The sequence below is a fragment of the Eucalyptus grandis genome, chromosome 9 (assembly GCF_016545825.1).
Source record: "Eucalyptus grandis isolate ANBG69807.140 chromosome 9, ASM1654582v1, whole genome shotgun sequence".
NCBI classification, from domain to species: Eukaryota; Viridiplantae; Streptophyta; class Magnoliopsida; order Myrtales; family Myrtaceae; genus Eucalyptus; species Eucalyptus grandis.
In genome coordinates, this window is record NC_052620.1 from 37,324,840 (window position 1) to 37,396,928 (window position 72,089).

The 72,089-nt window shown below is 38.4% G+C and overlaps 5 protein-coding genes across 7 annotated transcripts; 4 read left to right on the forward strand and 1 right to left on the reverse strand.

Annotated features, from left to right (window-relative positions):
* The first annotated feature begins 10,442 nt into the window (after positions 1–10,442).
* Positions 10,443–11,189, forward strand: LOC108955241 (snakin-2-like). The gene is made up of 2 exons (XM_018862578.2): positions 10,443–10,662; positions 10,810–11,189. Exons 1-2 carry the CDS (start codon positions 10,582–10,584, stop codon positions 11,032–11,034), a joined length of 306 nt encoding a protein of 101 aa, XP_018718123.2. The 5' UTR covers positions 10,443–10,581; the 3' UTR covers positions 11,035–11,189.
* A 4,891-nt stretch (positions 11,190–16,080) lies between these two features.
* Positions 16,081–16,864, forward strand: LOC104419658 (snakin-2). Its single transcript, XM_010031380.3, is given in 3 exon segments — positions 16,081–16,329; positions 16,481–16,508; positions 16,511–16,864. Coding segments are annotated over 3 exon segments (303 nt in total). The 5' UTR covers positions 16,081–16,248; the 3' UTR covers positions 16,705–16,864.
* A 3,955-nt stretch (positions 16,865–20,819) lies between these two features.
* LOC104419660 (snakin-2) lies at positions 20,820–21,574 on the forward strand. The gene is made up of 2 exons (XM_010031382.2): positions 20,820–21,039; positions 21,190–21,574. The coding sequence occupies exons 1-2, from the start codon at positions 20,959–20,961 to the stop codon at positions 21,412–21,414; spliced, it is 306 nt and encodes a 101-aa protein (XP_010029684.1). The 5' UTR covers positions 20,820–20,958; the 3' UTR covers positions 21,415–21,574.
* A 1,643-nt stretch (positions 21,575–23,217) lies between these two features.
* On the forward strand, positions 23,218–24,933 carry LOC104419661 (ESF1 homolog). Of its 2 annotated transcripts, none has more exons than XM_010031383.3 (3): positions 23,218–23,407; positions 23,573–24,018; positions 24,125–24,933. In XM_010031383.3, the coding sequence occupies exons 1-3, from the start codon at positions 23,332–23,334 to the stop codon at positions 24,710–24,712; spliced, it is 1,110 nt and encodes a 369-aa protein (XP_010029685.1). In that variant the 5' UTR covers positions 23,218–23,331; the 3' UTR covers positions 24,713–24,933. The 2 variants fall into 2 exon arrangements, with proteins under 2 accessions (XP_010029685.1, XP_010029686.1); XM_010031384.3 differs by having other exon boundaries at positions 24,128–24,933.
* Positions 24,934–25,476: 543 nt separating this feature from the next.
* Positions 25,477–56,835, reverse strand: LOC104419662 (transformation/transcription domain-associated protein). 2 transcript variants are annotated; one of them, XM_010031386.3, is made up of 36 exons: positions 56,344–56,835; positions 55,190–55,908; positions 53,068–53,193; positions 52,893–52,978; positions 49,399–49,507; positions 48,839–48,934; positions 46,357–46,419; positions 46,214–46,273; positions 45,632–45,700; positions 44,331–44,412; positions 44,153–44,205; positions 43,958–44,023; positions 42,645–43,877; positions 38,870–39,868; positions 38,468–38,803; positions 37,720–37,978; positions 37,390–37,612; positions 36,925–37,318; positions 36,104–36,253; positions 35,786–36,007; positions 35,428–35,649; positions 34,575–35,228; positions 33,796–34,056; positions 33,320–33,667; positions 32,164–32,576; positions 31,665–32,091; positions 29,916–31,217; positions 29,329–29,589; positions 28,957–29,247; positions 28,408–28,878; positions 27,692–28,123; positions 27,242–27,520; positions 26,447–26,998; positions 26,160–26,369; positions 25,874–26,029; positions 25,477–25,600 (listed from the first exon to the last, which is right to left on the reverse strand). In XM_010031386.3, exons 1-35 carry the CDS (start codon positions 56,399–56,401, stop codon positions 25,910–25,912), a joined length of 11,646 nt encoding a protein of 3,881 aa, XP_010029688.2. In that variant the 5' UTR covers positions 56,402–56,835; the 3' UTR covers positions 25,477–25,600; positions 25,874–25,909. The 2 variants fall into 2 exon arrangements, with proteins under 2 accessions (XP_010029688.2, XP_010029687.2); XM_010031385.3 differs by lacking the exon at positions 25,477–25,600 and having other exon boundaries at positions 25,698–26,029.
* Positions 56,836–72,089: the final 15,254 nt, after the last annotated feature.

Genomic DNA, 72,089 nt, shown 5'->3' on the forward strand with positions numbered 1-72,089 from the left:
TGAAATCCATGTGGAATGGAATCTATAACTTTCTCCTAAATTATTGGGAATGCAAGTGACATGCAGCAGTATGTCCGCCCCTTTTGCCCATTTCACACTGATTTTCCTGGAAAGGAGGTTGATGAATGAAAAGCACATAAATACCTTTTCTCTTTCGTATTTGAATTAATAGCGTAAAAAATTTTAAATTGATATACTCCTAATAAAATATACTTCAAATTAATTTTTTGATCACACAAAATCCAAACAGGTACCTTTGTGATAAATTTATTGCAAATGACCATAAAAAAAAAAAAATCTCAAATTGATACACCATTGATTGGGATTACTCGAGGAGAGGAGAGAGAAGTCGATGACAAGGATGGAGTTGAACGGCTTTATCATTGACAAATTTATCCGAAACTAATTTTTTTATCATTAAAAATCCAAAACTAATATGTTTATGACAAATACACCTTTCATTAAATTGAATTGATATCACAAAAAACCACGGAATCGATACAATTATGATAGAATGAGAGTAAAATTCTAAATTGGTACGTTAGTCAATTGTTGCATGTCATCTAATTTAGCATTTTGATAGTAAAATTTAATGAAAACTAATATAAGGCAAATTTGCGATAAGTATACCGGAAAAAATTTGTTGAATGTGTACCAATTTAAGGTTTTTGATAATAATAAAAAATTAGTTTTAGATAAATTTATCACCAACATATTAATTTGGAATTCTTCATGATATAAACCCCTTCTATTTATGGAGGGACAAATTATTATTTTTTTAATTTCAAAAGACCAGGGCATGAAAATATCCATCCTTTAATAAGATTTTTTGTTTTTTCTCTCATCTATCCGTTTGTATTTGTAAAAATGATTTTCCGATATTTCTTGAAGCGTGATATTCAATATTCATCTAAATTATCGCCATTTTATAATAAAATTGCTGGCTTTACGTGTCCCGCGAAATGACAAAACTTTACTCAATTTTTGTGTGATGGTTGATTGGACATTTGGACTCTCATATTAAGCCTGCCGACCAGGTACTATTGAAGATCAAGTCGAAAATAAATGTTCATTTCCGTACACGTCATTCTCATTTCTGATATGGCAAGTGCATCATCCTTATCAATATGTTTTTTTTTTTCCCAAATTTTGGGCGTGTCCGCCTAACCTTTTTACTTTTATATCTTACCGAATCTAAATTTTACGACGAACACGCTTTGATTTTCTCTTCAACTCGTTGAAACTTTCACAACACACGATTTCGACGTGTGGCGTGAGATCATGGGAAGGCGAAAATTCTCATTTTTTTTCATTTTTAGTTGAAGCATAATCATACGTGCCCTTGATGACTTGAATGCTCAATTTACCGGCCCAATCAAAGGTATTCAATCCCTTGGACCAAAATGAAAATTTTTGACCAGATGATATCGCAGTTCAAGATGACGATGATGATGATCATCGGCATGATACATGCATAAAACATGTAGTCAGTGGATTCGTTTCTCTGCTTTCACACCTCACACACTCATCTCCATAGAGTTGATTTATAGTATTGTTATTTCAAGACTAGTTTGCATTCATTACGCATAAGTGATCTTTGACGAAAATGGACGGAACGACTATATTTAAATTATTTGCGAAGATTTAAAATTAAATTGATAAGAAGTAAGCGTGAATATTCCATCCAATGGACATTTCACCGGACAAGACTCCTGCAATTTAAAACGTGAAGTGGTGCTGGGGAGAGGGAAGCGGTCGACGTCAAACTTCACGAGAGCTGCTGACCTGGTCTTTGTTGACTCGGACTTGTTCAAAACAAAGCCCTCGTCGGAATGGTCAATTGAGAATTACGATGCTGTCCTTAGACAAAGCCCCTGTACAAATTTGAAGATCTCTTCGATCAAGCTGCTGCTCTCCCAGGTTCGAGGGCTTGGTCCGGTTCTTACTCTTTCAACCAAACCATATTTAACAAGTAAACGAGCAATTTCGCGTGCACTCAACCGGAATTTCACCGGGAGATCCTTTTCGAGATCGTTACCCGGGCGGGCGATGCTAGCGAGAGGCCGTGGGACTAATTGGATGTGATTATGACGATTGATCGGTGGTGGTTGCGAGGGAGCAATCGCGGTGACTTGGTCCGCCATGGTAGGTTGATGAGCTTATTGAATTTTAAAAAGCAACTCTTGTAAATAGAAACATAGAGCGATTTTGTTAAGAAGAAAATCAAAGACATCATCTCTCCTATGAATTCTTGGGGAAGGAGGCGCTTGAAACTTCTAGAACACTCTGGGAAATCTTTTCACGCGTTTTGCGGTCTCCCCGTACGATGTCTGGGGAATACTGAATACTTGAATATCTTATCAGTAGACCCGTTGGATTTTGCAAATAAGAAGAAAAGTTTTACACAAATAATTCCACAAAACGAATTTCTTTTTAAAATTCATGTTATTATAAATTGATACTTCAAACAAACATAGTATTACAACTAATGGGGGTAGGGACGCGTAAGTTTGAGAGTGGGTTACGACTCCCACGCCCGCAAGAGCGGCGCACAAGTCTCGAAGTGAGTGTAGAGTAGGAATAGAGTAAGGCCCGACAGAAAAAAAAAAAAAAAACTAACATAAATTTTAAAAAAAAAAAATTAATGCTATGAAAAACCTTATACTTTTACTTGTTGTAGTAAGTTTACTTGGGTAAATTTTCAAACCATAAAAAATCCGAAACTAATACACTTATAATAAATTTACATCAAATTGATTTTTTCACTATTAAAAACCCAAAATTAGTACATTCGTGATATTTTTGTTAATTTTGGTTAAATTATATTAATACTATGAAAAAATCTGTAACAAATGAATGATAAATCTCAAAATTGGTATACCTAAAACTAACACTTGTTATCTAATTTAAAATTTTGATAGTAAAATTTAATAGAAATTCATTGATGGTAAATTTATTACAAGTGTAATTAGTTTGTGATAAATTTGTCATAGGTATACTAATTTAGAATTTTTCGTGATATTAATCTTATTATAATAAGCTCATTTATTGAACTTAAATATTCTCTTTATTTATTCTTTTGGCAATTTTCTCCCCATTTTCTGTTACCTTCCCACGTCCAAAGATAGCCTTAGGGGATAAGGGCGCGTCCCGACGGTGACAAGGGCAAGTGGAGCGGCATCAAGTTGGGGGTAGACTAGCGAGACTTTCAGTCAACGCCTGGCCACTTGCCGAAGCTCGCTGATGCAGTCGCTGCAACTTGATTCAATCCAAAGATGAGTCTTGCATCTTAGATGAGCTGAGAGAACGTGATCGTTCAACCTTGATGTACTATGGGAAACAGGCTGATTGCTGAAGCAGTCGGTTGCGAGTACATGTACTCCTCGTTCAAGGAATGTTTGTCCAGATTAAACCCGCCGGTAGATCACACGTCGGCGTTTATGCTTTGCTAAATTGAAAGGTCTCGGGGTCGCGAAAACCGGGTCGTGCCCTATCCAAAGGGCTGATCCATATGCTTATCCTAGACAAGTCTGGCAATTGTATCGTTTTGACCGCATTTGGGAAAGATTTTAGGAAGCGACGTTAGGCGTTCAAAGCTCTTTGGGCCAAATATTGATTATTAGATAAAATTTTTGAAACTCGCATGATGGAAAAGTTTGCATTGGAAAGGCCGAAAGCCTAATGCAAAAGGCTGCCTTGGACTTTTAATTTTCTTGGGATGCAAGAAGGTTGGTAAGTAAAACAAAAGTTTCTTTCAAAATCATACTCATTGGCTTTTTGGTTTTTCGTTATTGCCCTCATTTGTGACTATTCATCTTCTTCTTCGTTGGGGTTGGCCGAGGTGTTGCGTGTGGCTGCAAGGGGTCGGAAACGGGGCTAGAAAGAGGCTGACATGGTAGTGGCGACCTAGGCGATTGCTATCTAAATCACACGACCCTCACGAGGCCAACTGAGGTCACCAAATCCATATGGCAAACAGCCCTCGGCGATGGAATGACCTAGCGAGGGGCTACCTGGGGTCATGCGACGCAACTAGCCCTCATGAAGTAACTCTAACGAAGGCTGCTTGGGTTGCCGCGACTTAACTGGCCCTCATTAGGGTCAAGCAACCTTTGCAATAGTCGGGTTGCACGAGGGTCGCTTGGGGTCATGTGACCTAGCTAGGCCCTCGCCGGGTCAAGCAACCTTCATGAGGGGTTGTGCAAGGTGAGGGCCGCCTAGATTGCATGACCCTCACTAGGGGTCACCCGACCTTAGGGGGGCTGTCCGACGACAGTCAATGACAGATCTGGATTGCTAGCGGTTGCCTATCCTTGGTCAACAAAGGACCAACTATTTTTTTCTTTTTTTAAAAAAACTAAAATCCTTTGAAAATATACTTTGTCCAAACACTATTTTACTCAAAGGAACCTTACAATAGACTTTTAGATTACAATTTAATAAGCACAATTTGCATTTTGGAAATCTCATTAATTTGAAATGCTTTGCATTTTTCTGAAGGCTTTTCCTAGAAGTCTAACCAAATGCATCCTTTGTCATGCATTGATGATTGTCTAGTTTCTGGAGCAATTGGCTACGATTGTCTTCGACCTAGTTCAACACGCACTTAATGCGATCCAAAACCGTATCCCGGATCCTTAATAGACTTAAGCCAGGAGCTTCTCCAAGGGCCTATATTCTGACTCTGCTTTGTCGGTCGTCGATCACACTACCGGCAATCGACCACAAGCGAGCCTCAAGCTTGCCGACCTTGGGTGAGCTCAAGGCTCGCAGCTCACCTGATCAAGGACAAGCTTGAGCCCAAGCTCGCCGCTCACTTGATCGATGGTGAGCTATGGCTCCAAGCTTATCAATTTGGCGAGTGGCAAGCCAAGAAAGCGGCGAGCTCAGGCCCCGCTAGATTGGCGAGCCAGGCATCAAGTGAGCTCGAGCTCACCTTCAGTCGGCCACCCAGCCGTTGCTGTGGTCGAAGAAGAGAAAGACAAAAACAAAGAAAAGAAAAATATAAAATAATTAAAAATTTGATTTTAAATATAAAAACATTGAAAAAGGAGTGCATGAAAAAAAAATTCCTAATATCTTCGCTTCTTTTGAAGGTTTGGCCAAATACCATAAAACAATTACATTTCCTTTAAAAATGACTTTCTGGAAAAAAATTACTAAAAAATGCTACATTTACCATGAAACGAATAGAGCCTTAGACATGAGTTTAAATGTATTATTTTGTGAATTAATTTTGTTTATGGATCTTAATATACCTAGAAATTGTTGATTTTTATGAATAACTCACGCTATTTTTCAAGTGGACATAAACAAGGAAACCAGACAGCTCACTGGACTTTTCCTACTGGTCGAAGCATGTATCAGCTCCTTTTATTAGGTTACTGTTCGTTACTTTACAGCACTTGGTTGTGCCCTAAATAGTTTAGTACCAAACCAATCAGATCAGAACCACATAAACAACTATGGTCGGATCAAAATCGTGCAAATTCCAAAGCCATCCCGTCAAGCTAAACAGAGAGTTGCCTGCATTTGTAGATGGGAAATGCATTGAATGCATGTAGCTAGGGTTAGGCAAGTAGAATTAATAGGCAAAAATTCTGATTTCTTCCACAAGAAGGAAACGGAAAATGAGATAGGTTTCGACTTTTTTCAGTACTTTTTACGTTCAGACCCATTAGGGATAAAGAAATCATGCATGATCGGTTAAAATGGCCGGACGATGCATGCGACCGTCTATCACTTTTAAAATATATACTCATGTAAGTCAAGAAAGTTCTTTATATATGTTAATAGCAATGTCACAAATATTTTCATAATACCATAACACCAACTCTATTAGCGAAAACATGAGAATCATGCCCCACTTGCAACGATATTGTCTACTTTGGGCCGGAGTCCACATGATTTTATTTTTATGGGCCTTATTGTAAATTGAGACAAGTGTTTTCCTATTGAATAATGTGAGATTCGATTCATTCCTGCCTCCACAGTCCACATCATCCTAGAGTTAGAGCTACACCTTGTCTGAGCCCTTCTGAGCCCAACAATCACTCCCTCCATTAGATGCAAGTTGCGTGGCCAACATGGTGTAAAAAAATAATCATGGTGCCCATATGATTCACGAATTTAGTGATTGGCAGACCGCTTCACACGTGAGTTAATATCGTTGATGTGCTGGTAATTGATAATGATTTTTGCAATAAGTAGCATCACTAACCCTAACATGCAAGGCATTAAAGTGAAAGATCTTACGATGATCTCGTCATAATATATCTACGACAACATGATATGGAGTGATCACTTGAAAATTAACTAAAAAAAGTGGAGGAAATAATGCAGTAGTTGCCATTCGTGACTCAATCAGCAAAATCTTTCGTTCTCCTTCGTAGCATCATCATCAACAGTAATTAATGGGTCGACACCACTTCACATCGACACGGCTAATCTAGTGTTTCTTGTGCTTATCGAAAGAGTCGTCATGACGCTTGAATTCTCTCGAGTCTGGAGAGAAGAATGACACAGATAATCTTGTGTTTCTTATGCCCATCAAAAGAGTTGTCATGACACTCGCTCGAATCCTCGAGCGTCTGGAGAGAAGAATGCTCTGCGTAGTGATGATGGAGGAGAATGCACTTGCAGAGAATGCACTTGCAGCAACATTCCTGGTCATCAGCTCCAGAGAGTCGAGACTTGAGGGTTTAGTTGTTCTATGTTCTGTCATCAACATGATGGACCAAACTCGGTGCGATGCAATCCTGAACTCGATGGAGTTTCATTCAATATCCCTCATCGGCAACTAATTTTCCACTCGTCAAAAGAGTCATCATGACGCTAGAATCCTTGAGAATCTGGAGAGAAGGAGGCTCTACGTAATGATGATGAAGGAGAAATGCAGTTGCAGCAACGTACCTGGTCATCAGCTCCAGAGGGTCGAGACTTGAGGGTTCAGTTGTTCCGTGTTCAGTATCAACACGACGGACGAAACTCAGATGCGATATAATCCTTAACTCGATGGCGTAAGCCTTCAACGTCCCCCATCAGCAACCGATATCCGAACGTATACAAATGGAATATTGGAACCCTTTGAGGGGTATTGAGACCTTCACCAGTTCGCCCGAGGGTTCCATCTTTCTTCAGAAACATGGCGTAAGCCTTCGGTTGTCCCCCTCGGGATTCCAATATCTTCCAATCTATTTGTTGGAATATTGGAAGCCTTTGAGGGACATCGAAGACTTACGCCATTTCACTTCACAATAGCCCTAGATAATCAGCGGGTATATATATAGAGATCTCCCCTTTGAGTACAAAATTCTATCGAATCTCAAGTCCGGGATGGGCAAATCCTCTTTATTCTCATTCTTGGTTTTATTCGACGTTTTGCATATTTGCCTGTCCCAATAAGTGCTGCGGCTTTCAAGTGGTTTTGTTTTACTGTGAGCATATTGCGCGGCGCCACTGGAAGCAACAGAAACATGTGCGCTTTTGACTCATGAGCTTGACATTCTCTTGAGGATAAAGAGGGGCAAATCTTGAAATGGCTTATTCTCCATCCGAACGGCCAAGCAAACTTTTCCACCTTTTCCTTGAGTACAATACTATTAATCTCACAAAAGTCCAGCCCCCTCCTATGAATGTTTCCATTCACTATCTTGTGGGAATCCCATGGAATGATAAAAAGCCTCTTGCAAAAGTTCTCGGCTTTGTTTCATGAGGAATAAAGGGCTCGATCCTTACATGGGTATGTTGGCACACTTGTCTATTTGATCAAATGCCAGAACGGATATTCGGAATGATGCCAGAACTCGATACTTTTTATGAACACTTGTCGCGATCCAAGAGCCGTTATGTTGTTTCCTCAGGTGCGATCGGATAGGTCAACTAGTGCTATCAATATTTTCTTTTGATCGGAAGAGACTGAAAGATGTGTGATAGGATTGAGGTCGCTTGCCTAGAAACCTTTTGGCTGAAATGAAACGATCCCATCGCCATCATCTCTCACACTCAACCATGAAGAAAGAGAGTACACCAAGCCCATAGTGCAAAACCATGTCACCCTAAACTTAAACCTGGAAAAAAAGCGACTTTCAAAACCGTTTTCTCCACATTTGTTTTTCGTGTAAGAACCCCAGGACCATGAAATTCATAGTTGCACGGGAGTGTCCACAAGCATGGAAAAAAATTTCCCACATGCAATTAAGCCCCAGAGGGAACACCTAACAAGATCCGTCTTGTCCAATCTATGTTCAGAGGTTGAGAAAGATTGTGTCACATCTTCAATGCATTACTCCGATATTATAAGACTACTTATTTTATGGAAAATGTGACATTTTTCGAAAATGTATTCCATAAAGTCATTTAAAAAAATATATTTATTTTCTAGTATTTGACTAAAACCTAAAAATAAACTGGAACATATTTACGGTCGTTTGTAGAAGAAAACTTGCCTTTATTTTTTTAGAGAGACATGCACTATTTGTCTAATAGAAAAGATGTACATGCTATATCATCAAATATTTTCCAAGTGCCAAGGATCCCGACTTGAGGGATTGGGCCCCAGCCTCAGAGGTCTTGGACCCAACCACCAGGGTTCCTAAGCCCAAGCGTTGGAGTCTTAGTCACAAAAGCTGTAATTTATCATACCTAGCCACTAGCAACCAGAGCACGTATATTGATTACATGGGCCCGGCCTCGTTAGACCTAGGCTTCGGCATCGATAACTGAGGTGCAGGAACTGAGTGCCTAACAATTTCTCTTGCCTTCACTAGAAAACTTGTTGGGATATCTAGCCTTGTTATCTAATAAATTTGATAGAATGAAGAAGAAGGAACCCGACACCTTAGAGAATTCGTTGCACGTGAAATTTCAATAAACCACTCGATGATCGACTTGGGAATGTGAACGATGACTAGAAATGGACACGACAATGGGGCATAGACAACTCGAGATACACTGGTTATGCCAAACTATAGTACAAGTATAACAATAAAACATTATCTGACACAACTATTACAATCTACTTTCTCTTACCACACTCAAGACACTCAAAGCAATACTTGCTTATATAGAGACACGCTCTCACTTTAATTATGTTTATCTCTCACCCATAGAGAGTAGGGGTGGTTAGTTTCAAACTTGGAACCTAAAACCTACCCTATTAGAATCGATTCCCTGTTTTTGAAACCTGAAACGTATCCTGCTTTTTCAGTCTAGTTCCAAGGTCTACTCAAGAACCAATTTTTCTTTTGTTCTTTTTTCTCATTTCTTTTTTAACAGCAAAATAATATGAGTAATAATGAGTCAAAGTAAAAGATGAACAACATAAATCCCTATCCGCCAAAAGCAACAATCCATTAGATGAACAAAAAGTCACATATAATTATAAATAATAAAAAGTTCAAACACATAACATAAACCATAAATTATAAAACTTCATCCCTCATTCATATTGCCCTAAATTCTAACTACTTGAAAACAAAACAAATAACATAGTTAAATAAATTTATATTAAACCCCAGCTTAGAGGTTAGAAACTAAAAAAACTAGGGTTTTTACAATTTAAAATTTTATGAAATTAATTCTAAAATCGGTCTAGTCGGTCCAATTCCTACGTGGGTCTTCACTTAGAACCGGGAGCCAAACATTCTAATTGGTTCCAAAAATCTGGATGTGGGAACTGGACCTATTTTTATAGGGTGGTTCGGTCTATTTTCCGGTGGAAACGGTCAGATTGCATACCGTTAATAGAGAGCGATTCTCCCTATGTCTACTTGGGCCGCATTGTCTCTTCTCTCTTGAAGCTCACCTTTGCATCTGGTGACTTATCTTTATGTCCTTCACGCTAAGTCTTATTTACAGGTGTTCTACCGCCTCTTGAAGTCCCACCGACTTCAACGCAAAAGCAAAGTTACCGTCACGTCACTTTTCTCTCTCTCAATCCAAAGTTACCAACTTGACAAGTGGAACTTTGCTTTCCTTTTTTTCTATCATTTTCTTCTGACTTTCTTTTGACCAACAGCTTCCACCTTGAAAGATTCCGGCTGTCTTCAAAGTCAGAGACTGGTAAATTTAATCTTTCTTTACCACTCCAATTAGGACTTTTCTTTCTCCCTTATTATGTGTCTACTCCAATCTATATTTACACGTTAAGAAAGATTGTGTCGTATCTTCAGTGCATTAATCCAATATTATAAATGTCTGTGAAGTTTCCCAGGGCAAGTTGAGCTTCGTGTGCGCTGGATCGATCTGGCATTGAGAACCTTCGCCTTGTGCTTCTCAGTTTGAATATTCTTTTCCTTACGGTCGACTAGTGCATGCAAACTCAGATACACGTTGCTTGTCTGCGAAAGCGCCTTCACCAGCCACTCCCATCATCACCATCCTTGCTTTCCTTCACTATAAAACTGCCTCAGAGCTCACACTCTTTCTTGCAATTCATCACTGCTGACAGCTCGCTCGCTCTCTCCCTCTCTCAGCTACTTTGGCAAAGCCCTTGTCGAAATACTATTCCTTTCGAACCGTTTCAATACAATTACCCGCCGTTTATTTGATTTCATTAGCTTCTTCTCGTCAATCCTCGCCATGGCCTTCGGGAAGTCTTGGATCGCCTCGCTGATTCTGCTCTCGCTTTTTCTCCTCCATGTTGTAGAAGCTCAGGAGATGGTAATTATTTCTTACTATATACTTGAAGACATAGGATTCATTATTTAAATGTTTCAGCACCAGAATCACAAAAAAGAATAATTTATTCTCTTTACGTAGATTATATTTTCTGCTGATGATCAACAAATAAATGCTTCTCGGTTGCAGATGGATAAAACTGGTGCACCCACTCCTTCACTCCAGCCCATAGATTGTGGAGCAGCTTGTGCAGCGAGGTGCAAGCTCTCGTCGAGGCCGAACCTGTGTAAGCGAGCGTGTGGGAGTTGCTGCGCCAAGTGCAAGTGCGTGCCCCTCGGCACGGCCGGGAACCGAGAAACCTGTCCTTGCTACGCGAATCTCACCACCCGCGACCTCATTCCCAAATGCCCTTGAAAAAAAAAAAAAGATCTATTTGTTCCATGAATTCATCAATTTCTGATGTTTCATTTCTCTTATTTCTTGCCAACAAAATTGTATCAACTTATCTGGTGGGGTTTCTTGTAATGATTTTTTAGTGTCAATTTCATCAATAAATTCAGCTATGACGAACGACCAATATCTCTTAGGGCGTAAAAATGAATTATTTCAACAATATAAATACATCCATGTGTCGATGTATTTGTAATTCAACAACCAAAAAATTCATAAATCTATTTTAATTATGTCAATTCAATCTTAAACTTTTCTTTTTAACTAATTCAGTCTTAAACTATTTGTATTTGTGTTAGTTCAGTCTATTTGGCCAATTTTGATTAGGCGACACTGACATAACATTTTTCAAAATAAAAAGAGCTATACTTAATCTCATTTTAACAATTTACTCATGGTTTTGTCGCATTACATAAGAAGCAACACAACCTATCGACAATGGGTATAAAACATGAATGTATTATCAAATAATGTTCCTTTTGTCCTCATATCACTTAGTTTATACTTGATCGCTTTCCTAGGATTGTCCCTTCATACCGAGTCTCACTTGGCCATAGATAACAAGCTAAAGTAGCTAACATCAACTCCTCACATTATGACATAGTCAAAAAGTCACGAAGGGAAGAAGTTTTAGTCAAAATAGTTGACTCATGGGACATCATGTCCATATTTGATCGCTAAGTACATGTAGTGTGAAATACATACTACGGTGGGAGTTCTCTTTTCCAAAAGAGCGTATAGGTAATAAACTACTCATCAACGCCATTCTTGGAATATGAGAAAAAGTGGTAAGTTTCGTTTAAAAAGAGATGATGTGTTCTTCAAGATGAAAGATCTCATTCAACTTCAACTTCAACTTCAACATGGCTATCTCGTGTTCCTGTTCCATCAAAGAAGTAAATTTCGAGTCATCATGACACTAGCTTGAATCCTCGAGAAAACGATGCTCTGCGTGGTGATGATGAAGGAGAATGCACCTGCAGCAATGCCATTAGAATTGACGCCCAACATACCTGGCCGTCAGCTCCACGGAGTTGAGACTCGAGGGTTCAGTTGTTTTCTGTTCTGTCACGAACATGATGGACTTAAGTCAATGCGATACGATCCTTACCTACATGGAGTAAGCCTTCAATATCCCTCATCAGCAACCAATATTTCAACGAATCAGAAGGAATATTGGAAGCCTTTGAGGGGTCTCAAGGACTTCGCCAATTCACTCGAGGGTTCCATTTTTCTTGGTAAATATGGTGTAAGCCTTCAAGGTCCCAACATCGGCATTCTGATATCTTCCGATCTATATATTCCAACCTATCTATTGGAATATCGGAAGCCTTTAAGGGGCACTGAAGACTTCACCATTTCACTTCACAGCTACAAAGCCCTAGATGACCAGTCTCTATATATGGAGATCTCCCTTTTGGCTGTTTGCAAAATCTTATTGAATCTCAAGTCCGCGATTACCAAATCAGCTTTATTCTCATTCTCGGTTTTATTCAGTATTTTGCATATTGGCCTATCTTGAAAAGTGCTACGGCTTTCGAGTGGTTTTGTTTTACTACGAGCATATTGCGCGGCACCACTGGAAGCAACACCAACATGTTCTTTGACTTATGAGCTTGACGTTCCCTTGAGGATAAAGAGGGGCAAATCTCGGATGACTGATTCTCCATCTAAAGGGCCAAGCAAATTTCTTGATGCGAATCCACCTTTCCATGAGTACAATACTATTAATCTCACAAAAGTCCACCCCCTCCTATGAATGTTTCGATTCACTAGCCCGCGGGAATCCATAGCATGATAAAAGCCTTTTGCAAAAGTTCTTGTCTCACATGTTTCATGAGGAGTAAAGGGGCTCCATCCATATATGGGTATGGCTGCACACTTGACTACTTGATCAACTGCCAAAACGGGTAATGGATGCAGGAACTCCATACTTCCTATGGAAACATTCACATCAAGGTTCACGTAGTTAGTGAATGCTTGTTGCGACTCAAGATCCGTTATGTTGTTTCCTCATGTATGATTAGAGTGGTAAAGTAGTGTTACTTGTACTTTCATTGACTAGAAGAGACCGAGAGATGTGTGATAACATTGATATCGCTTGCCTAGAAACCTTTTGGCAGAAATAAAAAGATCCCATTGATATTGCTAGTATGAGTACCTAGAGGGGGGTGAATAGGTATATAAAGAATTTTTTTCTCAAGCAATTGCACAATACTAGACAGTTGGATGAAACGATAATCAAAGTAAGACTGAGAGAAGAGAAAATTGAACACGCGGTTTATAGTGGTTCGGCTTATATCAAGCCTACGTCCACTCTTCTTCACTGATAGCCTATTGGCTGGATTCCACTATGAACAAGAGAGAGGTTACAGACGGCTTTGCCTTGATTTCACAAAGTGTAGATGTTCTACCACACCTCCTCAAGATTTCTCACAAATATAGACTCTCTCTTTCGTATACAAGTATTCGCTCAAAGGATTTGTCTAAACGAAAAGGAGCTTCAGACTTTGGAATTTTTCTATCGCGCACACCTTGAACAACTAAGACAGTCTTCCTTATATACTCCTTTATGCCATCATACCCGTTGGCACTTACCAAAGGAATTCCTCCAATCTACCCATTGGACGGAATTAATTAGGAAGATTGTCCAAGCTATAAATGGAACGTGTTGATAGCCCATCAATCCTGTTCGCCCATACAATCGGATCTCGGTTTCCATAAGCGAACCTTCCAATAATATTTAGGCAATCACCGGATCTTCAATTATCGAATCAATCTTCGATCAATCAAAGGACTCCGTTTATGTCTTCTCTAGCTATGAGATCTTCTCCAGTTGATAAGGTTAAATCCTCAACGAAACATCCAGTTCTGGATAACCTTTCTTCAATGGATTAGAGACTGTCAATGAAGATAGACTTTGAGTCTTGAGTCTGGCTGTCCCAAGGTCTTCAGACTTTAAATAGCAGAGTATGCAAGCCTTCAGACTAGACTGATAGAAACGATTTGTCAACTTCAAAACACTTCAAGAGATTTCTCCAACACCCATCACCATCATCTCCCTCACTCAATCGCGAAGAAAGACAATACACAAAGCCCATAATGAAAAACATGTCAAACAAGACTTAAACCAGGAAAATTAGTGACTTTCAAAACCGGTTTCTCCATATTTGTTTTTTCTTGTTGAAAGTAAGACATTAGCTGATCATATAAAATTCCCTTAGCTTCTGTAGACAGTATATACTTACTATTCGATTTAAGCCCTCCGGCTATCTCGTATCACCTTCAATCCCCAAACTAGCCCCCCAATGAATTCGTGACCTGCTGTGCAAATCCCAAGACCATAAAATCCACAGTTTCATAGGAGAGGGCTGGGGTGTTGGGTTCAAAACCTTGATATGATACCGATTGTAGAGTATTCACAAATACATCTCTAATACCATTTATAGGGTATGCAAAAGCATTGTGGTAGTAAAATGATAATATACAACTCGAGATACAATCGTTATACCAAACTACAGTACAAGTATAAATATAATATGACATGGCTATTACAATCTACTTTCTCTCACCATACTCAAAACAATCAAAGCAACACTTGCTTATATAAAGACAAGTTCTCACTATAATTTTGTTTTATCTCTTACTCATAGAGAATAGGGATGGTCAGTTCCAAAGGGGGTGGGTTCTAGACTTGGAATCTAGAACCTATCTTGTTAGAATCGGTTCCTAGTTTTCAGAACGTGGAACCTACCTCGTTTTTCTAATCCGGTTCCAAGGTCTATCCAAGAACCTATTTTTCTTTTGTTCTTTTTTTTAAAATTCATTTTTTACAACAAAATAATATTTGTAATAAAATGAGTCAAAGTAAAAGATGAACACCTATATCCCTATCGGCCAAAAGCAACAATCCATAAGATGAAACCGAAGCCATATACAATTATAAATAATAAAAAGTTCAAACACGTAACAAAAACCATAAATTATAAAACTTCATCTCTCGTTCATCCATAAAAATATTGCTCTAAATTCTAACTACTTAAAATGAAAACAAATAACATAGTTAAATAAATTTATATTAAACCTCAACCTAGAGGTGAGAAACAAAGAAACTAGGGTTTTTACTTTTTAGAATTTTATAAAATCAATTCCAAAATCGGTCTAGTCAGTCCAATTCCTAGGTGGGTCTTCACTCGGAACCGGGAACCGAACTTTCTCATCAATTAAAATCTGGATCGGGGAACTGGACCTATTCTTTTAGGGTGATTCGGTCCAATTTCCGAGTAGAACCAGTAAGATTGTATACCCTTTATAGAGAGCAATTTTCTCTATGGCTACTTGGGCTGCATTTTCTCCTCTCTTGAAGATCACCTTTGCATCTGGTGACTTATATTTATATCCTTCACGCTCAGCCTTATTTACAGGCCTTCTACCGCCTCTTGAAGTGCCACCGACTTCAACGCGAAAGCGAAGTTACCGTCACTTTCCTTTCTCTCAATCCAAAGTCACCAAGATGACAAGTCGAACTTTGCTGTCCTTTTTCTATCATTTTCTTCTGACTTTCTTTTGACCAACAGCTTGCACCTTGAAAGATTCCGGCTGTCTTCAAAGTCAGAGCCTGGAAATATAATTTTCTTTACCACTTCAATCGGGACTTTTCTTTCTCTCTTATTAGGTGTTTACTCCAATCTGCATTTACAGTTTAGGAAAGATTGTGTCATATATTCAGTGCATTAATGCAATATCATAAATGTCTGTAAAGTTTCCTAGGGCAAGTTGAGCTTCGCGTTCGCTGGATCGGTCTGGCATTGGGAACCTTCACCGTGTGCTTCTCAGTTTGAATATTCTTTTCATTACGGTCAACTAGTGCATGCAAACTCAGATACAACGTTGCTTGTCTGCGGAAGTGCCTTCACCAGCCACTCTCACCAATACCATCCTTGCTTTCTTCGCTTTAAAACTGCCTCAGAGCTCAAACTCTTTTTGCAATTCATCACTGCTTACAGCTCTCGCTCTCTCTCTCTCTCTCTCTCTCTCTCTCTCTCTCTCCCTCTCCCAGCTACTTTGGCAAAACCCTTGTCGAAATACTATTCCCTTCGAACCATTTCGATACAAATACTCGTCGTTTATTTGATTTCATTATTTGATTTCATTAGCTTCTTCTCGTCAATCCTCGCCATGGCCTTCAGAAAGTCTTGCGTTGCCTCGCTGATTCTGCTCTTGCTTTTGCTCCTCCATGTTGTAGAAGCTCAGAAGACGGTAACTATAAGTATTTCTTACTATATACTTGAAGACATAGGATTCATTATTTAAATGTTCAGCACCACAATCACAAAAAAAGACAATTTATTCTCTTACGTAGATCATATTTTCTGCTGATGATCAACAAACGAATGCTTCTCGGTTGCAGATGGATAAAACTGGAGAGCCCGCTCCTTCCTCCAGCCCATAGATTGTGGAGCAGCTTGCGAAGCGAGGTGCAAGTTGTCGTCGAGGCCGAACCTGTGCAAGAGAGCGTGCGGGAGTTGCTGCGCCAAGTGCAACTGCGTGCCCCCCGGCACGGCTGGGAACCGAGAAACCTGTCCTTGCTACGCGAATCTCACCACCCGCGACCTCATTCCCAAATGCCCTTGAAAAAAAAAAGAAAATTCTATTTGTTCTATGAATTCATCAAATTCTGATGTTTCATTTCTCTTGCTGCTTGCTAGCGAAATTGTATCGACTTCTCTGGTGGGGTTTCTTGTAATGATTTTTTAGTGTCAATTTCATCAATAAATTCAGCTATGACAAATGACCAATATCTCTTGGGGCGTAAAAATGAATTATTTCGACAATAAAAATACATCCATGTGTCGATGTATTCGTAATTCAATTACCAAAAAGTCATAAACCTATTTTAATTGTGTTAATTCAATCATAAACTTTTCTTTATAGCTAATTTAGTCTTAAACATTTTGTATTTGTGTCAGTTTAGCCGATCTAGCCAATTTTGATCAGCCGACACTGACATGACATTTTCAAAATAAAAAGACCTATACATAATCTCATTTTAACAATTTACTCATGGTTTTGTCGCATTACATAATAAGCAACACAACCTATCGACAATGGGTATAAAACATGAATGTATTATCAGATAATGTTCCTTCCGTCCTCATATCACTTAGTTTAGACTTGATCGCTTTCCTAGAATTGTCCCTTCTTACCGAGTCTCACTTGGCCATAGATAACAAGCTAAAGTAGCTAACATCAACTCCTCACATTGTGACATAGTAAAAAGTCACGAAGGGCAGAAGTTTTAGTCAAAATAGTTGACTCATGGGACATCATGTCCATATTTGATCGCTAAGTACATGTAGTGTTAAATACATACTACGGTGGGAGTTCTCTTTTCCAAGAGAGCATATAGGTATTAAACTACTAGTCAACGCCATTCTTGGAATATGAGAAAAAGTTGTAAGTTTCGTTTAAAAAGAGACGATGTGTTCTTCAAGATGAAAGATCTCATTCAACTTCAACTTCAACTTCAACATGGCCATCTCGTGTTCCTATTCCATCAAAGTAGTAATTTTCGAGTCATCATGATACTAGCTTGAATCCTCGAGAGAACAATGCTCTGCGTGGTGATGATGAAGGACAATGCACTTGCAGCAATGCCATTAGAATTGACGCCCAACATACCTGGCCGTCAGCTCCACACAGTTGAGACTCGAGGGTTCGGTTGCTTTACGTTCTGTCATGAACATGATGGACTTAAGTCAATGCGATACGATCCTTACCTACATGGAGTAAGCCTTCAATATCCCTCATCAGCAACCAATGTTTCAACGCGTCAGAAGGAATATTGGAAGCCTCTAGTATAAAGGAATCCGCCAATTTGCTTGAGGGTTCCATTTTTCTTGGTAAGTATGGTATAAGCCTTCAAGGTGCCAACATCGGCATTCTGATATCTTCCGATCTATATCTTCCAACCTATCTATTGGAATATCGGAAGCCTTTGAGGGACACTGAAGACTTCACCATTTCACTTCACAGCTACAAAGCCCTAGATGATCAGTCTCTATATATAGAGATCTCCCTTTTAGCTGATTACAAAATCTTATTGAATCTCGAGTCCGCGATCGCCAAATCAGCTTTATTCTCATGCTCGGTTTTATTCAGTGTTTTGCATATTTGCCCATCTTGAAAAGTGATATTGCTTTCGAGTGGTTTTGTTTCGCTACGAGCATATTGCGTGGCACCACTAGAAGAAACACCAACATGTTCTTTGACTTATGAGCTTGACATTCTCTTGAGGATAAAGAGGGGCAAATCTCGGATGACTGATTCTCCATCTAAAGGGCTAAGCAAATTTATTGATGTGAATCCACCTTTCCATGAGTACAATACTATTAATTTCACAAAAGTCCACCCCCTCCTATGAATGTTTCGATTCACTAGCCCGCGGGAATCCATAGCATGATAAAAGCCTTTTGCAAAAGTTCTTGTCTCACATGCTTCATGAGGAGTAAAGGGGCTCCATCCATATATGCGTATGGCCGCACACTTGACTACTTAAACAAATGCCAAAACGGGTAATGGATGCAGGAACTTGATACTCTCTATGGAAACATCCACGTCAAGGTTCACGTAGTTAGTGAATGCTTGTTGCGACTCAAGATCCGTTATGTTGTTTCCTCAGGTACAATTAGAGTGGTAAAGTAGTATTACATGTACTTTCATTGATAAGAAGAGACTGAGAGACGTGTGAAAACATTGATATCGCTTGCCTAGAAACCTTTTGGTAGGAATAGAAAGATCCCATCACCATCATCTCCCTCACTCAACCACGAAGAAAGACAATACACTAAGCCCATAGTGCAAAACATGTCAACCAAGACTTAAACCAGGAAGATAAGTGACTTTCAAAACCGGTTTCTCCATATTTGTTTTTTCATGTTGATAGTAAGACATTAGCTAATCATATAAATTCCCTTAGCTTCTGTAGATAGTATATACTTACTATTCAATTTAAGCCCTCCGGCTATCTCATATCACCTTCAATCCCCGAACTAGGCCCGCAATGAATTCGTGACCTGCTGTGCAAATCCCAAGACCATAAATTCCATAGTTTCATAGGAGAGGGTTGGGGTGTTGGGTTCAAAACCTTGCTATGATACCAATTGTAGAATATTCACAAACACATCTCTAATACCACTTATAGGGTATGCGGAAGCCTTGTGGTAGTAATATAATAATAGACAACTCAAGAAACACTCGTTATACCAAACTACAGTACAAGTATAATACTCAAATATAATCTGACACGACTATTACAATCTATTTTCTCTCACCATGCTCAAAACACTCAATGCAACACTTACTTATATGGAGACATGTTCTCACTATAATTTTGTTTATCTCTTACTCATAGAGAATAGGGATGGTCATTCCAAAGGGGATAGGTTCCAAACTTGGAACCTAGAACCTACCTTGTTAGAATCGGTTCCTAATTTTTAGAACCTGGAACCTACCTCGTTTTTCTAATCCGGTTCCAAGGTCTACCCAAGAACCTATTTTTCTTTTGTTCTTTTTTTCTTATTTCATTTTTTACAGCAAAATAATATTTGTAATAAAATGAGTCAAAGTAAAATATGAACAACATATATCCCTATCTGCCAAAAGCAACAATCCATAAGTTGAAAATCGAAGCCACATACAATTATAAACAATAAAAAATTCAAACACGTAACATAAACCATAAATTATAAAATTTCATCTCCCGTTTATCCCTAAAAATATTGCTCTAAATTCTAACTATTTGAAAAGAAAGCAAATAACATAGTTAAATAAATTTATATTAAACCTCAACCTAGAGGTGAGAAACAAAGAAACTAGGGATTTTACTTTTTAGAATTTTATAAAATAAATTCCAAAATTGGTCTGGTCGATCAAGTTCCTAGGTAGGTCTTCACTCGGAACCAGGAACCGAACCTTCTTATCAATTCCAAAAATCTAGATCGAGGAACTGGACCTATTTTTTTAGGGTGGTTCAGTCCGATTTCTTAGTGGAACCAGTAAGATTGCATACCCTTTATAGAGAGCAATTTTCTCTATGGCTACTTGGGCTGGCAATGTCTCCTCTCTTGAAGATCACCTTTGCATCCGGTGACTTATATTTATATCCTTCACGCTCAGCCTTATTTACAGGCGTTCTACCGCCTCTTGAAGTGCCACCGACTTCTACGCGAAAGCGAAGTTGCCGTCGCTTTCCTTTCTCTCAATCCTAAGTCACCAAGATGACAAGTGGAACTTTGCTTTCCATTTTCTATCATTTTCTTCTGCCTTTCTTTTGACCAACAGCTTGCACCTTGAAAGATTCCGGCTGTCTTCAAAGTCAGAGCCTGGTAAATGTCTGTAAGGACTTTTCTTTCTCTCTTAATAGGTGTTTACTCCAATCTGTACTTACAGTTTAGGAAAGATTGTGTCATATCTTCAGTGCATTAATCCAATATCATAAATGTCTGTGAAGTTTCCCAGGGCAAGTTGAGCTTCGTGTGCGCTGGATCAATCTGGCATTGAGAACCTTCGCCCTGTGCTTCTCAGTTTGAATATTCTTTTCTTTACGGTCGACTAGTGCATGCAAACTCAGATACAACGTTGCTTGTCTGCGAAAGCGCCTCCACCAGCCACTCCCATCATCACCATCCTGGCTTTCCTTCACTATAAAACTGCCTCAGAGCTCACACTCTTTCTTGCAACTCATCACTGCAGACAGCTTGCTCGCTCTCTCCCTCTCCCAGCTACTTTGGCAAAACCCTTGTCGAAATACTATTCCTTTCGAACCGTTTCAATACAATCACCTGCCGTTTATTTGATTTCATTAGCTTCTTCTCGTCAATCCTCGCCATGGCCTTCAGGAAGTCTTGCATCGCCTCGCTGATTCTGCTCTCGCTTTTGCTCCTCCATGTTGTAGAAGCTCAGGAGATGGTAATTATTTCTTACTATTTACTTGAAGACATAGGATTCACTATTTAAATGTTCAGCACCACAATCACAAAAAAAAAAAACAATTTATTCTCTTTACGTAGATCATATTTTCTGCTGATGATCAACAAACGAATGCTTTCTCGGTTGCAGATGGATAAAACTGGAGAGCCCGCTCCTTCCCTCCAGCCCATAGATTGTGGAGCAGCTTGCGAAGCGAGGTGCAAGTTGTCGTCGAGGCCGAACCTGTGCAAGAGAGCGTGCGGGAGTTGCTGCGCCAAGTGCAACTGCGTGCCCCCCGGCACGGCTGGGAACCGAGAAGCCTGTCCTTGCTACGCGAATCTCACCACCCGCGACCTCATTCCCAAATGCCCTTGAAAAAAAAAAAAAAAAAAAAAATCTATTTGTTCTATGAATTCATCAAATTCTGATGTTTCATTTCTCTTGCTGCTTGCTAGCGAAATTGTATCGACTTCTCTGGTGGGGTTTCTTGTAATGATTTTTTAGTGTCAATTTCATCAATAAATTCAACTATGACGAACGACCAATATCTCAAGAAGGTGTAAATGAGTTATTTCAATAATATAAGCAAATCCATACATAGATATATACTCAATTCGACTACAAAATTCAATAAATACAAAAGAAAATGGCCTGATATGCATAAATGATAGATAATTTTCTTAATTAAAATCTTCCGAGTAAGGGATTGTGCAACGATGATCAAGGATTCCATGTGAAATAAGCGAGGCAATTCGAGAATGAAGTCAGATTATTCATTTAAAAATGGACGTCGGATGCAGCTCTAAGTGTGATTTCAGATTTCTAGAGTCAAAGGAAAAGGGAGAGCATTTTAAACTTGGTCAAGGGAATCTGACCTATCCATTGGTCAACGCCACCGCAGCATGTGCTGGCCTTTCATAGGTCCTTGGAATAGCAAGAGTAAATTTGAATCAACAAAGAAAAAGTAATCTCACCCACAACGACGATTTTATCCTGAGCCAATCCCTTTCTACCAATCAAGTTCGGTTTTTTTACCCTCTACGATAATCGACTTGTGATGTTCACGTATTTTAAGGGTCATAGTTAACAAATGCCTCTACAACGCTAGTCAAGTTAATTAGAAGTAGAAATAAAAATTTCCTAGATATCTTATAAAATGAAAAAAGTTACTTATTTCAAAAAAAACTGAACGACTCCTTCCCATTTTTATTTTCTTTAAACCTATGAACATGTCATGCTTTATCTCTTCCAAGAATTCTCAAGCTTATCAAACTAATTTATTGGAAATTGCAATTTCATCAATTTACGAGGTTTGCAATATAAGTTACCGTGTGTATGGGCCCACTTAATATTTAAATTCACATTTCTTCTTTCTGAGCGGGGGATTATATTGAAACTACGACAGAATTCTACAAATTCTGACCATGATTTTATTTAATTTTTTGTATTTTTTATCTTAATAATGTCCATGAAAATTTCGAGGATCTATCATATTATTTTTCTTCTTTCTCGGGGTGATCTTTGAGCTCTGATCTAAAGTCCAAAATATTGAGAATATGTGAGTAAGGATTGGAAAACTCATAGAGTAAGTTGTACCTTAGATTCAGTTCCATCATTATGAAAAAAAATTCGATTATTATGTCAATTGTATTATCGTCCATCATAATGAAAATTTCACATGACTTGAGAAATCACGATATCCACCTTTATTTGAAAAACTTAAATATCGAATAAAGAAAGAAAAAAGAGGATATGATGAAATGCTTTCAATGTCGAAAGTTGTATCTCGTATTCTACCGGCAGAAAAAGATTGTCACATCATCATTAAACCATCAAATGTACGATGAAAAAAAAAAAGAGAATTTTTTTCCAAACTAATGACAAAATCATCCGTAAAAGGCTTTTATTTCCCCTCTCTGGAAATTTTTCTTTTTCCCTGTCCAGATTTCGCAGTGGAGGACACGCGGCGGAGTCCAATTGGCCGATGCGGCCCCTCGGGGGAGGGATACGTTCAAAAAAAAAAAAAAAAACGATGGAAAAAGCCCAACGGCTAGTTTTTTTTTTTTGGGTACAGGAAGTGGGCATACGCTCTAACGGTCACCTAATACCTTCTGAAAACGCCGTTCCCCCTCTTCCTTTTTAAACCCTCCCACCTTTCCCTCTCCTCACATCCTCTCTCTCTCTAGCTCTCTCTCTCTCTCTCTCTCTCTCTCTCTCTCTCTTAGACGCACGGAGGAGACTCGCATTCGTTCGCATTCGTTCTTGATTCGAAGCTTCTTCGGCGCGACTTCAATGGAGACCCCTTCGTCGAACAGGAGAGTCACGAGGTCTCAAACCGCCACCAGCAACGGCAAGAACCTTCCAATGAGTGAGTCTCTCTCTCTCTCTTCGCTTCAGAATCGAAACTTTTCGGTATCTTGTATGGCGTCGTCGTTTCTGTCGTGATTAGAATCGTGGGTGTTCCGTTGTGATTAGAATCGTGGTTTTGTGTTTTGAGACCGGTCGTGATGATAAGAGTTCGATGAAATTTCAGGGAAGTTGGAAGATTCTGATTTGAGGCAGAGGACCAATGAGAAGCAGCAGCAGCAAGATCGGTCCGCGCTCATCGACATAACCAACGATTCTCCCATCGTCGGGGTCGCGGCCGGGAACAGCTTGCGGACCCCGTCCTCGTTGATTGCGAATAAGAGGAGCAACAGAGCCAAGAGCACCCCTGGCTCTGGGGAGGCGCTGTTGAGGGGTCAGGTCAAGATCCTACTGCAGAAAGTAGAGGAGGAGGCCGTGCTTTCGAGGGCTTCTATGGAAAACAGGCCATTGGTTCGCCTTCAAGGGTTGGTTAACAACTCCCCAGTGGGGCTTCTTGCGCCAACTCCGGCGAACACGCCGCAGGTGCTGAGTCTATCAGATGATGGAAGCATGAACAGTGGCTCGGTGTCCTCAATTGCTTTGATCAATGTTGAAGAGCAGCTAATTTCTCAGGTCTGACTATAATTATTCAAGTTTATGTTGATTTGTATTGTTGTTGGAGTATTAAGATTGTGACTCCTCACACTTGGCTTATTGGGCTCCTTATTGATGCATTCAGCAGGTGGTAAGTGACATCTTTGATGGAAAGGAGCAAGAGAGTCTTGAGTCGCAAAAGAGCATCATAACTCGGTCTCTGCTGTCGGATTTCTATGAGAAATCCGAACTTTCTGACTCGTCTGAATGCACGTCTGTGCTCACCTGCCTAGGAGGACCAGAAGGAGAGAGTGGATCCAAAGAGAAGTCATCGACCGCAACAGACGATGACAGTGCCTCTGTTTGGTCCATTCAGGTCAATGCAAGCGCCCATGGCGAAGATGAAGATGATGAGGATGCACTCATCGAAGAAGAAGGAGGCGAGGAGGAGGAGGAGGAGGCGGAGGAAGACGAATACGAAGAAGAGGATGGATCTCTCGTGGATGAACTGTGTCAAGGAATGAGCAAAATGTGGGTGAACGGCGAGAAGATGCCGGAATTCGCAGGAAGCCACACCAGGTTTGTCTACAACAGCGATGATGAAATTGTCGGAGAAGAAGAGGAGGGAAGCGGCTGCAAGGGCGATGTCTCGCCGGGCATCGTGCGGTTGAAGGGACTGCCGACACCAAGAGGAAAGCACATGCGTTTTGCCGAGGAAGAAAATGCAGATTGATAGAGTGGTGATTTGATGACACACAGACAGACACACACCCTTTTGCCGTTTTTACTGGTTTTTCTTTTTTTCTCTTGGGAAGAATTGGTTGGATGATGATGTTTACTGGTTATTTCATCAAGTAGATGAAAAGTGTGAGGAAATATGTGGTGGTGGTGATGTCCAGAAACTATTGTTTCTTCGAATAAATCAATCGAAATTTTGTTATATTTCCTTTCGAATGATGGTTGGGCCGCTTGCTCCAATGTCGTCATAGATTTCCCGCAAATATACTTTTCCTCGAATCACTTCAGAAATGTAAGAATTCCGGAACAAATTTTATGAGCCTTTTTTATCTCTTTTGTAAAACGAACCTTGCACGTGCCGTAGGCATCCGAAGAATCCGGAAGAACTATATGAGGAGTTGCTGCCATTCAAGTTTCAACCAGCAAAAATGGAGCAAAAACAAAACAAACCGAGTAATTATCGAAAAAGGGTCATTTGGAGGAGATGAAGGGCATCAAAGAAAAGACCAACCTCACCGCCATCCTCGAGTAATTATCGTTTTGCTGATTTCCTACCTCAGCATTTTCATATTCTTCGTTCATGGGCATTGAACAACCGAGTCCCAAAATCGACAATGATAGTGATTGTTTTATTCACAAAAATGGCACTTCAATGACCCGATGAAAAATTTAACATTAAAATGAACGTCCCACGAGCTTTATGATTCTTCTACCAAGGAAAGAGTCAAAAACATCCCTACCCCCATCCACGACTTGGCATTATCAAATTAGAGCTCATAATGGTATCGAACATTAATATCAAACCTCGGCTACAAGGATTGTGCATACTGATCAACACTATTTACAGCCTATATTGCTAATCGCCTCTGCCCCTATGGTTGATGTAGAGTCTTAGTTTCTCCATTATGTTAGCTACAACTCGAAATGAACGTCCCACGAGCATTATGATACTCAATAGTATCATTCTTCTGCCAAGTAAAGAGTCAAAAACATCCCTACCCCCATCCACGACTTTGCATTATCAAATTAGAGCTCATAATGGTATCAAACATTAATATCAAACCTCGGCTACAAGGATTGTGCATACTGATCAACACTATCTATACAACATAATTTACAGCCTATATTGCTAATCGCCTCTGCCCCTATGGTTGATGTACAGTCTTAGTTTCTCCATTATGTTAGCTACAACTCAAAACCACGGATGCCACGTTGGATCCATCATACACAAGTTCCTCGGAGTCAAGGCAGCTTCAACCAGTTCGGTGACACCCCTTTGCACCGATTGAGGTGGATCCATTGGATTCTCATCCTGAAAGTGGAACACGGAGGAAACGGCTCATGATCATTGCCAGAACATTATAGATGCCAAATTCGAATCAAATGATCAGCCAAAAGATACATATTATCTCTTTATTTTACGTTGCTGGCCAAATAGTTACCTCTTCAGAGTATGACTGTGGCGCAATTCCGTTGATCCGGTTAATAACATTCTCAACATTGGTAGTGACCTTGAGTTTAAACTCAACTGGGTTGAAGCTACCACTGGCAGCAAACGATGCCAGGGGTATGCCGAGGGGTCTTCTCCAAGACCAAGATAGCAGCTCATCACGGAAGAACATTGCTAATTGATGCCATAAGTGCTGAGTTTGCTGCAAAATATTACATGTCTAAGTCAACCATGGTGCCTCCAACATAAATCACCATCCATTATTCAATTAAAACTCACCTTAGGTGATATCACAGCCTGTGCTGCAGCGCACATTGCAGAAACGATGAGACCTTCGACGCCAAAGTTGGAGAAGAAGGCCTGCATATTCCTCGTCAAACGGAAAGGCACAGGCTCACTGAAGTCGATCATCCCGTTTGCATCGTAGGCTGGATGAAAATCAGTCTGAAATATTTTCCCCGTGTTTTTAGCAAACAGAATCTTATTGGGAGACCTCCCCCCAATTTGTAGCATGAAGGACATGAAACTTGAAAGGGCCAGCTGGACCGCAAATTGCTTTTTGAAGGCCCACATATGATTGCCATTCAGCAGAGTTTTGTACATGTACTGAGAAAAGATGTTGTCATTTACAACATTTTTCATTATATCATTATAAGCCTGAAGTCGCAGATCTACAACAGCTTCCGGAGATACTTGGCCAGATATCGCTTGGTTTAACTGCTCTTTGAAATAGGTAATAGGGAGATCAGCTTCTCTGTCATTCCTTGCACAATGGTTCTCATAAACCTCAAGAAAGGTGTTATACATCAAATCATCTTCTACCATTCGGACCTGTTCAGGCAGTTAATCAGTCAGAATCAATATTTTCCACTGATTTATGTGGACAAGAACTAAACCACCACGACAGAGAGAAATTGATTAGTAAGTTTTTAGATTTAGGACACGGATGATGTAAAATTCCAGGAGATACAAAGGTGAAAATCGAAGGCATGCAAAAATTTCCTTTCTGCATGACATGCACAAGGGTATAGAAAAGAACAAACAAGTGACATCTCCGGAAAGTAGTGTCCTCACCTGGGACCAGACAGGAATGATGATGGGCGTGTGAATGTATATGTGGCGTCTTCTTGACTCCTTATGCTTATCAAACATCTGGTTCATCACGCGGAAAAGCTGAAGAATGCGCTCATCACTTCTAGCATTAGGAGTTAAAGATGTCTGAACAATAAAATGCCTTTGTGAGCCATCGGACCCTATCAAAGTCAAACGCCGGAAACTGCTTCCATGCCTTCGCACAGTCGGAATATCAGCTCCAACTCTGTCTAACTTGACGGTGTGATCGGGAGCAATTTCCTGCAATACAGAATTTAAAAGTGTAGCACACAACACCTTAAAAATAGTGGAGACAGACACGATCAAGCATTAGGGATCATGAATAGAGATCATTCTACTAAGCGAGCTTCTACAACGGATGCTGTTCTCGTTTGAGAAAGCATACACCAAGCTGACACATTTGGGATTTACCTGATCACTGAAATACTGCCCCGGAACCTCAACATCAACGACATGGAAATCGCGCAAGACCCTGCTTTCTTCTTCCAATTTCAAGACAGCCGGAAACCTATCCTCAACATTGCTCTGGAGAACGTTTTTCCAATGTTTCAGACGCTCAGTCAATTCCGCGAGGGTTGATGGGAAAGTAGCTGTGCTTTCTGGATCAAGGTCCCGCTCAAATTCTTGCTTGTACTCTCTCACAAATTCAACATGCTTATTCACAGCATCAGCTGAAAAGCAAGCCCTGCATACTCCAGAAAGCTCCTTCTTGAGTGACTGGGGAACCTCAGCAGTAGTGGCAGTCGGATACTTGTAGCAGCGATGGAGCAGTGCATTAACCACAGCAAGTAGCCTCTCTTCTGGCAAAGTAACAAACCTTGAACCAATCTCTGTGAGCAGAATCTGTACCCAAAGACAAAAACTTCATCAGAAAGCAACCCACTGCATTCAAAATGTGAAGTCAATGTAGACCAACTATTGTTTGATAAACTAGTAATAACAACAACGTCATCAGACAGATTAGGGGCACTCTTCTAATTTAAAAGGACCTAGCTGAGAAGCTAAAGCACTAATCTAAGTCCATCCTCCAGCTTGAGCACCATAAGATTTAACATTTGCATTCTAGCACGTAACCAGAGAGAGAGAGATATATATATATATATATATATGTCAAAAAAAGGCATCACCTCAAGCTCACTGGCAAGATTAGTGTGCTTGCTTCTAAGAGCCTCCATTATGTCTTTTGCAGCATCAAATGCACTGGCAGCAGAAGCTACCAAACCCAAAGTGCTGTTACGCCTGAAAACAGTCTGACTACCATCATTTATATTTGAAGAACCTTGGTGCATAGGTTGGTCGTTTCCAATGTGAATGCTGCTTTCATTTACTGCAGATCTTTCAGATTCTTGTGGATGATTTCCACCTTCATGAGGTCCAACTCCACTTGATTGAGGACCTTGATGGACTTGATTTTCTGAGGCTAAGGTACTCCCACCATGGCTCTGAACCCGAGCATGTCCATCAACCAAACCAAGAGAACCAGCACTAGCCCCAGAGGCATTTTGCTGCATTCTTTGTATTGCCATTCGACTCATTTCAGATTTATTGGCCACATCACGCCTCTCCAGTAAATATGTACGAAGCCAGTAGTAAAGAGCCTGAGATAAAAAAAAAACAAGGTTAATAATGAGCTAAAACAGTACATTCACACATTCATGATAAAAAGCAATATTAACCTGTGGATAGACTGTGGCAATCTTTAGCAAGACAAGTTTGCAATGAGATGCTTCTGTCCTCTGCAAGGAGAGTAGCAGCTGTGGAATCCATGAAAGCCAAACCCAATGGGGAATTTGGTCCAAATACTTATCAAATGCCCTACCGACAGGCTCATTGGCAGTGTCAAAACTTAGGAGAAATAAAACACGAGCCAAATGACTTCGAGAGTTGGACACACCAAACCTGATACCCTGAAGAAAGCAACTGACTGCATACTCAAGCCAGATTTCATCATGAGTCTCTTTGTAAGCCTGTAAAAGTAGATGCTAGGTCACCACTGTTCCAAGCTGTGAGCATAATAAGGCATGCAAAATAAACAGAAGGATTAATACCATGTCACAATAATTTCCCCAACTTATCCATCCTTTGGGCAGATTTTTGAAGAGGGTGATGGCATTGGAATATGCAATGTTAGCACCTTCAGAGTCATTTAGCTTTAACATAAAATCTCCCTTGAGACGAAAGATTTCAGCTTTATGTTTTGGAGAAAAATACTCCAGATTGGTACTGTTTATCAAATTAAGACCACTAGTGAGCTCTCCCTTCATCTCCAGATAAGCTTTTGCCTGTTCTCTTATCTTAACAAATGCCTCCTGAAAAGATAACATTTACCACAGATATTATCTGTTAGCTTCATTTCAACGGTAGGACAGAAGCAGAAAACGAGACTCTGTATGACACAAACTGCAGAGAATCACCAGCTCACAATACACAATTTTATATACATACACATATCGGGGGTGTGTGTGTTGCTCTTTATTCGCGAGAAAAATAGTCTATAAAACCATTGATCTAGCTCCTGGAAAGATTAAGATGTTTCAAGAGCCAACAGCTACAAAATTGTGAGGTACGAGTTACCATCACTGAGAGAGGGGAAAAAAAGGCAAGTTGTTTGCTACTTCATGAGACTGGTACATACCTGAACTTCCATGGTTGAATGGCCATACATCTTTTCAAGTATTACATTGACGCAAACATCGTAAAGTCCTTGCTTACGAGCTATGTGAGCAAGTTTATTGACATTCCATGCTTTGTCACGATAGCCAAGGTGATGGAGTTGAGAATTTGTGGTGCCAAAATCCTTAAATGCATCTATTACAACATTATACATTTCATTCCTCCACTGAAGCAGGTCATACCAAATAGACATGTTATCCCATTCATTCGGTGTTCGTAGTCTCCAGGTCTCCAAAATGTCTTTCAAATCTGCATACATATTACCATGTGCTCCAACAACAGGATTTCCAGGATGCTTGTTTCCATTAGCAATGTCCACATAAATTCTGGCAGACTCCTGAACTTCAACTAGCTGCTGAAATTGCTGAAGAAGAGGAATCCTTGCATGAACAGACATTTCAGGCAACTGCCACCACTGTTCTAATGCAAGATCAACCCCCTTCGCCACAATGTTTTCAGCATCTTGCACACCATTTGTATTTTTCTCATGAAGAGCAAAAAATGCTTGAATTAGACGAAGTTTCGGAGTTTCCTCAACTTGCGCTTTAGGAATTACTTGATCCTTCAAGTATGCCCAATCAGGTAACTTCCAAAGACTGTCAAGAAGTATGTCATAGTTCTCAACACTCTTGCCAAAGTCCACCAATGCATCCCACTGACTAAGCTGGGTACCACAGTAAAGCCATTGCTCTTCCCAGAGGCACATTTCTGCCTTTGGCACTGTGTTATTGTAAGTACCTTGAGTAGCCTTAACCATTGCTTGATAAAACAGGCTTTGAGCACGCTGCCAATATCCATGTTGAACCAGTGATAGCCCTGCCTTGGTCTCTGCAGTAACCGACTTTTTCTTCCACAAACCACACCTCATATCTTCCTCATTGAGCAATCGATAAAGCTCCGCCAAAGATTCAGAGCATTTTGTCTCATTCATGAACAACACAACATGACTTTCAAGCAGAGCCAATGCAATATGCCATGCATTATATGTTTTTCCAATATATTTTATTAGCTCGCTAGGCATGCGAGGTTGAGGGTGGCTTAACTGAAGACCCTCCAAAAGTGCTTGCACAACATTTGGTCTGTTTGCTTGCTGCTTTTTATGATAATCCTTCGAGAGTAGAGTAATCATTGGTTTAGCCAGTGCTATCTGTTCATCCTTGAGCAAGGTGACCCAGACAATCGGAAACACCAGCACCCACAAATGGTATGCAACATTGGCATCAGTGTGGGCTAGCTCTCTAAGAGGCACAAGCAGATCAGCCACCTGCAAAAAGGAAAAAGCCAACCTTAACATACAATGTTTAATAAATACTGATAGTGTTGAAGATAGTGATCGAAAAATACTACAATCCGAACAAAAGAATAACAAATAAAGAAAAATTTCCAAGGTAATGGTGCAAAAAATATTCTAATTGATTTTTCTGTAAATACAAATGGATGCATTGAGAGAACTTGCCACACAGTATCTAGAACGTATGAAATTATAAGTGCATACAGCCACTCTCATGATGGTGATACTGCAGTCAATTAAACCACAAAAATTGAATAACCAGGGAAAGTGGGAGGAAGCATTACAAAGTGAACTCAACTGCTGACGTACGTATACACTTGCCATGTCTTCAGCAACAATATATAATTTTATGAGCATTAAATCAAAGGAAGCAGCTCTATGGCAACAACTTTTATTCATAAAGAAAAAGGAAATAAGAACCTGAAGTTTGCTCATATCATTGAGAAACTTAGCATGCTTGAGAACAAGGCCTTCAAATGTTAGAGGAGCCTCATCAGGGCCCTCTGGCTGATCAATAACCTGTGCCTGTGGAAGTGAACCATCAGAAGAACCTGAAGACACTAGTGCTGGCACCCTGGCAGAATTTGAAGCGAGTGTAATAGGTTTATCCACTACTAATACTGCCAGAAGAAGATCAAGCCCTTGTTTGAGCCAGAAGACATCACCCAAAGCTTCCCAGTCCTGCAACTGGATAATGTATTGCAACCTTGCAAACAATGTTTTTGCAAGAGATGCATTATAAAGGGAAAAGAACTTATTCCTCATTTCAGGATCTGTTGCTCTTAGGCCAAGCATGTATTGTCTTTCTACCTTCTGAAACACCTCCTGCCGTAGGGGGAGTGGAAACCTGCAATGAATATATCCCATGTTAGATGCCAACCACAGAAAAGTAGAACTGACCACCAAATATGCGACTTACTTTGTCTCATCAGAACAGATTCCATAAAGAAGTTGAAGATATTTACTATCCCACTCTTCTAAGGCACTGGGGGGAAAGTTGTGCTTATCGACCAGAGAGAGCTTCTGAAGGAAATTAACTATTTCTTTTGGGGAGAGAAAAGCACATGATGAAGCAGTTGCACCAGGCTTGCTGAAGTCATCCTCAATCCACCCCTTGATTACATCAAGTATACCAAGTAGCACACTAGGATCAGCACCTTTCTCTGACAGTAAATTATTCAATGTCTGAATTATCGATCGTTTGCACTCAGGAACAAGCATGACCCTTTCAGTAATAAGTTTCAAAACAGACTTCAGATTTGTTACAACAGCCCCAACATCAGCACCTTGGCGTGAAGAAGTAACAGCAGAATCTGCATCGGTCCTCTGACCCTGTAAAGAAAAAGATGTTAAGAAGAGACATGACTCCAAAAAAAATCAAAACAAAGGAAAAAACCCAAAACAGCAAGGAATTTGCCTCATTTAAAATCAGAGAATCTGACAGCCACATTGAGAGAGCTATCACAAAGCAACAAATCCTAAGTGGAAGCCCATTTTTATACATTGCACAAGGGTGAAGACAATTGTAGTAATATCAGCAAAACAAGCCTTAAAACATGGTGCACTTTAACTCTCTCTCAACCATTTAAGAATGAAAACTACAAATCTGATATAGGTAGAATGTAATTCCAGGACTCTGGAACATCTTACAAACTAACACCTAATTAACAAAGAACCTTCAAACAGTTGGTATTCGCAACAACACAATGATCAGGCCCTGCAACAACCAATCAAAGACTTTACCACCTCAGTGGAATCTTCAACCTTAGGGTACTTATTCCTTACATAATTACAACCAAATATTTCATCCCCATCAAATTATTTTAGGCTTCAGATATTTTAAAAGGAAGATAAGAACCTAACCCCAAGTTGATACCCAGGAAATAACTCAACTCAACATCAGGAGCGGCTCACAGAATTTCAATGAGAAATCATTAAAAACAAAGAGAAGCCATCACATCACAAGACAATTATCAGCAGGAAGGAAAAACAAGTTCTTCAACACGGAATATGAGATCTAGAAATTGTGTACAGAAAAGTGTCAAAATGAACAGAAGAAACTATGAGAGGCATACCTGTCTTAAATGAGACCCTACAGATGAACCCATATCCCGCGCCAATTTTTGCAAAATACGAACTAAGATATGGGGATCAACAAAGTTTTTGTGCACTTGGGTTAATGTTTTAATGACAAGCAACACAAAGCTAATAGTATTTGCCGAGCCATCTTCAACAGATGCCTGGGAAGAAGTGACAGCATTAATATGCTTCTGTATCAGTTCATCGACCTTCGAATATAACATCTTCACATCTGGGGGCGTCGTAGCTGCATCCAATGGAAATGCAATAGAGACCATCTTGAATAGATTGCATAATGACTTCCCTGCGTCCAACATTTTGTACTTGAAACACGGCTCAAGAATCTGAAAAGTGGAAAAGAGAAACAAGAAATGAAAAGAACATTTAAGCACTCCAATACAAAAGTTCGTCACTCAACCTCTACAATTGATTTATAGAGAAATAGAATGGAAGAACAAAGCTTCGGACATACTTGTGAAATTTGATTGATGTTATTTCTGATGAACAAATGGGGCTGCTTCTCCAAGACCTTGTTCATGACATCTAAGCCTTGAGCCAGAGCAGTGGAAGGATCTTTTGACTGGGAAGGTTGAATACTACTCAGCAGCTTCTCTAAATAGTTAAATTTGACATTGGCATTTGGCCAAACTTCCAAAGCTTGTGAAAGGAGATCTAAAGCTTGTTTGTACATACTGCTTGCTTCCTTGTCCTTGGGCTCTATGACTAAAGCAACCTACATTGAAGAAGTAAAGCGTCAGTATGCAGTTATATGCAATATGGATGTGCAATACATTTTGCAGTGCCACAATTAGAATAAGATCTAATCTGTAGACAGTGACACTCTTAATATCAACTAGACAACCACAGCAAAGAGTGACCGCAACTCATAAGGCTTATGAGACACTGGCCAGATGGTCATTGTGGAGTAACTAACATTATCATGAAGCAAACTGCGCACCAGCCAAACCTTGTACTCATGAAATCAGTAAGATGGATAGTTCATAGTTCATACATTGAATGTCATGTGGCAACATATCAAGGTCAGCCAATTAGAGTTGATCAAGTCGAAACCTCCCTCCAACCCCAAAAAAAGAGAACAATAAAACATCATAAAGGAATTCGATACACCAATAGTCTCCTGACAGCTGAAGAAAGTGACAAGCAAATTTTGTGTTTACGTATAAAAATTTAAAAGTAGCTCTGCATTCTCAACAAACATTACGATCAAATTGCAGGCCAGATAGAACTCACCCTTATGAGAAAATTGATTATCATTTCTTCCATAGCTGCATTAGGCTTAAATTCTTCATCAGGCTGGCCACCAGACCCCGGAGTTTCAATATTAGGGATTGACGAGGGACCCCCTGGTGACATGACACAAAGTGACTGCAGACCAGGCTCAACTTTAACTCGCTTACTAGGGTCTTCAGAAAAAGTAGACCCATCTACAGAGCGCTTGGGATCAGCTCCAGCAGACAAATTACCAAACCCATCAGAATTTTGACCAGGGACATCAGCATCAGCAACTACTTTCATTTCATTTTGCCTTTGCCTTTCCCAACCAACCACCAATCCAGCAAGTTCAATGGCTAGACGCCTGTTTTCAGCCGTGGTATTGTATGGTAATCCAAGTCGACTGAGAGAGTTTACCATTTGAGGCACAAATTGAGCCCTGCAGCTGTAGAAGAGTTCTGAATGGCGTACAATGAGTTGAAATATATGAATTAGGTTAGGGACGGAGTGACCTTCCTCTACAAGAATCTTTTTTGTGTATCTTATCCAAATTGGCATACGCGAATCCCCAAGGGGTAACCTCCGCGGCAATGCAGGCATCAAAATGTCAAGTGCCTGCTTGACCAACATCTTGTTTTCTGGCTGGCATGTTCTAAGAAGTGCAACAAAAACCTGAAATTTACAACCATAGCTCTCAGAAATATTACCCTAGTTGACACATACATACACTTATTGATATACAGCTAAAGAATACACTGCCCCCTCAACAAAACAACATTCTGAACATGTTCAGAAGAGCCAGAAAGCTAAAACTTCAAAGAATTGAATATAATATAGTCTACTTTGATAGAGAATCCAGAAATAAAAGTACCTGGAGTATTATTTTTTCCGGTGCCTGATACGCCTCCAAGAAATGGCAAACATTGACAAATGCCCACTGCTTACTGGCACTCTCTTCACGTTTTAGATGATTCCAACCAAACTTGATAAGTTCTTTCCTGTGTTGGACAAGATCAATCTGGAGATATTTAAGAAGTAAAGTGGCAAGCTGCAGAAGCTCTATCCTTAATGGCTCATCATATTCGGCAGAAACCTGTAAAGCAAAGTAATGGAAATACAAATCAAACACAACCATCAACTTACTTCAGGTTTCATAAAACAGAAACTTCTGTGAAGATGGCATCGCAAGATCAAAGTGAACATTAAACCGACAAGGCACAAAATATCACCTCCTCTGGTGGATCAAGAAGCTTGTCAACAATGGTCTTTATGATGGCTTGATCAACTACGTCCCAACTCTGTTTATTTTGAAAAGCATGAGCGAGCATGGGTAGAATAAGCATTTGCATCACAATCACCAAATGATCATGATTAAGCTGCTTAGATTGAAAAAGGTTGAGAAAATGCAAGAGAATTGATTTTTTCATGCTGGGTTGGTAACCTTCTGCAACCTGGAAGGAGAGATGGAAGTCACTTAGTTTTGATCACTTGAAATAAGGTGAAAATGAGGCAATGGACATTAAGGAAGCTTGGAAAAATTGAGATACCTCAATAATGTAAAATTCCTTCAAGAAAGTGTAGTCTATACGACTATGATATAAGAAGATGGTGAGGATATCGAAGAGAACAGTTAATTCAGGTTTACCATGCCGTAAGTAATTTAGAAAGCACTTGACAAGCCATTTGCTTTCTTTCACCTGCACACCAATTTTTATTAATTTAGAATATGCAATGTTATACCTTGATACATGAACAAAAAGTAAAATAGCAAGCCATAGCTTCAAATGTAATAGCACTTAGAGAAAAACTTGGTAGGCTAAAGTTCAATCATCTAGAACTAACAAGGAAACATCAAAATCATGAGCTTCACCTGAAGAAAGTATATGGTCGTTCTAATTTGACAACAAGACCACTATGCACAGGGTATAATGCTAAGCTAACATAGTTCACACCAAAGGAACTTACAATAAATATTAGGCATAAAATAAGTGCTCAACTTCCATTATTTACAAGTTAAGACGGTACACAATCAGATATGATCCACATAAAAGTACTAAAGACAAAAGAACATAATCAATTTTAATCAAGAATGACCATAAAACAAGCATCAGAAGCATCTTAGTCAAGCAGCAAAGCCAGATCAATCAAGCAGCAAATATCACACGATCCATTATCGACAAATTATATAAAGCCAACAGGACATGGAATATTTTTAAAAAGTCTAAAAGAGACAAACATTGAACATCCATTTAGTAGCTGATGAATGAAATAAAAAATGTCATGACAATGCATGATGGAATTAGGCGGTATAAAAATGCCCTAGCCGCACACATCTGAAGTTTGAAGCACAGAGACATTGAAAAATTACTTGCACCAAGTCCAGCTCCTGTTCATTGCGCAACCGAGTTATTCTTGCAGGTGATTTCCAAAGACGTACAAGAGTCTCAAAGACAATAGCATTACTCTGCAGCCAGCCAGGTATCAACTTAACCATTGTTTTTACAAGAGCAAGGCCCTGAAAGTACCCATCTGAAGTTGCGGCAGAGTTGGATGAAGGCAAGCTAGAACTATCAGATGGAGGGACAGAAGAAAGGCCTTCATCACCCAAAGACATAGGAGTAGCAGTTGAAGATCCAGCAGTCACAGTAGCTTCAGGTTTGGGCATAAATGCAGGAAAAGCACTGGTGAGTATTTTATGTGGTGACTTAGCAAGTTCATCTCTCAATGGCTGTCCAGCATCTGATCGAACGATGTACATAAACCTGGATGAGAACCTCAATCAGTACTTAGTTCAGTATGCAATTGAAGTGTACTTTTATGCCCATATTCTTACCGCCTGAAGTATTTCGGTTGACTTAATCGAGCAAGAAAATAGTCTACAGCTTGCGTTGCATATTTATTCAGAAATTTCGTCAGTGGAAGTCGATATGGACTATTGATTTCACTATAAACTTGTCCCAAAGGAAGAGCACCTTCCAACTCAATTGTCAAGCTTACAAGTTCATCAAGGAACTTTGCAGCAGCATTTGGAAGCAGGTGAAAAAGTTCAATTATCGCTGCATACAAACAAAACAAAACAAGATATAAGATGAGAACTATAGTGCACATACACAGCACAGACAGTGCAGAATCAAAAACTTGTTCACTTCGATAGATGCTTTACCTGAAGCAATTTTTGGTTCTTCACCTGCCTTCCATGCTTTCTGGCTTTGTGCAAGTTTTTCAGGTTCCAGCCATTTCTTTAGGTGCTCTAACAACTTGCCACCCAAAGTTACGTTGAACCAGTTGGATAGGAGCTCAAGAAGCCGGGCCAATCCTTGCAAAAGAGGCATGCTAAGATTCTTGGTATGTGCTAAATTGACTAATATAGGCCTGAGGCTGCTTTGAAGAAGTTCTTTGGGCATCCTCTGCTGATTTATAACCTAAAAGAGAATGGTCACAAGCGACATATCAACCCCCAAATCCGAAACTTCATGAACTTAATTTGACACAACCAAAAGAAGAGAATTAAGATTAGGAATGTTTCTAGCAATTAACTAACACATGAAATTGTTTCCAAATCCTCAACCCTGTTCCGAAATTTACAATTGTTTAAGCATGATTGAAATTACCAATCAAGTAAAAGACAGAAATATGTCTTCCAGTTCTTTTGTGTTAAGATAATATGTTGTTTTCTAGCAGTATGCATCCTAAGAACAGTTGGAGTTGGTGCCCAAGTAGAAGTAGACAGGTGAATAAGGTTACAGATCCTCTCCAGATCACCATTTTATTATTTGCAAAGTTTTGAATCTACAGACCACTGTTTTAAACAATGGTATCTGGCTCATTGATTTTACAGCTAAACAGGCCCCATTTGAAGGCTACAAACTACAGTAAAGCAAATGACTTAATAAGAGGTATTGGGATAAAACCTGTCGAAGACCTTCCTTCGCAACTGCAACAATCTCAGGAGTTCTGCACGTCAAGGACTTGAAGAACATTGATATGATCTTAGCACGCAACTCTGAATGATTCGGAGTCTTAAAATCTGCCCAAGCCATTGTAGTACAGAGTAGCTCAATGCAAGCAGTTCTTAGTTTGTTCAATGATGTAGCAACCTTTGGGTTCATATACTTCACAACCCACACATTTTCATCAGCCTCAGCAGTTTGCAGAGCTTCTTGAAGAAAAGTGACTAGTTCTGGAGTCAACTTAAGAAGTGGAGGCCTCAAAGCTAGGCAGAAATTCAAAGCAGTGACCGTGCCAACCTATAGGGCAACAGTGGAGTAAGTACTAACCAGTTATGATAACTCTAACCATAAAACATTCCTTACCTGTTGATCAACGGTCTTTGATCGAAGTGGCCGCAATATGAGAGGCTGAAGCAAAGGTAGGTATAGTGGCTCAAGCAGCTCAGACACCTCACTACCTGTTCGACTAGCCAAAAGTGCTAAACACGTCTGCACATTTTTCCTCACAGTAATGGATGCATTGGAATTGAACAACTCTGAAGCAAGGAATTCAACTACCCCTTGAAAACTTTGCTTGCGTGTTTCACTGTTTGCTTCATCAACATTATTTACCACACGAAGAACCTGTGTAAGCACTTGACTTGTCTCTTCCTGCTCTTTGGTAGCATAAGCAGGAAGTCTTTTGAGAACATACACCAGGCCCCTCACAATTTTCACTTGGAAAAAGCACAACGTCTCAACAGTGACCTTACCAACTAAAGCACCAAGGCCCATCACACCTCCCATCTGTGCTTGCCACATATTTCCATAACAACAGTGCAAAAGACGGGGCAGAAGTTGCTCGAACACAGGGACCCTAACACTTGGTGGCGGTGAATATACAGGATTCATGGAGGGACTAGAGACAATCATAGGTGTGCTGGGGCCTCCTCTTGACATCAATGCATCAGAATGTTTTGAACGAGCAAGGAAAAGAAGCATTTCAGCAAATACATTTAAGGCACTAAGGGCAGCCTTTGCGTGAAACCTATTCTCATCCGCAAGCACATCAACTAAGGCGTCCAAAAATATTAAAGGGTCCAATTCTTTCAAATTGGAACTTCTATTTTTTGACCTTCCACTGACATTGGCACTTGATGAAAGAATAGGGCCGCCAACAGCAGTTGTTGTATTGGAGGTGTTGCTTGATGAATTCTCGACATGAAAGATCATTGCAAAATGACGACAAATATTAACAATGAAATCATCCTTTGAATCTACAAGGTCTGGTTCTGCACTGGCTGCAATAACAGTCATTAACAGCACCTTGAAAACAGATTTTTCAGCCATGAGTTGAGTCTTTGTCTTCACACCTAAATCTGCCTGCACAAATCAGTTATAAAAGTCAAGCAACTATAGCTTTTCTCAATAGGAGGGCATCAAATTTCAACCATTCAATATCAGGTCCAAATGAATCTTTCACTGACCCACAGCACATTAACAAACTTTACGCCAGTATGAAAGTTTCTCAAATTTTTAATACAATTTAAGCATAGTAAAGGTTAGGTTACATCAAGGATAGGAACTAATTCATTTGAAAAACAAACATAACCAGCAAACTCCAAAGATGCAGATCAAAGTCAGCATTAAAAAGGAATACAACTCACTGCCCAGAGGAAAAGTTTGGACACAGAGAAGTCCAGTTCAGCACATATCTGATCCATACAAACTCCACTAACTATGGGAAGTATTCCAGAAGTTATATCTAAAGTAACATCCCAGGACTGGATGATATAGCTGACTGGAGCACCTCTAAGAAAGTATATAAAGTATATAAAAGAGTAATAATCCTCAAATAGATTGGCCAGGGCAAGCCAGAATCAGTATCTGAGATAAATAATACCCAATCAAAAGGCATATGACCCAATAAAATAAAAATAAAAACTATTTATAACCTCTAAGAACATTGAAATATCACTAGAACCGTTTAATTCAAGCTGCCATCGTTATCCTGTCAAAGAACTTAAATGGCGGCAAATTATCATTATAAACCCACTACCTTAGAACTCAGACCAAGAGGAAAACAAAAGAAAACAATGGGGAATGGTGCTAAACTGAAGCTTTGGTGGCCAAAAAGACTTAACAGATATCAGACTGAAGCTTCGCGTAGAGGATAAGCTCTGTGATCATTTATCCCTTAAAAGAAGCATCAGTTCAAAGGAGATTCGCCAATTTGAGAGATAAGAGCCAAGCTGGTGTAGTAGAGAGAGAAGGTAGAGGAGAGGGAAAATGTCGGACAGAGAAAAAGTGTACAGATATTGATGGCCATCTTGGTCACTTAAAGTAAAAAGAGTGATTTAATTAAAATGGGCGAAGAAAAAGCTCCACCTAACGAAATCATTAGTTATCATATATACCAGGAGTTTTTGCCCCAATAGCCCCTCTTGGAAAGGACAGAGATCATCAATAGGATAATGGGTGAGGCTGGAAAAGAAATATCTCCTAGAGGAGCAACAGAACCACAATCTTACATAGCACAAAGATTAAAAATAAATAAACAAAACATGATGGACTTTAAGCTCAATGATAATCACTGCACTTCTCCCTCCCACAGAAATTTGACAATGATCCAAAAAAATTTAGCATTTTTTTCTTTTTTGGGAGCTTCGGTAGACTCAATTTGCTGACTCAAAGACTCTGACAATGGGACATCTAACCTCCCTTAGGAATATATCAATGTCTGAGATCCAATGCAAATTTCCTAGTACGCAGAACTTATGGTGAAGATATTTTTATCATCATGTCAATCTTCTCAGTCTGTGTTTTAAAATGATGGGACCTTCATCTATTTGAATATGGGAGTTAGCTCATGTTTTTAAATGACTATGGGAAGAATTAAGCTACCCTACTGTTAAAGCAGGATTGCCTCAAGTCTTCGGCATACATCAACATCTCACCTTGCTAACTTGTTTGCTTTTTATTTGTTCCCCAAGGCCATTTTTTAAGAGTATAACCAATTTTTAATTGATGGGGAAATGGATCACTAGGAATTAAAAAGCAAGTATTTATATATTAGTGGAGTTGATATTTGATTGTAAGAACCACCTTTCCACCACCAAGCCTTTTCCCACTTAGTAGGGAACCCTACATAGATTGTTTACACCATTGAGCATCGTTCTATGCTGTTCACCAAAAAGTCCTGATGGTAAGTGGTATGGGCAACCGTTAGTCCATTGCAAGGTGGTCGTCATTTAAGAGACAATGAGAATCAGTTCAGTGCACAAATAGAAGCGTACCTGTATGTTGTATGGCACGCAAAAATCTGTCTAATAATCAAGTTATGCTAGCTTCTGTTTCAACTATCCACAACCACCATAATAAATGCAAAAACTCTCACCATTAACATTGCTATGTCATGGAACGATACTTTAGATCGTGATCCTTGTGGCACTTAGACCTCAACTTGCCTTGTAGCAAGCCTTACTTGCTCTTGCTCGCACTCACACTCAAGGAATGGATTCCTAGAGAGAAGCTCAAAAAAATGTTTGTATTGCTCAAATACTTGCGTGGTTCCAGATGAAAGAGAGGGCACCCCTATATTTTCATGAGCCTCCCTCCTTGCAATTGAAATTTTCAATCCAATCTAACTGGGAAAATCAATGGGAAGCTACAGATTATAAGTGTTTAAATGCTCTTATTACCCACATGAATGTTCTAGAGTCTCCTAGAAAACCCTAGATACAATAAGATTCTTGATTATATGGTTCACTTTGCCAACTTGTGGATATCTTAGCCCATTTCCTTAATTGGAGGAGCCTCGTCGCCATTTGTCCATGATATCTTTAGCTAGTAAATGATCACATTAAAAATCAGAGCAAGACAGGAACAACAAAACTTGACCTAGGTGATCCGATGTAGCCAACACTAGAGTTGACTTTCTACCTTCCCATCCCATGCTCACTCAACACCCAAGAATACTGATTTTGTCAAAGTAAATGCATTCAAATTGAATGGCATGTCCAATAAATACAAACACAAATATAATAAAACATGGGTCGGAATTGATTATGTCACAATTGTCCAGCTAATTCAGAATGATGATAAAAGATGGAGGACTTAGAAGTCAAACATGTGAAGAAAATATTACCACCACACTAACCTTTACATCTGAGGACTCGGAACGTCGCCAAGAAGCATCAATGCTCGAAACTAGAATAGTGGACAATTGCTTGGGTGTATATCCTTCGTCCATAACATTTCCCGGCAAATTAAGTTGAGATAATAAGCAAACACGAAGGAACCTCAATGCCTGTTTCCGGTAGAAAGCATCAATGCCACCATTTTTGTGCATTACAGCTGCTATAGCAAGATTTATGAATCGATCCAAAGGCACTAGAAATGGGGTCGAGGGCTCAAATGTAAGTATCAAGCGAAGTCCATGTTCAGGGTTCTCCTTGCAATCAAGTGCAAGAGGCTCTTTGAGAAAGCGTCTGTTGCGACCACCTAACTTGCCAAGAAGTTGCATAGATTTTCCACCCCACGGATATGGCGCAGGTCTCAAGTGGCCCCATAAGGCTAAAATCACCTCCGACATGACATTAGCCATACTTGGTTCCAGGAAATCGGGATTTAAGCTATCAACCCAGAACTCAAGTGTTCTCAGACCTAAACTCACCAGTTCATTACTTCCCCTCAGACACAAGACAAGAGGCTTCATGAGACGGGGCAAGTAAGGTAATAATGAACTTAATCGTGCAGGCAACGATAGGCACAACTCCAGCAATAGCTCCCTCATGTCTTCTCCAGTTGGACCCTCAAGCATGGTTAAAAGCATGTTTAGGCAGGGGAGCAACATAGGAATCAGCTCCCGAAGTAGGAGCTCAAATTTGCATACAGAAAGTGCTTTAAACATCATTCGAAGAAGTTTCATGTAACCAAGTGGCTTTTCAACTTCAGTAGCACTTTTCATGCATATTTCCATTATAACAGGGACGTGAGGCTGCAAAATTCTTTCAAAATCTGAAGGAGATCTGTTAACAGCATTAAATATATACCCAAAGAGCAGCAACACCAGCTTTGCCGCCGGAGACTCTGGATGCTTCAAGACGTCAAGTTTGCTGCTCACAAGAAAATTAATGAGCACGTCCGCAAATGGTTTATATACTTTATTAGCTAGCAGGAGGGAAGCGAAAATATGAACCAATTGAGTGTTTGAAATCATGCAGTCAAAAAGCTCTGGCAAGCATAAAGAGAACATGTCCATAAGATCCCGTGGTTCCATGATTGCCAAAATCTGAGAGAATAGCTGCATCATATCTCTTTCCTCATCCTTCTCTTTGAAGAGGGCTAAGCAATGAACACCACTCTTCAAAACACCAGCAGCTTTGCAAACCTATCAAAAAGTGTAGTTAAGCCAAATGACCAACCCTTAGTACCCAAAAGACAGAGCCTTTACAATCATCTTTCCTGTACCTCATCCTCGCGCATCCCTTTAAATACTTGAGGTGCTGGTAAACTAGATGAAGCGGATCCAACAGTCTGTTCATGTGTTCCATGTATAAAAGAGAAAACCTCATTATCAATTTTTTGTGTGATAAAAAACCTAAATCACATAAGAAGAAATACAACAGCTATGAATCTGATGATCAAATCAGACAATGAAAAAACCTGAGAACGGGGGATGTGCGCATGTGTGATGCTCCAAATGATTGTCTTCATTCCTGTCAGTAGCACAAATTGCACAAATATTAGATTTAGCCACAGAAAAAAATGGAACACTGGGGTTCACAACAAGCAAAGACGATATAACTACTAAAAGATGTAAGAAAATAAAAAGTTTTATTACCCATAACCAATGTCTTGATCAGGTGCTTACAATCATTGACTTCTTTAGCATGTTCCAGGGGGACCTGCATGTTCAAAACTGCCTGCAAATGCATAGTAGGTCATAATTAAGAAGAGACAAATAGAAACAATATATCAGTTTTCAGAATATATGTCCTATTTACTTGTTCACATCATATGCAAATCATAACAGTTTTCAGGGATGCTTTTGCAATCATCAAAATACATCTGTGCACATTTCAGAAGTCATGGACTCCCAATTGTTCATGTCTAATACCTGATCTACCAGGATTCTCAAGTAAATCTGTGTCCATTTTCCTAATACTTATTTTCTAAGTGCAGTGCCTAAAGTCAAAACATCAGAACTTGAACAACCACCCCCCTCCCCCAAAAAAAAAAAAAAAAAAAAAAAAAAAAAACCTCCACCTAAAATAAAATAGAAAGAAACAGCACCACCACAAAAGAGGACATCAACCCTGCATAAGCATCTAAAAAACTTTATAAGCTTATCCAGAACAGTTATGTAGCCTATTCAATCATCACCAAGAAAATGAGCAGTCTCCCTAGGATCCCCACACTTTAGGAGTAAATTTATGATTATGGTCACACTCTCCTCCCTTTAGAAGCAATTTACTCTCAAACAAGTTTACATAAGAACCACCCACAACTAGGTTTGAGAGATGGTAATCGATAAGCAGTGCCCTTGATTGTCAGCCCATGCACTCAGCTTACCACTAATCCAGATGGCCTCCCAGATTAAGGGTGCGTTTGGGAGAGGCCTTTAGAAGGCACTTTGAACACCCAAAACCCCTTGGGCTAAAGAGAGGGTGTTTGTTGAATTTTTTTTTAACCCCATTTGGGAAATGTCAGCCTTCTCGGCATGCTGAGCTGAGGGGATAAATAAAAAAAATTTCTTCCCAAATTATCCTTGCTAGTTTTTTGTTTTTCGAGTTTTGCCCTCGATGACTATTCATCTTCTTCTTCTCTGTGAGCGGTCGCCGGTGACTGCTTGTCCTTGGCCGGCCAACTCTTCTTCTTTCTTTTTTTTAATAAAAAAAATCTTTTGCAAATATAATTTCTCCAAATACTATTTTGCTCAAAGATACTTCACAATTGACTTTTACAATACAATTTACCAAACACAATTTGCATTTTGGAATACTCCTTTAACTCAACGGCCTTTGCATTTACCCAAAGACTTCCCCCACAAGCCTTCCCAAACGCACCCTAAATAAGCTACATTTATGCATCAACAATTAGAAAACCCAAGTGACAAAAGAAAATGTACAGCCATGAAAAAACCTGCACTGGAAGTTCAAGTTTCGCCCTCAAAGTAGCTCGCTCCTTTCCATCTTCTCCTTCTTCCAACAGCTATTTACCACAAAAAAATAAGAATCTAAAAAACTAGGAAAACGAGGCAATAAAACTAAAACTAACAAAAAACAAAGATTACTTCTCCATAACTCATTACATATTAGCATATTCTGTGGACAGGTGGAAAGCTAAAACAGATTGTTTGCAAGTGATTGAGAGCTATTGTCGAAAGTGTAACAGTAACTTTTCAACAGAATAAAAAGGCCAGTCCTGGGAAAAGGCAGTTGACAGGAGAATGATGTAAATTCTCAATCAAGCATGCTATCAATTAGAAAAAAAACTGATATTTCAAGATTAACAAAGATTTATTCCCCCCCAAAAAAAAAAAAAAAAAAAAAGATCATCCACTGCTCCACAAGAAAATTCTATTATACTTTAACACTGGAAGACAGACAGTTGGCTGCAATAGGACCATTACCCACAAGTCACAATCTTTGCACCAATCCTCCCCCTCAATACAAGGCCAACCAATCAAAAATGACTACAAATGCAACCATGATCAAAAACTACCTGGGGAATGGTACGCTTGAAAGTGCTAAACTTCCCAACAAAAGCATCCAAAATGCGACCCTGTAAAAAGTAATAAATAAAACCATTTCACCACAACAAAAAATATATTAAAGCAAATGAAGACAAAGTAGACAAGCTCGGACCAGCAGATTCCTGGCTTCATCCATAGATGGCTGATCAAGACCTTTCTCAAAGATGGGCTCCACCTTGGTCCCATGAAACCAATTAATAAAGAAGTCAAAAAAACATACACAATGTACCAAACTTGTGAAATATAGACTGATATATGCCACAAGAGCATGTTAAATGTTAAAGTTACTTTATTAAGTTTCCTTTATTATCAGAGTTTTATTTCCTTTTTACTTACATAAGGATATTATTGTTATATACAATTTATATTCAATATAAATACAATGGGTGTAGGGTTCCTGTGACTACAGAAAACTACAGCCCTCTCTTTCTTTCTTTTAGTTCTCTTTCTCCTCCTTCTCTCTTCCTTCTTTCTCTCTTTCTACTTGTTGCGGGTTGTCTAATCAGTTTTGTGACATGGTATCAGAGCAAGTCTAATTACCTGATTACTTGATCCTATTGCTGGTTTGAGAGTCCCCTAGGGTTGGTGCACAGCCACCTAAAGCTGTAATTTTTATCGATTTTCTCTTCAAGTTTTGATACATATGAGATCGGAAGATATCAAATTCATCAGGTTTGGTTTGTGAACATGGATTACAATACTTACTAATCAGCGGATTCAAGAATCGGAGTACTTTATTGATTATGGTTGACTGGTCTTGCTGGTTTCCATCAAGCATATAATTATTTGAATCGAGATTTCTGTGGTAGATATATTTATATTGAGATTATCATCATGAGTGATACTACTACGACTCCTGCTGCTCCTCCTGCTGCTATTGCTACTCTTGCTACTGTTATTGCTATTGCTGCTATTGCGGCTATTGCTGCTGCTATTACTTCTGCTGCTCCTACTACTACCGTTGCTCCTACTACTACCGTTGCTCCTACTACTACTGCTATTGCGGCTACTGCTACTACTACTACCGTTGTTGCTGCTACTACTGCTGCTGCTACCACTACTACCGTTGCTGCTACTATTGCTGCTACCACTACTACTGTTGCTGCTACTATTACTGCTACTACTACCATTATTGCTACCGCTACTGCTGCTATTACTTCTGCTGCTCCTACTACTACCGTTGCTACTACCATTGCTCCTACTACTGTTGTTATTGCGGCTACTGCTACTACTACTACCGTTGTTGCTGCTGCTACTGCTGCTATTGCGGCTACTGCTACTACTACTACCGTTGTTGCTGCTGCTACTGCTGCTATTATTGCTGCTGCTCCTACTACTACCGTTGCTACTGCTATTGCTGCTACTACCACTACTACCGTTGCTGCTGCTGCTACTACCGTTGTTGCTGTTGCTACTGCTGCTACTACCACTACTACCGTTGCTGCTGCTATTCCTGCTGCTGCTACTACCGTTGCTGCTACTATTGCTGCTACTACTGCTCCTACTACTACCCGTTGCTCCTGCTGCTATTACGGCTACTGTTGCTGTTGCTACTGCTGCTACTATCACTACTACCGTTGCTGCTGCTATTCCTGCTGCTGCTACTACCGTTGTTGCTACTATTGCTGCTACTGCTCCTACTACTACCCGTTGCTCCTGCTGCTATTGCGGCTACTACTACTACTACCGTTGTTGCTGTTGCTACTGCTGCTACTACCACTACTACCATTGATGCTGTTATTCCTACTGCTACTACCACTACTACCGTCACTACTACCGTTGATGCTATTATTGCTGCTACTGCTACTACTACCGTTACTGCTGCTACTGCCGTTGCTACTGCTACTGCTACTACCGTTACCGCTACTACTGCGGTTGCTACTGCTACTGCTGCTACTACTACTATCGTTGCTGCGACTACTACGACTACTACTACGATTGCTGATTGGGCGCTACTATCTATAGGAAGAAACAAACTAAGAGGCTTAATATCGTGCTATGGCACATACTGTGGCCGAATTGTTGTGGTTGAAATCTCTTCTCCAGGAGCTTGGATTTTCAATTAATCAACCTATTGATATGATATGTGATAATCAAACAGCTATTTATATTGCTGGGAATCCTCTTTTTCAAGAGCAAACTAAGCATATAGAAGTTAAGTGAATGCTGTGAAGTAGAAGTTGGTTGCTACTTCTTACGTTGCCTCTAGAGATCAGTTTGCTGATATGTTTACCAAAGCATTATTTTGTCCTGCTTTTGTTGCTGGTTGTTCCAAGCTAGGCATGGTGACCTATATGCTCCAGCTTGAGGGGGAGTGTTAAAGTTACTTTATTAAGTTTCCTTTATTATCAGAGTTTTATTTCCTTTTTTACTTACATAAGGATATTATTGTTATATACAATTTATATTCAATATAAATACAATGGGTGTAGGGTTTCTGTGACTACAGAAAACTACAGCCCTCTCTTTCTTTCTTTTAGTTCTCTTTCTCCTCCTTCTCTCTTCCTTCTTTCTCTCTTTCTACTTGTTGCGGGTTGTCTAATCAGTTTTGTGACATTAAAAATGCAAGAATTGGCAAGGACAAGCATAGGCACCAGATTCAACATCAAGCGAGCGCAAGTCGTGTGAATGTTAAGCGACAGCGAAGCATCGTGCATGTTGCTTGAAAATAAGTATATGATCCTTGATAACTGCATTGCAAAACAATAAATAATCATTGGTCAAGGTAGGTTAAAACATGAAATAAAAAAGAGCTATTAGGGAAATAAAACAGAAAAGTAGCCTGAAATCCTTGAGAAAATAGTAATCCCTATCATGAGGAGCTCAAGTATTTAAGAGAAATTATAATGAGACAAACAAACTAAGTGCAGCATCAGACTTCATAGAAGAACCCTCAAAGCATCTCCCTAGAAATCGAGCAAATCAAATTTTCAAATCCAAGGAACATGCTCCAGACGTTATAGTGGCATTCTTCAGCAAAGCATCAAAGAATAGATCTTCTCCCAAGAATCAGGAATTTTTTTCAATTAAGCAGGAACACCAAGATAGAAAATCAAGAACACAGAGATGCACAAGCCCAGGTTATAATAACAGCATACTCCTAATTATCCAACAACTGAAGAATATACTACATCTACTAGAACTAAAAGCTCACCTGCGTCAAAGAAAGGTCTGACCGAACATGATGTACTATCTCCGCTAGCAGACTGTAAGCCAATGGCCTCAAGGTCTCAAAGCATGCCCGACCGGGTCCTACTAGCACACTGACCGTTTAGGAGAGAAAAAAGGTCAACTGAGTATTCAGCAAGAGAACAGGTGCAATTGTTCTTTTAGTTTACCAATGGATAACGTAGCTGAGAAAAACAAAGTTCATTCCATATTCTTCTTGGAGAATGCAGGGGAAAAAACTCATTTCAAGTTATGTATACTATCATATAAGTTGAGACACCATTAAAACAACAAACAATAGCACTATTTCAGACACAAGAAGCTCCACAAATGTAATGGTGGAACTAAAGCAACTACTGGCATCTCTTCTCTTATTTCCAGAGAAAAAAAGTCACTTCAGAAGAATGAAAACAGTCAAACCAATTCACATACGTGAATCGCGAATCAGTTCAGCAACAACAATTTAGAGTTAAAATAAACAGGGAGCAGTAAAATGACATTTTACATGTCAAAGAAACACTATATAGAGTTGACACTGAAATTCCTTGGTGAATAAACCCTTATGCGCTAGGATTACACCATTAAGATACAGCAATATGATCGCCAATTTAGAACATCACAGAGAATGAGCAGAAGCTGCCAATCTTTAAAATCCATTGGTAAATCATTACACTTCCTCACCAAATATAACTATTTTGCTTAATCAACTAAAAATTTAAATGTTTTTCCAATTCAAGCCCAAAGAAAAAGACCTCCCAATTCCTGCCCAAATTCTAAAAGTTATTTTCAATTCGATCCTGCTGTGAGTACACATACAAGCACACATTATTAAATGCCACAAATTTGAACAGGTGACTAGAATTTACTACCAACAAACAAATAGGATAGATTTTCATAGTCAGAGACCATCTATTAGCCACATGGCATACATTATGTAGTTATCCATTTCAAAACATCTGACCACATTAGCATCACGATTGTTCCTTTTTAGCAACCAAAACATCAGTTCAGAATTATACAAGAGAATTACTGCACCTAAGATAGAACTGAAACTGACATCAAAGTTCAAGGTAGAATTGAAAGTTCTCCAAGTTCAGGGTAGAATTGAAAAGGGTCGAAAGTACAGGGTCATTTAGGTATCTACATGTAGTAGTAGTCATAACTTTCAATTTAAAATTGACAGTCCATTCTTTTTCTATTTGCAGCATTTCCATTTTCAATTCAGATTGGAAGAGAATAAACATAAAACTCTATATATAACGACAACAAACTAAATTTATCATTTTAGGTCTTTCCCCAACCCTTTCAACGTGAGTTACTATCACAAAATAAACCACCTCAGTGGAGCAACTAGTGACCCAACCTACTCCCCGAACACTTTACATTATAAGAATTTTGGCCAAGTGAAAGCACTAAAACCTAGTGGTGCATCTATATCAGAAAAGCCTTTAAATGGAATTATGCGTCTCATATGATGACTGACATTGTTCATTTTGTGTAACAAAATTTGGCAGTAATTCAGTGAGAGAGCCCACCCCAAGTGCCATTTTTGGACTATCATCATCGGTCCTTTAAACACATTTGAACAAAACATGAAGGTCTTCAAGCACTCCCTCATGTGCAGCTCAGTGGAACTGCACTTTGCAATTATGCTCTCACAACTTAGTGAAGAGGGAACTCACCGATACACTGTGAAATCTAGAAACTAAATTTGGAAAACTATCCATTGGCAGAGTACCTTTACAATATAAGTATCACCAGACGACTAAATGCCCCCATTGCCATCTGCAATGGGAATGGCTTGACTGCAATTTTCTCAACCTATCATACCTATATTTAGCAGTAGCTACTTTTCCCCATAACATATTCTTTTCCTGCATTATCATTCAAAAAATCTTTTTTCCTGCATGAATCTCTAATTCCATTTTGCAAGTAAATGAATCAATGAGCAAATCCATTTGACATAATGGAAGCTTTACTATACACCACATAACCCAATGACTCTTAAATTCTTCTTCTCCACTCTGCCATAAGAATCTTTTTTGTATATCCTCTTGTTTGTCCACAATAGGGCAGTGGGAAGATAGACATAAAACAAGGTCAAAGTGCTCCTGATAAGAGTGAGCCTCACGTCTCAAAGTTATTAATTCATCCGTCTTACTAGTCTTCTTTGAAATTTCTCCATGGGTGTCAAGGAATTCCTGTGTTGGCAACCTCTTGAGCTGAGAAGTTACAAAGTGGCTTTTTATGAGGTCGTTAATGCAATGAGTATAAGATTCATTCACTTGATTGGAACATTTTCTGCTCTCATTTCTGAAGAGGTCTTGGCTTGGGAGAGTAGACTCTTTTCAATGAAGCTCCTCTTAGTAAATGGCTATAGAGGTACCCCCATATAGAAATTCTCATTGGGTTGAGTGTGATTAGTGCCAAATACAGCTTGCTTCCTGGTGGTTATGGCTGAAAAAACATTGATTATACACGTAGGCCGATCTTTGGAAACATCGATTTTTTAATCACTGGACAAGATTTGAGAACATGATTTTTGGTATGGCACTTCTCTTAATCCAGATTCCCTTCTCACTTCCAATGATCAAAACGATATAATTTCTGACTTTTGGTAGGTCGATTCTATATCGACATTCCTATATTCATTGGAGACTTTAATGGTTGGGAACTTGATTATGGTGCTAGCTTCCTTCTTCCACCTTCCAATCTCAATTTTGGCAGTCTAGAGGGGAGTGGAATCTCAAGCAAAATCTTCTCCGCCAAGCCCTATCATAGAGTTATTAATAGCTTTAACTTCAATCAATCTAGTTAGTTCCTGCCATTGCTATCGGGTTTCCTAATGCTCCCTTCATTAAATCCTTCTATTGTTTGGCAGCTTCTTAAAATCCTCACTTCTAAGAATCTTAGGGTGTGGAATTCTATTTTGGCAGCTGTAAAGTGTTTGGACAATCCAGAGATCATTTGCTCCCTCACTGTTATTGATTCAGCAATTTTCATTTTCAATTGCTCTTGTATATGTTGGTTATGCGAAGTTAGTCAATGCTAGAGCTTTTCTTCCTACTCTAACCTGTCCAAAAGGCTCGAGCGTAGCTCCACTTTGTCTCATGCATTGCATTCCAAGGAACTAAATAAAAGACTGTTGGAAGGAACATAGTCTTCACCCAATTCCGTTTTTGTTGATTTCAGGCACTTATCAGCTTCATGTTGTAATCTTACCATGAACTAGTGTTTTGTTGTTTTCCGATCTGCCCTTGTATATGCTAATGCAATGGACAGCTTCTTTATCAGTAAAATCTTATCTTGTCAAAAAGAAAATTTGGTATCCATCCATGCACTTCTGTCCATAAATATTGCTCATGAACAAGCACATTTGCTCATTACCTTATTTCGCTTGATCTAACTGCAAATTACATATCCCTAAATATCAAATTACGACCCTACCAATTCAATGGTTATTAAAAGTATATCCTCTACCTTTCATCCAGTAATTTGTCAATCAAAGGAAATAATCCCCGCTTGAAATCTGTTCCCAGTACATGCTTTAGAGCCACCAACAATTCCTGTATGAAAAAATTTAGATCAACTGTTTACTTGGACAGCAATCAAGAATTGGGAAGGAACAAAAGAGGAATAAACATGGAGTTCCCACCCTTCTAATCGTTACAGAATCAGAGCAGGTAACCAGCAGAGTGACTATACTTCTACAAATGCTTTCTTCATGGGGTCTGATGTAATCAGTGCAACTCTTTAACAAATAAGTCAAGAAAGAGACTGTCTGCAATAATTTAAGGAAAGAAAGGGATTAGAATCCACATGTAAATCCAAAAAGAACAGCATAAAAGGTATCAACAAGTTTTCGGTACTGAAGGTTATCCCATTTTATTAGCCTGTGACAGTATACTTTCTCTAGAATCAGAATAATATGTCTCGTTTCAAGATTTGGCGAAGAAGTGACTTCAACAGTGTCACGAAGTCCAGCCTGATAGGTGGAGGGAGACTACGTACATGAACATAAGGTCCATTGAAACCCCACAGACAAGCAATGTGAAATACTTTTAACACTTCCTCTATTGTGCAAGCCGGATTAATAACACATGAAATGGATCAATGGAGGAGAGCACACATGTAATAAACCAGAACAGAATCTAGCCCTGACACAATGTTAGAAACTCTAACCCAAAAGATTAATAAGGGAGACTACATACATGAATAGAAGACCCATTGAAACCCCATAGACAAGCGATGTGAAATACTTTAACGAACAGAAACAGAGTTAAAGGTAAGCCAATAGCTCTATCTGCAAAGCCAAAAAGGTGCTATCTATGATTTGGAAATTCTGAGTTGGCTTATTAAGTTCCACCAATAATATAAATTACGACCATTTAATAGAGACAAAAGCATATAAATTTGCATATTATGATCCCATCTTTGTCGCTAATCATTATCTTGTGATAGCAAATTGATACCATCAGCATTGGTTTCTGACCTCGATAGAAGAAAGCTTTCATTATCAAGAACTTATCCTAATATTAAGACCAGAGCATGATATAAACTTTTAATGCGATCAATTAGAGCTCCCAATATCTCACTTTCCCCCATAAACAAATGGCAAATTTCCAAGATTTCCATGATGAGACATACCACAAGAGCCAAAATAGAATGTATGAGTGTATAAGCTAAATATCACGTGAAAGAGTAAAACTTAGTATATTGAATCGATTTCAGTTGAGAATGAACTCTCCCAAGCCTCCGCAAAATCCATAAGATATCAGATGCATTACCCAATTCATAAAATCTAATATAAAATATGAAGAGGAGACAATTTTACAACTCCTTTTCATTTGCATTGGTCTTAGATTGCTCTTCACTATGAAGTAAACCATAATTGATGAAAGAAACCTGAATGAGAATGGTGGCCGAGCTAAACAAGTACAACAAACCAGAGAATTTCGTAATGCCAATTCAAAGCATTAGCCAAATTCTTGAGAGAGAGAGAAAGAAGGTCAATTGATTCTTATTTGCCCATTCTAATTACAATTGCATAATCAGACAAATAGTTACTCTTTCCTGCCCAAGACACAGTACAAGAAAGAGGCAGTCAGGGAGGACAACATCACATAATATGATTAACAAAATTAACTATCAAAACATCTACATTTCAGCTAATCCTCATGCCATAAATCAAAATTAGCACACAAAATTGAAATAAAATAAGAGGGGATTCCAAGTTCTAAAAATTACTTCTCTTCCTCTCAGTTCAGAAAAGAATATTGCTCTAGCTGTCTGTTTGAAGGGTTCAGTGATCTTGTGAGATACAGCTATGACAGATCAAGTAGGTGATAGCAACCTCAGAAACTTACACGTATTACTATTCCCTTAACCCACATTACTGCTATATTAAGTCTGAGTGTCTCTTCCGTGATAAAAACAGAAAAGACAAGAGTATTATTATACTATAACTGACATCATTCACTTAAACTTACGACAAATCTTTATGACCGTCAATTTGATTCTTTCCTACATTGAAAATGTCTCTTTGGTATAGCAGTAACTACAACATCTCATAGCTAGATGAGACAGCTTCCAATTGTGAAGAGTTAGCCGAACCTCTCATAAAAGCCAAAGCAACCCTTTTCAAAGTTGTAGCTGCTTGGAACTGTACCAAACAGACTCACAGTCTAGATTACTTCGAACCATTTATGGAACTTATAACTGAAAGAAGAAAAAGTTAATAAAACGAACAAATCCTGCACAATGAAGATATTACCAACCTTAACCTGAGCACCCTTCAGCTCAATGAACTGAGTTTTCAAATGGGGAGGAACCTTTTCTGGTCCAGGAACAGATATGGCAGTTACCATCAAAGGCAGCAAGTGAGGAATGTTCGTTTGAACAAGCCGACTGTACAGCTGGAATAGAAACATGACCACAAGTGGACTTTCTGTCACTATCTTAAATGACCTAGTACTTGGATTGAGCTGCCCAGTCCCCCCATATGCACCAGTAGAAATGCCCTGATCTGAAGAGCTAGTCTCCATTGGCTTAACATCTTCACCACCTAATGCTCCACTTTCAAAAAAATGGCTGACGGTTGATCTGAAGTTCTGGTAAATCTTGCATACAAAGTCGAGAAATGGTTGCACCTCGTTCTCCAATGTTGGTCTGAAGTTTCTTAACAAGTCAAATATGATGCGTATGCAAATTAGGCCATTCTCTTCATTATCACTGGTGAGAACTTGCATGGCAACCCTTAGTAGATCCTGAACAAATGGGCGTAGGACTTCACTATGAGGTAGGCGGTTCAGGATTTCCACGATGATATTTCGAAGCTTGTGCTCTGGGTTATCAGTAAACTGAGGCTTTGTAATTTGCACTAAAATTACAGAGAATGCCCTGAAGTAGCATCTTAGGAAATTTAAATATTCTGCAGTATGGGCTATCTCTAGACTGTCGCGTACCTCCACCGCCATCACTAGCCTCGCCTGAATCGCTGTTTTCAAAACAACAAAAAAAACCTCATGGTCACACCAGCAGATACTCATTCCAAAACACGGCATGAGAAATAAAATTTACAAAGCTACTTTTTGAAATCACAGTACAGAAACCCTCTATTGAAGAACAGATAGCCCACGGAACAATTAGATGTCTAAAGTTTAAACCACGATAGAAGCACTACACCCACATGATCCCTTCACCATATCATTACGATCATAGATTATCATTTCCCCCTTTCAGACTCGCACCTAAGCTCAAACACCCCAACATCCTTCCTTAGCAAGGAACATCCTTCCCCGCTTACAACACACGCTATGATCCTTCCTATACGTACGTATGAACATCCGTGCCTATTGAATCACGCTCGTGAGTGAGCGAGTGAGTTTAGAGAGAGAGAGAGAGAGAGAGAGAGAGAGAGAGAGAGGAGTACGTAGATCAGGGTCCACCAAATGGCGAGAGTGCTGCTCGAAATTCTGAATCGGACTCATTTCTCCCCCCCGCGGACACGCCGGAAACGGCGTCGCTCCGCGCGGCTCCTTCGAAGCCGAACCGGCCCCGCCGACGATCGGGCTACGCTCCCTCGCGCGACCACCCCCCGAAGCCCCGCTCCAGGAGACGGATCATCCGCCTATACACACACGAGCAGGAGCGGGGTGCAGCCGCCGCGGCGCTCGATTGCTCCGGCGAAGGGAAGGAGCTTCGCTAGGGTTTATGAGGACTCTCTCTCGGGAAAGGTTTTGGAGCTTCCGGCGATCTCCCTCTTTCCTCCTCCCCCTTTCTCCGGCCTGGAATCTCTCTCTTCGAGATTCTTCTTCTTCTTCGTCTTCGTCTTCTTCTGCTTCTCGCGGTGAATTCGGTTCTACTTTTAGGTCCCCGAAGGAGGTCTGGAATTCTTCGGGGTGGGTTTCATTCCTGCACAGCTCGTCGCGGGGGGAAGACTGTCGAGTGTCGAGGTTTAAAGCCTCGCGAGTCGGTGGACTACGGTGGATTCCGGTTCGGTCGGACCGGAATCGGAACGCGGGGCGACCCCGACCGGGTTCGATCGGCTTAAGGGGGAGATCGTGGGCCCAAACCCGGCCCAAACGATTGGAAGTGCGATCAGAATCTCGTTCTCCTTGTTTCGTAGGGGATCGATGCCACGTTATAGGCTTTGGACGGTTAGCGATCGCAGGTTGGAGCGATCGATTTCAAAGTTGGTGAATTCCAGATTAAAAATCTGAAGGCTATCTTTGTCAGTTTTAGAGTTGATCTAGATAAAATAGATGGTTCCTGATATAAATGAAATCAAAATAGTCAAGTTCGCTTCTCAAATCTTTTAACTCAAGAACCAAACCAGTTTTAGTGTGAATTGGCTTGAAATCAGTCGCGTATGGCCGATGGCCTGGTTGTTCACCCCTAATTGCCGTTAGGCTCAATCAATAAATAAGCCTTGCTTGTGCTCATCCATTAAAAAAAAAACACACACACACAAATTAACAAAAGGCCTCCCCAATTAGCTTTTGAGTAAACAGAGCCCAAGTTGATTATGATTTAGTAGAAGTGTTAGAATAGGTGCAAAACCCATTTTTTATTTCATTTTTTTGTGGGCCAAGTCATAAATGGGTTAGTTAAAATAGTAGAAATGGGTTTCCTTCAAAAAAAAAAAATATTAGAAATGGGTTAAAAAGAGACCAACAAAAACACCTAACTATATATGAGTATAAATGAGTTGAGAACATACCCATTTCAAGGGGTCACATGAGGTGACCCTCATGCACGGCGTCCTCCTAACTGAGAATGGCATACCATCAAGAGGCGGAGAGGTGGCTAAGGAGAAAGTCGTCGATGGCAAGGCAGAGGTCGAAGAAGTTGTATTGGAGGGGGTATTGGGCAAGAATTACTTGAGCTTAGACAGGGAGTGTTGCCAGGCTAAGAGGGGCGGATGAATTGGAGAAATTGAAGTTATTTAATGGTACATTTGTTTGGGGGAAATTCTATGTAATCAAGGAAAATACTTTTCAAAAAATCATTTTACTTGAAAAATGGTTAATTTCTCTTTGTTTAGTGATATGTGATTGAAAACCTTTTTGGATGTTTAAATCTTATTTGGAAAATGATTTCAATCCATAATTTATCTCAGTTCAAAAGAAAACAAAGACCTCACTCCTACGGTCCTACCACATCAACTCTCTCCCTCCTCTCTTTTTCTTCAATTGTGGTTTCTTTTTCTATTCTTTGTCTACCCGTTCCTTTTTTTCTCTCTCGATGGAGCCCCTATCACAATTAAACCGACCACAATGGTGCTAGATTCAGCTCGATCAAAGAGTGTTAAGCCACATTGTCAATGATAAAACAGAGACAAAGAGAGGCGCCTATAGTCGCAGCTCAGGGACTAGATTGCATGCGGCCGCTAAGGCAAGGCTGAGCATCGAAGTTGAGAGGTGACAAGCAACGAGGGATCGGATGCCACTTCAAATGACAATATCAAAGTTGTAGCATCCATGGCTTCTATGCTTGCCTGTGCCCAACGAAGACACAACCACCATGGCACAAGCACAAAGAGAAGAGAGAGATCTTTGTCCTTTAGAGGGAGTGAAGAATGGTGAACCGAGGGAAGACGAGAAGCAAGAAGAGCAAAGAGGTGATTGGCAATGGCATAGACAAGTAGAGAGAGAGAGAGAAGTCAGCTTCAAGTCGACTCAAGAGAGAGGAGCAATTCCGAAGAGGTTGCATTTGGTAAGCTAGATAAAATTCCAGATAAGATAATTTTCATGCTATTCGATGTTTGGAGTGACAAAAAATCCGAATATGACTGAATATAGCCTAGACAAAAAAAAAAAGAAGAAGAAGTCTCATTTAAAAGGTAAGATAGACCATAATAGGACATGTGAAATTTGGAAGACCAAACACACGCAACAAGCAACTCAAATGGCGATAACCCACTTCAATGGCCACAGTGGCCTAAGCAAACTTCAATGGCTGCCACTCCTCCCATCGGCGATAACCCACTTCCCACCTTCAACTACCATAAAAAACAGCATTAGAACTCACGGGCTCTATGTGACACCCTAAATTTTATGATCCTAGAATTATGAATAAACCAGTATGGGACCATCGGCTCAGGTGGCTCCGCTCTAGGCTCCATTTTAGGTGGGAGTTCCTAGAATTGCGGGGAGGCTGAATCAAGGCAAGCGTGGCGTTGATGGGCTTAGAATTTATTAGAAGTGGGGGCTTAGAATATTAGAAGTGGGTAAGGTGATGAGCCCAATGGGCCATAAGGGAGACATGAACTTAAGGACTTAGTGGGCCATGAGGAGGCCATGAGTGTGGGTTCGATGGGCTATGAATTAAGCTTGACATGGAAGGGCCGAGTAAAGGGGCCCAATGGGCCACAATTAGGGCCAATAAAAGTCAGGATGTATGCATGAGGCTTGATTTGAACCAAAAAAATTTGTTCGTCGACAAAAGTTTGATTTGCCATGTTTAATTTCATCTATGAATTTATGAGCAAACACTTAATTAACCTTAACACATTATGATGATTTGTCTTAGTTATAATCTTAGACTCAATTTTCATTCTTGTAAGACCGAATTCTAAAGGGGTAGAAATATTAAGGGATTAATGATCCAATGCAAGGGAAATCTCCAAATTAGCCCCCAAAACCTTCCTGCACTAAGCACGTATGCATGGAAATTGCATGCAAGGAGCTACTCATGTCGTCTTTCTTCTTCCTTTGGCATCTTTGCATATCCCTTTGGTCATCATGGCCTTGGATTTGAAAAAAATTCAATTATGAGCTACCTAAGGAATATTCTCAAGGCAAAACTCATCATTTCTCTCTTTTCTCCCCCAACTCTTCCCATCCGACTCATCTCCCTCTCTCTCACTCTCTTTTCCTTCTTTCCTTTCCTTCTCTCTTGGCTGAACAAAACATTTCTTCTTCTTCCTCTGCAATTTCGCTGTAGTTTCAAGCTTGAGAAGAGCGAGATCTTGAAGAGCTAGCACGTGAGGAAGGCAAGGATTAACCAGGTAAGGAAACAACGAGATTTAAGCTAAGATTATCTGCAGGTTGTTATGCGAGATGCGAGACATGCAAGTTTGGGGAAAATGATCATTGATTGTTGTGTTTTAAGGTCTAACTCGCTAGTCATGAGGTTAGATAGTTCTTTAGTGACTTGCATGTGGGTTTCACGGTGGTTTTAGGAAGTATATGCATAGGAGAGGAGTTGTGGTGTCGCCATTGGTTCAATAAGTGGTCGGGTGTGCTGCAATGGGAGTGGTGCATGTCAATCTAAGTAGTAGCTAGTTCACGAGAGGAAGCTTCATTCTGATTTGGGGGTCGTTTGGTATATAGTGTAGGCTTTAGTTGCTGCATTATGGGTGCGTTTGGGAAAGCTTTTGGAAAAAGCCATTAAGGAAATGCAAAATCTTTTTGTCTAAATGGTTTTGATGAAATGCAAAAACTATTTGGTAAATTATAATTGAAAAGTGCCTTGAGAAGCAACTTTAGGGAAATGTTGTTTAATAAACACATATTCAGGAAGTCATTTAGCGTGATCAATTTAAGTTTTTAATTTTTTTTAATTGAAAAAAAATAATGACTTTTTTTATATATATTTTTGCACTGAGATCTAATATGAAAGAGATATATTAACAAATTCACAAGTTAAAAAATAAATCAAAGTGGACTTTTTCTCAATTAAAAAGAAAAAGTAATTTTATTATAATAAACATGATTACATATCTATCGAAGAAAGAAATAGGTTTTCATTGAAAATTACAAACATTCTTAAGTATTTACTAAACCCATTGCTATTTGTTTGTGAAATTCTAAACGCAAGTGCACGTGTCGAACAAATAATATAATGATGAGAAAAAGTATCATCCCATGGAAATCGATGATTAATAATAAATCAATTAAATACTAAAATAGACTAATTCTAAAGTTTATCTAACAGATCAAAATATAATTAAGAATAAATTAAAAATGAAATTTGTAGACTAAATGCAATAAATCGATAAGATAAATATGTTAGAGCATTCGATTTCACCATAACCACTATATATGAATTTCATATTGCTATGAATACAATAACAATATCAAACATGTGATAGCGGAATTTCCTAATCTATTTACTATCCTATCTCTAGGTATAGCAAACATACTCGGCTTATTAATCTACTATATTTTTATGTGAATTAAAATAAGCATAAGTGTATCAAAAACTATAAATATTATCGGCTTACAATGAGTCTTTTGGATCACTTTATCACCGAAAGCTACACAAATAACGCGGTATATCTCTATCCACGTTTAATTCATGGTTATACATTATAATGAGCAATTGTATATTATCACTTCTCAGTTTCAAACATGCACATCAGATTATTTAAGTGATGGCCAATCACTCAAAAGCATTAAGCACAATAATATATAACTCACATGAATGAAATCAGTTGTAAAACATAAAAATCATGAAATTCACATCATCATGGTTAGGCTAATCACTTGTATACATCATAATGAGCAATTGTATATTATCACTTCTCAGTCTCAAACATGCACATCAGATTATTTAAATGATGGCCAATCACTCAAAAGCATTAAGCACAATAATATATAACTCACATGAATGAAATCAGTTGTAAAACATAAAAATCATGAAATTCACATCATCATGGTTAGGCTACATCGTAGCCCTAACAAAAAGGATGAATGAATGGATAATTCATGTTTAACCCAAAGAAAAAATAAAAATATAGATCGAAATTTAGAACATAGTAGAAGAAAAATAAAATATAGAAAACCCAGCATCTTGAAAAATTTTGTCATTTTGTCTTCTCTTCAAAATACTTGAAAAACTCAAACCTAACAAAAACTTAGCTTATCTCTCATGTTCTCCTATTTATATGATATATCCAAAATATCTTGAATCAAATGACATATCCATCTTCCACCTTAGCAAAGAATTTGAATTATTGTCCATTCCATTTTTGTTCTTCTTTTTATCATAGACAAAAATAAAATAGGTAAAATAACTATTTTTATAGAGTTAAAACTCTTAAAAGAATGAAAACGATCTAACAAAAACTTAGCTTATCTCTCATGTTCTCCTATTTATATGATATATCCAAAATATCTATCTCATAACGCTTCCCGAAGACGTTTGGAGATAACATTAGGGAACAAAATCAAGAATTTCCTAATTTGATATCCATCTTCCACTGCTACTTTTATTTGAATTATTGATAGTTGCCATTCTTTTCCTTATCCTCTCCATATCTCATTATTCTGTATAAACAAGGAAAATTCAAATAATCAGAAGAAAATCCAAATATTTTATCATAGACACTACATTAATTGCTGCCTAAAATAGGTAAAATAACTATTTTTATAGAGTTATCACTATTTGATCACATAAACGCACCATGTCAGAAAATAAATTGTCATTTGAAGTACCGGCCCTCTAATTTGTATTATCAAGGTCAACCGAATATCCATAATTGGGATCTAAATCTGTTCTTGCAAAATGTCTATCATTAGCGGCGTTTCGTTGTATATAATAATACAACATAATAATTTTTACTTGCTTTTCAAATGGAAAATTTGGCATATGCTTTAGAATCTTCCACTTCTTCTTCAATACACCAAAAACTCGCTCAATTTCTGATCGCATTAAGGAATAAACACGATTGAATACCTCTCAATAACCTGTAAGGGTAGGACCTTGTTGAAATTCTGACAAATAATATCTAATTTCTTTGTATGATTCCAAATAATCCATCAAATTTGGATATACAGCATCTACTAAGTAATATTTACATGCATAATATAATATAAATTTTATCAACATATACCATATTTATACATATTAATGTACAAAAACCATTAATTAACAAACCTGGAGAAGGATGAGGAAATTGCACATCACGTCTCCCTAAAGCTTCATAGAAAGTACAATTATTATGGGCTTGTCCATTCCAACCAGCCCAAACATAAATGAATTCCATGTTAAAATTACACACCACTAAAATATTTTGAGTCGGTGTGCATTTTTTACCAATAAAACGAATCTGATATTTTGTAGATATCACTATTGGGATATGAGTGTCATCAATAGCTCCAATACAATCATAAAACAAAACGCAAATATTATTATATAATCAAAATTTACATTTAGTTCTTTCTTTCTATCATATAATCAAAACATATATTAAAATATGAATAAAATCTTTGATTATTTTTTATTTTCTCCGGAACATCCCTAAATTACTAATCAGTTGGTTGAATCAAATTTTTTTCTCATTTCACATACTTTGTTTCATACTAAGTTAAAGTACTAAAGTACCTGCTTATAATTTCCCCAAAGCATTGAAAGTGCTTTTGTGATAACATTTACTTATATCTTTTTTTTTTATGACCCGGGAACCCTCATACAGCCGGCAGCTGACGAGGTAAACCCGGGTGACGCTAGTAGAGGACCCACCACCCCGACGTCACACTTAAGATCCCGTGCAGCCAGCAGGATTTGAACTCCTCTCCTCCTCGCAAAGGATCATGGAGCCTTATCCAACTAGGCAACCACAAGCGGTGGTATATTTACCTATATCATATTCTAAAATATGAAGAAATATTTCAAGCATTTCTCTAACATTAATATTCCTAGTTCCTTCAAAATCATAGCGTATTACTAAATCATGCATTTAATTATTAAATACAATCTTATCCATTATAAATATTTGATAACACCTTATCGGATTAATATCTTTACCCATCAACTATTCTAACCATGCATATCCTATATATAATGATGTCCTACAAGATTTTTTGTGACTGCATATTGCTTGATAAGCGATTATGGCTTAATTAATTTCTACAAATTGCCAATATTCCCTTCCTCTTTTTTCATAGAATTCTCTTTTAGGAGAATCGTCTATATTTGTTTAAAGTAACAAAATAGTAAGAAAAATGATAAATAATCATCCATTAATGGAACAATTATTATCCATAATATATATGCAAATTCCACCAAATTGAAATAACACAAACTGAAAACACATGTCTCACATTATAACATAATTAGAATAATAGTTCACAAGTAGAGCAAATTAGCAAGCGAAAATAAGTCTCACATTACAACATATATTAATATGAAAAAGCTCAAAGACATAACTAGCATCCTAGTGGCGACTATTATGCTATTCCAACTTATATTTCAGCTACTTAACTTTTTCTTCATCTTCATCAAAATTCATAAAAAAAAAATTGCACGTTGTCTTTCTTTTCAGCAAAATAAGATAGTGTAAAAAGAACAATTTTCTATCTCGTTTAATTTTAGGTATGACTTTCAATGCTTGCACAAGTTCTTTATAAGAATCAAATTCCCTACAATCAATGTTACGTTGCTCCTACTTTCAACAACTGAACAAAGTTTATCAATTTGTGATGTTAACTTATCAAGTCTAGTCAATTTTTTTATCTCTTTCCTAGAGCTTGCTTCGTTGAACTTTCTACCGTTTTTTATGACTTTTACTTTGACTTGGTTAAGCATTTGTTTCACCTACATCATGCTCTAAAATATCATTAGTAGATTCTACACAATCACCAATATTAGCTTGTGTGGTCTTAACATTTTCTTTATTACATAAACCCGATACATGATTCTAGGTAACACTTCTAATAACAATCGTCACTCACGTCAATAGTTTTCTTCATTGGATCCCATCCTAGTCCTATTTTCTTTGGAATTAATTGCTTCCATTTTTTCCATTTTTCCTTTAAATTATATCACTTACTCTTCATTTGATTTTTATTATACTTTTTTCCCCTCAACTCCTCAAATTTGTTAATTATATCTATCAATCCATCCCTTTTATTGCTCACAGGACGATTGCATTTTTCAATTTGTTCAATGCATAATCGACAAAAAGTTTTTACATCTTCAGGCTCCAATATGCATTTTCCTTTGATGAATTTGCCATCTTCCAATAAAATGAATACAAACATATTTTAAAAATGAAAAGAGATGATATTAACTATGAACACAAAGCAAGGGACACTACAAATAAATTAAAATGTAATTCATATGAACCCATGAAAAAGCACACTAAGCTGGATATGTAAGTGGGGAAACATAATAGAAATATAAAAATAGAAATGAAAGAACTGGGTTCGAGGTGGGACAACCGACACCTTTTGAGTAAAGAGAAAGGCGAGCACTTCAGTTGTGAGCAAAGAGAGAGTTGAGCACCTGGATTTTGAGCCAAAAAGAAGTGAATAAGAAAGAATATGAACAAGTCACAATAGTCAACATCAGCAAAGCTCATGGTAGAAGTTAATACATTTTGTTGTCTAGTTATAGTAGCAATTCTGTTGTTGCATGGTCAACTTCATATAGAGTTATCTAAGTCATAGTAGCAATTCTGTTGTTACATTTCAATATAGTTATCCGAGTTCTCACAAGTTCTTCGTGGAAGTCAATACATTTTCTAACAAATGCTACCAAAACATAATTTAATTGACAGTTGCTTGGATAAAAAGTCCAATTAACATCAGCTCATTAACCCTTCACCGCATCAAATAAAATTCTAATGTTAAGTCCTTAATATCAATTTGCTTGCTTCAATTGTGTGTCACTAGAGAAGATTCACAGTTAATACATTGCGTGTTTAAAATCAATGAAAATGATCAATTAACAATCGCATAATAAAAGTATTTATAAAATAGATAATTGCAAACATTAAGAAAACCCATGGTAAGGCATCCTTACACTGCATCTCCCAAATCTTCAAAACAATATGGTCAAACTGTTAAAAAACTTGACTAGGGTTCTATCAGTGACCATGCAACAAGACTGTTGATGAAGGTACTATTTTTCCAAGCATTATCTTCATAAATATTTATTTTGATCCATACTTAAGATAAGTAGAAAGTTAGAGTTACTACAAGTCACAAGAATTAATATGAAGCCAAAATATCATATCAACAACCTCCCACTATACTTAAAACCCAAAAGAAAAAGAACCTTGCACTACCCAACCTTAAATCATACAGCAAATAAAAATAAGAACAAAAAAAAAAAAAACGCATAGTAATGACTTCTGAAAAATAATTCATAATTTGGTACCACCACCAACACATTCTACTGCAAAAGACAAAAATTCTTAATACTAATAAGGCACTAGAGGATACCCGATTCCCACAGTTTCAGAGTTCAATAACAATATCTTTTCCTTCAAATTCAAATAATGAAAGTAACTTGTTATGTATATTACTAATCAATGCAAAAAGTGCCCAAAGGAAGAGTTGCAACAAGGAAAGTACACATTTCTGATGTAACAATATCTTCTTTGACTCACACAATTTTCAAATTCCATGTTTTGAAAATTAAGAATTAAGAATGGCACCGAAAAGCGTTGAGATCTTCTCTTCATCATGTCATAGCACATGAATTAATCAATGTATTGTTTCAGATGAAATTTCTAAGCTGAAAAATGATTTAATTTAGAATAAAACTTTTTTCCCAAAATTGGATTTTGGAAAGGAAGAAGCCATTTACAATTAAAACCTATAATAACTTTTAGATGCAGGGATGAATTGGAAAACATTTTTCAGATTTCTTCATCAGAGAATGACTATCTTGCCAAAGAAACTAAACATGATCCACTCATCTAAAAAAACCACAGCATGAGAAAGAAAGAATCAACAATGCCACGCATCCTAACTTCATATCTTAATCTCACCAAATGCAAAAGACACAAGGAGAGAGGGGGGCGCTCACCATTGTCAACAGGCGCGAGAGTTGAGCCATGGGACTAGGCTTGGGCAATGGCAAGCAACGCAATGGCGATGATGAGGGCCTAGGCGGAGACAATATTCATTGAAGCTTCGGTGACCAAACATATGAGCTTTGGTGACCAATTGGAGAGGCAAGTTTCGACGATTGGAGAGGCAAGCTTCGACAAATGACTAGAGATGCGAGCTTCGACGACCAGAGGGGTAAGCTTTAAAGTGGCAAGAGTGAGATCACAAGAAGAGTCAAGAAAAGCAAAGGGGAAGGGAAGGGAAGGGAAGCGATGTGCGTGGCATGTCGTATTTGCTTGGAAAAGAAGAGTAGAAGGTTAGGGTTTTTATTTTAAAATGGTCAAACTTGGAATTTTAGTAAAATTTTAAGGGTAAGAAAGGAATAATGAACTTTTTTTAAGGTGCACTGTAGCTTACTGAGAATGCTAGAAAGCCAAGGCAGCCAAAGGGCTTTGAACACCCAAAGATCCTTGAAAATGTCACTCCCAAACGCACCCTATGTGTGCTTGAGGTTTGAACAAAGCTAGTTTAAGGAGGTGTAGAGTAATAGAGGCCGAGTTGTGGGGTTTCTAATGATATAGGCGATCTATCCAGAATCATGCGCTTTTGGTCACAGAATTTTGTGAATTTCATACCAAAAATCTATCACGAATTTAGGCTTATATTCTTATAGAAGTTATAGTAAATTGTTTACTTTATGTCATAATTTTTCTTAAATTCTTATGAGAGTAGTACAAAAGTGAAAAATGTGAATTTTATCGAGTGTAGTAATCTACAAATAGATAAAAATAAAGGATATCAATTAGTTGTTTGATTTTTCTGTCATTTTCAAGATAGAATCAAGTCTTATACTCTTCATGAAACTTGTAGGGTTACTTTTTGTGTGTGACATACTAAAATTTGGTGGTGATTGGTTAAGTTTTGAGTACAGAAATGCATTTTCTTAATGTACAGTAGAGTTTGAAAATTTTTACAAGTTCAAGGATTAATTCAAAGACTTCCACTCTCTATACAGTGAGAAATAGGACTAGATTCCTTCACAGAAAATGTTTATCAATATATTTTCTAAAATTTCTTAAAATTTCAGAATTTTTCGAAATTATTTACTATAGTTTTGACCCTCGTGTTCCAAACTGCTCAAAATTGCCTGTTTTCTGCTTTAATCCAAATTTTTACAAATATTTGTAGACAACTCGTTTAAACTTTTGGCTACCGTTTGGAAGTCTTGTGGTCTCTTATACGTAGCTAATTAATATATCATCTCTCTTACTTGTGATAAAATGACTTGGAATTGTGAATAGTCGAGTCTCTTGTGTGAGATGAATGAAGTATACCATGAGGTCGTGTATGTAAGCATAGTCTTGACTTTGGAATGATCTTGTGCACTTAATTGATTAACATGCTGCTGTGATGTGATTATTTTAAGGTGTGACACATGAAATGTGTTAAACTAAATTTAAAATATTACAATCAACTTTGTGATGCCAATGATACTTAGGGAATGGGATGCCCATGCTATGTAATCTTGGATACCTTGATTGTGTGATATTGGGATGCCTCGAAGTGAGATGCCATTGCTGTGTGATTGGGATGCATCGGCTGTGTGATACTGAAATGCCTTGGAGTGAGATGCCTATGGTAGGGATTCGATGGTGGATATTGAAACACATGATGGATTAAAAACACTTGGCGTGTGTCCATATGTGTTTTGCACCAAATCTTGGCTTGGTCAGATACATGAGGGTCATGTGCTAATATTATTATCTTTTCTTTGTGGTGCATATGAATATGAATAAGTATAACAATAAAGTTGTCTATATGATGATTTGTCCTAGTCTATGTGTGCCGCTAATTGTTGAAACTTGCATTTTTCTTAGCGACTAATGAATCACCTAATTTAGAGTCCTATTGTTTCTTTACTAGGCATTGCTCATTCCTTCATCTTTTTCAGATCATTAAAATGGATGTTTCACACGTGACATGATATAGGGTCATTGCTTATATCTGTGTGTCTTTTCATGATGTTTTTGACCCCGACATTGACTTGACCTACACCCGGTATGAAGTCACACTATGGATGAATGATGGGCGTGTCAACTAGATGCCTATACGATTTGAGGCTTGGTTCATTAACCATGAAGGAAGGCTATTTGAACCTCTTTGTTTCAAAAACGATGGGCCTGGAGCTGGAGCGAGTGATGCTTAAAGCACCTAATTTGAGTGGAAGTTGATGTTTTTTTTTTTTTTTTTTTTTTTTTTTAGCAGCATGGGTTTAGCTTAAAGAGTAGTGAATTTAGGCTCCTTTTTACATTTCCCAGGCTTAACACGTACACTTTTAACTAACATCATATAAATATTTCCCTATGTATGTGTGTGGTACATGTAAGCTCCCATGTTTATGTAAATAAGAAACAGGTGATAATCATTGAAGGCAATGAGATGGTGCCACTTTTATGATGAATCGTGTATATTTATAAATGAATTGTTAATAGTAAACGACAAAACAAAGCAATCATGCCTTATAAGATTCCAAGACTATGTAATATTATACATGCTAATTATTTAGGTCGAATATCTTAGCGTAATTATTGATTAAGACAGATCATGTTAACGTACTAATAATTAGTTTCCGCTTGAGTTTCATATGTAACGCTGCTGGGACGTCATGCTCTACTTCTTCCTTATATCGCTCAACTCCATCTTGGCAGAGAACACTGTGATCCCCATTAGATCCCGATGCCTCCTCCGCGAAGAAGATGATCCAACAAAGGCGGCAGCGGAGGTGACAAAGCTACTCAATTGCATCACTCAGAGCGAGTTGGATCGAAGGAGCTGCCTAGTTGAGAAACGTATCTACATGTCGTCTTGGTGAAAGCCATTGAGGTTGCCAAACAAGTCGGAACGTAGTCGCAAGGAAGTAATGCGGTATTTGCAGGCATTGATGGGGATGTATTCACCACGGACAAGGAAGATGTTAACAACAAAGAACACGAGATCGACGGAGATCTCAAACTCGAGGCATCTCAAAGTGATAAAGTCAAAGGTAGAGCAAGGACAAATCCGTCGAGGGCAATGAAAGGGAAATTGGAAAAGGAGAAGATGTCCTCAAATTCATGGGAAGGAGGGATGTCTGATGTGGATGGTGTATTGTAGAAGGATGAATAGTTGTTACGACCTTCATGATTTATTTTTAATTTTAATCTTGCAAATCAAACACTCATTTAGATAATATTTATTTTAATCCATGCTATATTTGGACATTAACAAATATTAGATGGGATATTTAAAATTCTATCCTATGTTTATTCTATCTGACATTATCTTATTCATAAAAAATATTTGAATGACCAAATGCAATGAATTTAGAAATTCACTTTCCTAATTTCATAAATGAATGTTTGCTTTAACCAGAAAGTCTTTTCGGTTGATTAGTCATTTCGGCAAACAAATCAAGTGGAAGTCCAGAAATCTAAATTTTTGAAAATGTTTTCACTTAAACAAACACACTCTAAGTCTCACTTAAACAAACACACTCTAAGTTGAAGACGACAAGATTGGTTGAAGGTGGAGTTGAAAGACTTGAGGATTTGGATGATTGGCTGTTGTTTTGTGGCAGGGCCGATTGCATTTGCAAAAGCTCTTCATCTTCCCTTCTATTTATTTATTGTAGGCTTGTAGTTTTAGGGTAAGCGAGCAATGTTGCAAATTTGGGTCTCAATGATGACTCTATAAAAATAGAGGTATTTTACAAATTTTAGGCAATAAATAATGCAATATCCGTGATAAAATATTTGGATTTTTTATATTCAAATTTTCCTTATTTATGCAACATAATGAGATATATAGAAAATAAGAAAAAAAAATGACAAAAAGAAGGAAAGAAAGAATTTAGTAGTTCGGGAATTCAAATCTAAAAGCATTGAAAAATGGATATCAAATTAGGGATTCAATGATCTATTTCCTAATTTTATTAGAAAAAATTGGAAAGTGCATATCAAATTAGGAATTCTGTGATTTATTCCTTAATTTTATCACAAAGAGTTGGAAAGTAGATATCAAATTAGGAATTCTCTTATTTGTTTCCTAATTTTATGTGAAAAATAAGTAATTATCTTGGGATAGGAGTCTTTGATGTATCTTATAAATAAGAGAACATTGAGAGCTTGGGAGGACAATAGATCTTTTTCATTATTTTGAGAGTATTTCAAGCATTTTGAAGAGAAGACGAAAGTGATAACAGAGTTCTTATTCTTTGATTCAAAATGTTAGGTTTGATTTATATTTTTGTTTCTTCTTTTATTATGTGCTAATTTTCTTTTATTAGAGTTATGATATAGCCTAACCATAATGATATGAATTTCATAATTTTTATGTTTTTCAAGTGATTTTATTTACACGAATTATATATTATTGTGCTTAATATTTTTAGGTGACTAACTATCATTTCAATGATCTGATATGCATGTTTAGAACTGAAAAGTGATAATATGCAATTGTTCATTATAATATATAAGCATGAATTAAATATGGATAGAGATATATTTGTATAACTTTCGATGATAAGGCAATTCAAAATATTCATTGTAAACCATAAATTTTCATAGATTTTAATGCACTTATGTTTAACCTAGAGATATTGTGGATTGATAGACTAAGTAGTTTGTTAAACCGAGAGATTGGGTAGTAAATAAATTTGGAAATTCTACTATCACATGTTTGATATCATTTTTTTTTATAAATACATGTTTGATATCGTTTTTGTATGCATATAATTTGAAATTCATATATAGTATTTATGGTGAAATCGAATACTCTGACATATTTATTAGATTGATTTGTTGTATTTACTTTTGAAATTTTGTTTCTACATTTGTCAATTTTAATTTATTCTGACTTCTATTTTGATTAGTTAGATAAATCTTATAATTAGTCCATTTTAATATTTAACTAATTTATTAATAATCAATTTATGTGGGACAATATCTTTTATTATCATTGTATTTCTTGTTCGACATGTTCATCGCTTTTAGAATTCCACGAACACTCAATGTTGCTTTTATTATTATTTTCTTCATTTTAGTGTTTTTCTATTCATTAAGCTTTTAAGACGTTCTCTTGGCCAAAAAAAAAAAAACATTTGAATTTTTCTCAATTTTTTAGATTTATTTAAATATACTAAGATTTTGTCGATATCAAGGTGGTGGTGATAGGCCTGTGTGATGACAACAGTTAAAGGTGAGCATCGTGTTCGGTTCAACTCAATAATCGGACAAAATTGAGCTAGTTCTCAATTTTGTTCAAGAAGTAGGAGCTATTGTCATTGAAGGATTCTCCTTTTTTAAGTAATGTTAGATTTTTTTAGGCTATCGATTGAACCTAGAGCTAGTTGGGA

Coding starts and splice junctions, on each gene's coding strand:
- LOC108955241 (XM_018862578.2), top strand. CDS start 10,582: ATGGCCTTCGGGAAGTCTTGGATCGCCTCGCTGATTCTGCTCTCGCTT. Junction 10,663..10,809: donor TTGTAGAAGCTCAGGAGATG/GTAATTATTTCT, acceptor TCTCGGTTGCAG/ATGGATAAAACTGGTGCACC.
- LOC104419660 (XM_010031382.2), top strand. CDS start 20,959: ATGGCCTTCAGGAAGTCTTGCATCGCCTCGCTGATTCTGCTCTCGCTT. Junction 21,040..21,189: donor TTGTAGAAGCTCAGGAGATG/GTAATTATTTCT, acceptor TCTCGGTTGCAG/ATGGATAAAACTGGAGAGCC.
- LOC104419661 (XM_010031383.3), top strand. CDS start 23,332: ATGGAGACCCCTTCGTCGAACAGGAGAGTCACGAGGTCTCAAACCGCC. Junction 23,408..23,572: donor CGGCAAGAACCTTCCAATGA/GTGAGTCTCTCT, acceptor ATGAAATTTCAG/GGAAGTTGGAAGATTCTGAT. Junction 24,019..24,124: donor AAGAGCAGCTAATTTCTCAG/GTCTGACTATAA, acceptor TGATGCATTCAG/CAGGTGGTAAGTGACATCTT.
- LOC104419662 (XM_010031386.3), bottom strand. CDS start 56,401: ATGAGTCCGATTCAGAATTTCGAGCAGCACTCTCGCCATTTGGTGGAC. Junction 46,274..46,356: donor ATGAAGCCAGGAATCTGCTG/GTCCGAGCTTGT, acceptor TACTTTTTACAG/GGTCGCATTTTGGATGCTTT. Junction 28,124..28,407: donor ATCTTGCCAGTGAGCTTGAG/GTGATGCCTTTT, acceptor CTTTGGGTACAG/ATTCTGCTCACAGAGATTGG.